We start from the raw sequence: 72089 nt of genomic DNA, 5'->3' as shown, positions 1-72089 counted from the left end.
ACGAGGGTGATTTCTTTCGAGTAAAAGTGCAAATAAAAGGGGGGATTTTTGGATATGAATTTAATAAAATATTAAAACTAAAATTAGAAAACAATAAAAAATAATAAATCTAAACGATAATTAAATTACCAAACTGACTCAAGGGAATTTTCCCTATTCAATTGTGTCACTGTTCATCGGCTAACATATTATTTATTCATGCAGTTACAGGTAATTAACCTTAGAATTATAGGGATAGCCGCTAAAATCCCTGTTTTCCTAATTTAATTGACCAAACCCAGCATCCAGTCAAAACTTATCAATAACTAACGTTCCATATTAATTAAAAATAGCATTTTCTTTTTGTGAAAACAGTTAATCCTAAATCTAACAACCGAGATAGCTGTAATTGATAGATTGAGTTTCATTGATTTATTTAGATTAAATATGCTATGATAGCACAATACACCTAATATATTGCTACTCATGTACCAATCGTTCATGACAATTACGGATCACTGAATTCACGGATAGCAGTAGAAAATTATATATCGAATTAAATTGTCAGATTAATCCACACACAACTTTCATATAAATAAATCATAAATCAACAAATACTTGAACAAAGCACGAATATTAAATTAAATCACAAAAGCCTCACAGTGATAAATTGAAATAGTAAAAATATCCCCTGAATAGAAATAAAACTTAGCCTAAAAGTGTGGAGAGAGTTGGAGAGAAAATCCTTGAGCCCCTTGTTTCTTGTGCTTCACGTGAGATTTTTTGGAGAGGAGAGTTGAGAATTTTCTTCCAATCTGATTCTTTTTATTCCTGTGCTGCGGCGGTCTTCTTCCAATTGAGTAGTAGGCTTTTGGGTCTTAAAAAATTAAGCTAAAGAAGCCCACTAATTCTAATTAACCCTAAATTTTAAATATAAAATAATAGATAATATTTTATCTAGATTTTTCCTCCTTGCAATTTTTGGCAGCTGAAATATCGTCACAAGGCGTGGCCACGTCTTATTCCAGGACTTCTTCTGGTTTGGTCATTCACTTTCAAACTCTATCTTGGAAACTTCAAATGTGATAAACATCACCTTTTTAACTCAAATTTGCTCCAAGACCTGCAAAAGTTCCTCCTACAATAAAATTACACAAAAATGTATCAATTAAACATATCGGAGGTTGGAATAATGAGAAATATAAAAATAAAAATACTAACTATTATGAACCTATCAACAATTTTCGAAAATAACACCTAAACATATCGTCATATTCATATCATAACAGCACTGCGATTTTTTTCCATCTTCTATGGTTTACTGATATCAGTCCTTAATTTTTAATCATCTAAGGGGGCGAGGCAATAAAACGGTTCTATCCCATCGTGAAGGGCCATATGTTGGGATTCCCACCTATTTTCAGTGAATCCTCACAGTTCCAACACGTAAACGTACCAAAATCGCACAAAAAAAAAGAACGTAGAAACAGAATGAAGGTGCTCAACCGAAACTTTCGAAAATGAAATAATTCATACGCAACATATTTTAAAACAAACCCACTTACCTTAGACGGGAAGAAAACGTGAAGAACTCAGAAACCATAGAAGAATCATGCTTCGAAAACACATCAGCACATCTAACCAAAAATCATCCCCTTTGTAAAATTCCTTACATACTATTGAACCGTTGGATCGACCTCAAAGTTTTACAATACGTTCACAAGTATGTCAAATAAATTATGAACGGTGGAGATCGGGTTTAGAAGTTTTTTAACCTGTTCATGTATGGAAAACCGTAGATATGCTGTTTCTCGCCAAAAATCTTATCAGTTTTCTTACGAAGACTATAAACAAAAAACTAACCGTTGGATTTGGCTCAAATTAGGATATGTTGTTCAAAACATATGAATGCATATTATGAACGGATGAGATCGGATTCTGAGGATCCGAGCGAGAGAAACAAATTTCTGAACTTGGACAGAATTCTGATGATTCGTGCAGAATTTTTGGGAGAAAATTTCAAAAATATGGAGAGAAAACTCGAAAATTGAGGTGTGAAATTTGAATGGGAGGGTCCTCCTATTTATAGGGGTGAGGTGAAAATCTTTCCATAATTCGATTGATATTCTTTCCAAAATTTGGATATGCTTCTTCCATAAATTCGAGATAATCATTCCATAAATGTTGATATGCTTCCTTGTTGAGAAAATCTAACTTGTATGTAATATTTTCTTTCAATTAGGTGGATATCCAGCCTTAATTTACTATGTATCTTGCACTGGATTTCGATTTCCATGTATTACTTATATTTTGAAGTTATTATAACTCGAAAATAAATTCTTATACATGTCTATGTTTAATTAATTACGTGTCCAAAAATTTGGGTTCTCACATCCCTCCCTCCTTATTGGAAGTTTCGTTCTCAAAACTTGAGTCGGCTTGACTTTCGAAAAGGTAGGGATTTTGCTTGCGCATTTTCTCTTCAAACTCCCAAGTAGTTTTCTCGTTCTGTGTGTTTTAATCATTGTACTTTGACCTAGGGAATGATACATCATCTCTGTACTTGGTCCTTGGTGTCCATAATATGAATAAAGACATCTTAATATTTCAGCTCTTTCCCCAAGTTTCCTTTGATCATGAGCGGTTTAATTTCCACAACATGACTTGGGTTCGGGATGTATTTCCTTATTTTGTGTTAGAGTAGGTGCCCGTCGAACCAAGTGTTGGTTGAGTGTTCACAATGAAACTCTATGTATAAACGATCTTTATTTTAATAATATTTAAAATTATTATTTTGGCACATCTTTATCTGTATACCCATGCTAGTTGTATAGATAAAGCCCTTGAATATACAAATAGTAGAAAGAATATGAGATGCTCATATGATGAGTATCATGAAACTCATATTTGGAATACTGTATATTCTAAACAGTTCCTAGTCGATTCAACCGCCGCAAAGAATGATATAGGCCGCTCGAGTTCGAGACTAGTATCTGCGATGTGAGTACCATGTTTCATTGGTAGGGGACATTGTGATGTCCGAGCATGCAGATAGGTGCGCCTGGTAGAGTGCACTGAACAACCCTCCATAAAAGACTTTTCAAGTGGTTCTCACTTATCGAGTGGAAACGTCCTAGTTTATGGTTGTACACCATTAGTTTCTATGACCCGGGACAACATTGAGACTCCATGTGCTAGAATTACACTTTGACTTGTTTACCGACTCTCATGGGGTCATCAAATGGCAGGGTTGGGTGTTCTGTCGAAACATATAGGAGTCGATGCATTGTAGTCGGGGATTCACCGCTTACCTTCGGGTATGGATATCCTATGTGTATGTAGTATGAAATCTCTGATCAGAGTATGGTAGTAATTATGAAATGGGTTTCATAGATTACACCATCGATGCAACTACGACATGACACATAGTATCGATTCATTGACAACTCTCGATATACCAATGGTTGTCGAATCGGTCGGGATATATGAGTTGAAGGGACCGTACTGTACGCTAACCATAATTGAATGGTTCTTGCAGGCACTATCATTTGATACCTAGGGAATCATGTAAGTGATGCTACTAGGCGTTTAACATGATTGGTTGGATACTATCAGACTTGAGTTCTAACGTTCTTGTTATCAAGGAGTTGATAAGTAAGAATGGAGCAATTGGGGTATGCTCATATAAGGAGATGTTTAGTCCGAATTACATGGAAATGTGAACTCACGGCTAGTTGTATCAATGAACCATTGAAGGCCTCACAAGTACTAGCTTTCTAGATCCCGTTGAGAAGTAAAATATAGTTCAATGTGTTGAACGACTTATAAATGAGTTTATAAGCGTAAGCAAAAATAGAAGTATGACTTCTATGAGGGAAATGTAATTTTAATTTATGAATGTGTTCCTAAATTAAAATTTGGCCAAATAAATAATGTATTTGAAAATTGTGATTTTCATAAACATTATTATGGACTAAATTAAATTAATTAAAGTGTTGAATTAATTAAACACTAGTAGACCTAGTAGAGTCCAAATAATTAAATTAATTCAAGTGTTGGATTAATTAAATAACATTGGGCCTTGTAGAGCCCAATTAGAAATAATTATTAAACTAGTGGGCTTGAGTAAAATCAAGTAAATGTTAAATGGTATCAAATGTGTTTGAGTACATTTAAATAAAGTCCATGGGCCTTGTAATTGTTACAAGCCCAAGTCATATTGCATGCATGGGAGATGAAGGGTTGGAGATTACTTTTTCAATCTCCAAGGCTTGGCATGCTAAAAGGTGCTTTAGCTTTTTACACAACCAAGGCTAGTCATCCCTCTCCCCATGACACCTAGTTGGCCGAAATTTTGAGGGAGTTTTTCTCCTCAATTTTTCTCTCCTTTTGTTCTTAAATTGTTGAGGAATTCATATACTTCTCAAAGAAAAATCCTCCTATTTTTCTAGTGCAAAATATGAGGGGATCTACCTAGTTGGTGGTGGGCTTGATTTTGAAGGAAGGACAAGGAGAGCTTGTAGATTTGTCTTGCCTTAAAGAGCCAAGTTGTTTACAACTTGGTTGGAGTCCATTACATCAATCCTTGTGATTGATAGGTAAAATTTCTTTACACCCTATGAATGTCATAGTTGTGTTTTTGTATATGCTACAACACTAGTACATAGGTGGCCGAAATTTTCTTGTTGAAAATTAATTTTTGAACTTCCGTTGCGCTTTCGGGCACCTAAAATCGATCCCTTTCAGTTTGGACTTGTGAAATACATTGTGGATTCTAGATATATCTGGTGGCAATGCTATTCTGTAAGCCAATGTGCCAATCTCTCCAGATTTTGAATGGTCCTACGTACCGAGAATTCACTTTTTCAGCTTTACTGAATCTAATGATTCTTTCATTAGTGAGACCCTTATATAAGCTTTTTTTTTTCACCCAATGTGAATTCCATTGGTCTCTTTTTAAGATTATACTAACTCTTTTGCTGGTATTATGCAGCCTTGATTTTGTCTTTGAAGATAGCCACTTTTCCATTGTCTCTTGGATTAGTTCTAGCCCAGTTATGACTGTCTCCTTTATTTCTTCCATGTACAGTGATGATCGACACTTCACTTGTTGGCATACTTGCCACTTGGATATAAACTCGACAACGTCTCTTTTCATTCTGCTTTGCCAGAAACTTTCTTTCAAGTCCCTATACATCCTTGTACTGACGGGATGGATTGGGAATGTTGACTTATGCGCCTCTTACATCACTTCTTAACAAAGATTGTTGATGTCTGGCACACATAATCGTCCTCTCATCCCTAAGATTCTGTCTGGGTCCACTTGAAAATTTGACGACTTTATTTCATTGGCTTGTTCTTTGAATTTCTCTAGTATCATGTCTCGACTCTGATTTAACTTGACCGCTTCTCGAAGGCATGGTTGCGCAGAGAGTAATGTTATGTTATCTTACCCATATTTTCCGACTCAAAGCATCGGCCACCTTATTTGCCTTGCTGGCATGGTAGCTTATTGTCAAGTCACTGTCCTTGAGTAACTCTATCCACCATCTTTGTCTCATTTTTAATTTTTTTTCATGAAAAATACTTGAGGCTTGGTGGTCTGTGAATATTTCACACTTGGCATCGTAGAGATAGCGTCTCCAAATTATCAAAGCAAAGATCACTGATGCCAACTCAAGATCGTGAGTAGGGCAGTTTTGCACATGCGGCTTTAGTTGACTAGCATGTCTTCCATGAGTACGCCTATAAGATCTTTCTTTGATGCTTCGCCGTAGATGATAAAATCCTTGTCTTAAGTAGATAATACCAGCATTGGTGTAGATGCTAGTTTTTTCTTTAATGTTTGAAAGCTCTTTCACATTTTTCTCTTCAGTTGAATTCATAGTTCTTTTGTGCGAGTCTCGTCAGTGATATGACTATTGAATAGAAGCCCTCGACGAAATTCAGCTAATAGCCTAGTAATCCAAAGAAGCTTCTAATTTCGGTTGAATTCTTATGTTTCGGCTAATCTAGATTTGCCTCTAATTTCTTTGGGTCCACTGATACTCCTGATTTTGATCTTACATGACATTATTCTGAATGATGACATTGGGGTGTCTTATGCTCTGACCTATAGCTGATGATAGCATGTCCTCAGGTCAAGCTTGGAGAAGACTGTAGCTCCTTTACGTTGATCGAAAAGATCTTTTATCATTGGAAGAAGATATTTATTCTTGATTGTGATCTTATAGAGTTCTCTATATCTATACACAATCTCATGCTTTTATAATTCTTCTTTACAAATATAACTGCAGCTCCCCAGGAGGATGCACTTGTCCTTATCTACTTTTCGTCTAACAACTCTTGAAGTTGTTCTTTTAGCTCCTTGGGTTAATCTGGAGCCATTTGGTATAGTGCATTGGAGATTGGTACATCACAGGTACCAAATTTATCTCGAACTCTACTTCTTAGTCCGAGAACATTCCAAGAAGCCTTTCTGGAAAAACGTCCGAAAATTTTCGTATTACTGAAATATCATCCAACTTTAGCTCATCTCCTTCTTGCACTTTGTTCACCATTGCTAGTTAAACTTCTTCTCCCGATATTATGGCCTTCCAAGTCTGGGAAACAGAAAAATTGTATTTATGTTCCTTGGCATCGCCATGGTACTTGATTTCTTCTTGGTTTGGGGTTCAGAGTTTGACATTCTTACTCTGGCAATATACTATTGCACGGCTCTTAGATTACCAATTCATCCCTAAGATGGTGTCAAAACCTATCGAAGTGAGTTGAATCAAGTCGACAGTAAATATATGCGAATTAATACTAATTTTATCTTATCTTGAAATTATCCCGATTACTATATCAAAGCTTAAAACTCAAATAGAATAATGAAACTTAAATCCATATCGATCTATAGCTTAAATCCCGAAAATTAGAACCTAGTCGTTACCTCAAATAATTATTCTTTTACTAATCTTACTTTCATCAAGACCATGAGCCTATCATGCTCTAACACAAAGGAATTCATTGAATGTCATCATTCTCTTTGAATCATTCTTAATACCATAAAAATCAAAACTTATTGTACTATACTTTCCTTGATACCTATCAATATCTCATAACTTATTTTATTTACGTAAGGCCGTAGCCTACTTATTATCCCAAAATAATATAAATTCTTTAACCTCAGGATATTGTCTCACCAGATATTTCAGGTCCTACATATTTAAAGTTAGTGTTTAGCATTATTAATAACTCAAACTTAATGCCCATACATTTAACTATTAACACAAAATCAATTTCTCTATTGGAATATCCAAAACTTATAATATAATTTTTATATCAACTTTTCGTATATTAGTTTTCATAAATAACCTATCTTCCTCGAGTCAAATTTTTTTCTTCAATTGAAAGCTTATGTCAATATATCTCTTATTTGTATATTCCCAACAATATAGACAAATACTAATTGTCCTCATAATAAAATTCCATAAAAATTCGATAAGTAGTCCCCAAAACACGTTGAACGGGATTTTTCGAGAAATTTTCCAAAAATAGAAAGTTTGGACATTGACCATGGATAGAAAGAATACATCGAGAAGATTCCAAAACAGTTGACGGAATTAAATTCTGAGTTTCCTATGAAAAGTTATGAGTTCTACGAAATTTTCTTAAATGGCAAAAACGCGATTTCGAATATCTAAATAAAGGAATTTCGTGTCTTCAGACCATGCCTCGCAAAAAGTTGTAATATTACTTATTGGTCGTTCTGAAGGGGACTGCATCCGCCTTTTGCCATAATCTGACAAATTTTTCTTCCCAACTGGATTATGAACCCGGCGGCTCTGATACCACTTAAATGTCACTCCCTGAGACCAGGGTTAGTCGACACCGGCGTTGTTCAACAATCACATAATCATCAAACAACAAGCCTTGTAGCATAGTATAAACCAAAACCAGTCTATTATTCACAAAACCATAAAAATGGAATCGTCTTTACAATAGTAACTCTGAAAACGATAAAATTCTGCGGAAGCGTTTATAACTTGAATAAAAAACTCACAAGAACATATTCTTAATTAAAATTCTTCATCCGTCCACTATCAGTCCAAAAACTGGTGTTCGATTCTTCTTTCTCTATTTCTTCTTCTAATTTACATGGGGATGGTAGAGTAAGGGGGTGAGTGATATGGTCGTCACTCAGCAAGTGGGAGCCGTTTGAGCATAACATAAAAATATTTACACAATTTTCGAAAATAACACATAAACATATCATCATATTCATATCATAACAGCACTGCGATTTTTTTCCACCTTCTATGGTTTACTGATATCAGTCCCTAATTTTTAATCCTCTAAGGGGGCGATGCAATAAAACGGTTCTATCCCACCGTGATGGGCCATATGTTGGGATCCCCATCCATTTTCAGTGAATCCTCACAGTGCCAACACGTAAACGTACCAAAATCGCACAAAAAAAAAGAACGTAGAAACAGAATGAATGTGCTTAACCGAAACTTTTGAAAACGAAATAATTCATACGCAACATATTTTAAAAAAAGCTCACTTACCTTAGACGGGAAGAAAACGTGAAGAACTCAGAAACCATAGAAGAATCATGCTTCGAAAACACATCAGCACATCTAACGAAAAATCATCCCCTTTGTAAAATTTCTTACGCCTTATTGAACCGTTGGATCGACTTCAAAGTTTTACAGTACGTTCACAAGTATGTCAAATAAATTATGAACGGTGGAGATCGGGTTTGGAAGTTTTTTAACCTGTTCATGTATGAAAAACCGTAGGTATGCTGTTTCTCGCCTAAAATCTGAGCAGTTTTCTTACGAAGGCTATAAACAAAAAACTAACCGTTGGATTTTGCTAAAATTAGGATATGTTGTTCAAAACATATGAATGCATATTTTGAACAGTTGAGATCGGATTCTGAAAATCCGAGCGAGAGAAAAGAATTTTTGAATTTGGACAGAATTCTGATGACTCGTGAAGAATTTTTTGGATAAATTTCAAAAATATGGAGAGAAAACTCGAAAATTGAGGTGTGAAATTTGAATGGGATGATCCTCCTATTTATATGGGTGAGGGGAAAATCTTACCATAATTCGATTGATATTCTTTCTAAAATTTTGAGATGCTCCTTCCATAAATTCAAGATAATCATTCCATAAATTTTGATATCCTTGTTTAGAAAATCTGCCTTGTATGTAATATTTCTTCCAATTATGTGGATATCCAGCCTTAATTTACTGTGTATCTTGCACTGGATTTCGATTTCCATGTATTACTTATATTTTCGAATTTATTATAACTCGAAAATAAATTCTTATACATATCTATGTTTAATTAATTACGTGCCCAAATATTTGGATTCTCACACAGTAATAAGTCATATTCAAAGTAGTTTATTACAAAAGTTGAATATCAATGTTTTTTAGTTGATTCGGGTGTATTCAATATAGGAGATTTATTGAGTTTTAATTACTTTTGTAGATTTTAAAAGTCTAGATGTATTCAATTAAGACTTTTACATACTCTATAGAAGTATAGTGGTATTCAAAATAGACTTTCATAGAGTTTTAAAAAGTCAAGTGATATTCAATATTGACTTTTAAAACCTCTTTAAAAGTCTATAGATATTCAAATTTTCCATAGACTTTTAATAACTTCATGGAATCCATTAACATACAAACATTAAAGCCTAAGGTACAACTAAAAATTGTATTTGGTTCAACCCAAAGATTTGGATGTATTTTTAAAACTTCTAACTCATATACAAGCTATTTTTTTTCTCTCGCTTCACATCTCTTCTTATCTTCTCTCCTCTCATCTATTTCTATCACTCTCTCAAATTTTCGAAGTGCATCTCTATATATATTTTCATCTTTTCTTTTTCAAATTTTTCATTTTTTAGCTAATTGTTCATTTAATAATTTTTTATTTTAATATCACAGAAAATTTTGAATTCTAGAATTGATTTTGTGATTTCTAATTTATGATTTATACAAATTAATGTAATATTCAATAATAATAAAAGATGATCCAAAAAATGTTGCTTAATTCTTAATAATTGAATAGTCTCGGAACAACTATAATTTTTTAAATTCATTTTAGGCATTTTCAATTAATATTTAAGCTATGATATTTTTATACAAAATTATATTCACACAATACTAAATAATAATATTTTCACATGTATATTATCAATTTAAAAACAAGGTTACATGTTAATCAATTTATGTATTTTAAAACATTTACAAACATGCATATAGACCCACATATATAAACATGTAAAGATTAAATGATTTAACTTTTAAATAAGTAAATTTATTTATAAATATAAATATTGAAAATAATTTCAAACTGAATATGTTATATATGTCAATTAATTATTGGTTCAAAGAAATTAATAAAAAAATAATATGTTATAATTAAGTACAAAATTTATAAAATTCTATTAAAAAAAGTCCACAAAAGTCTATAAAAATCTTGCAAAAAATCTACATAAATCCACATAAATCTGTTTATAAATATGTAAGATTCTGTAAAAGTCAATAAAAATCTATCAAATCCATAAAAATCTGTCATTTAAAAAAGTCATTAAAAGTCTTCAAAACTCTGAATTGAATACACCCCACTAAGTGAAAGAATGGGTAATGAATATTCATCTCCGAATATCTATAAAATATTATCTCATTCATTCACGCATTTTATTTTTCTTGATCATTTCTAACTATTGTTGTTAAATTGCTGCTTGCGTTGAATATATATACTTTATCACTAGTCTAACCAGATCATTTCTACACTTACTTATTTTTAGAGATCTAGCAAAATCTAGCCGCTCAAAAAATAATTTTAACAACTTAAAAACTGTTAAACCCAACTCGGTTTTAGAAAAATAATTCAAAATGTTTATTCATCCATCTCTAAAAATATTTTATATCTCAACAAAATATGTTCGAACTCACTACATCAGCAGAAGCTTTTAAAACTTAATACATAAACCTGTAATGGAATAACATGACAACAGCTCGAAATCTTTTCTTTCCCCAGCCCCGAAACTTGGTTTGTTCATCATCTTCAAACTCTTACCATATTTCATGAAGGTAAGCAGAGGCATAGCTAGAAAATTTTTTGACACTGGGCTAAATGATTCGATACACAATAGTGACATTAACTGGATATAAGCTATTGAAGATGTGTCTTGTGGTTTTTCAATCAAATCAAATTTTATCAGCACGTGTCTAGGATGAGAAGACCACCACCAATGAAACTGCAGAAGCTATCACCAAATATTTTAAATGAGCATCAAACTAACTTTGATAATTAATAACATTCAATCACTTAAATAGGAGGAATGAACACATATTGTGAATTTAATAACATTAAGCAACAATATAACAATTTCACTTTACTAAAACCCTTGTAAAACAATTTATTATCGTCTGAAAAACTCAAATTAACTAAAAATAATATGTCGCAGTCACTTAATAAATAATTGAAGAATTACTTATTAACTTCTGCGTATGAATAAATTTAACATTATTTTATTTCAAAGGAAAAGATAAAATCCAGAAACAACTAAAAATATATATCATATGAAAGTTAATATCAATCTCTATACATAACAAAAATCTAATCTTATATGACTTCATCATTACATAAGCTAAAAAATAACTACAAACTAAACCAAGCCATATTTTGAATTTTTCTGCATAATAAATGGAATAAACCAATTAAGTAGCAAAAAACAATCATTTCACCTTGTGCTAACTCAATCGAAACCTCCCGCCATACAATCCTTTTCAGCTTCAAGTATTTGCTTCCAAAATTGCAGTTTATAGAGTAATTTGATTCTTCTTATGATTAAATAGGTTGAAGATAATTTTAGTGGGCTAAGTTATTAAATATAATTATTTTATAGATCCGACAAAATTTTAATGTAAGTTAAAATTACATATATACTATAATTATTAATTTTTAAATTTTTTTTTATCCCGGGCTGGAGCCACTCTAGCCTTTGGGGTGGCTCCGACAATAGTGTTTTTTCAAAATAATTATGACATAAAAATTAATTTTTATAATAAAAAAATTAACGTAATTAAAAAAAATCTAGTGAAAATTTAACTTAAATAAAAAAATCTATTTGTTAAATTTAAATAGTTAAACAATGATTATGATATGCATCTTGTTTGTGTTTTACTCCGTTTGTTGAGAATATGAGATTTAGTTGTCTGTAGTTCATTTATGTTTTTTTATTTGGATAAGGTTAATTGCTCATTTGCTTGTGTTTAAAAATATTATATGTTTTGAGACCGAGCTTTGGCTCTAATGGTCTCACCTTGTTTCCCCCTTATAATGACTCAGGGTCGAGTCTTCTCACTCTCTAGAATAGAATTTCAAAAAAAAAATTGCAATTTTTTTAATAAAAATATCCACAAACAGAAACATGACAAAACATACATCCGAAACACAAGACAAAATGAAGAGAATTTTCTTTTACTTTAATCCTTGGAAAAAGATCCTTGTTAATTGTTATGGCATTAAGTTTCATAGATCTTCAATAGCAAAATAATTTGATTTGAAGTTTTAATACAAAATTCAATTAAAAAAAAATGTATTTTGGAAACTACTCCAATGATATGGAAGACAATATTTAAATTCTAATCCCATCTTATTATTAAAAGAGACTATTTCGAGTGTTTTGATTGGTCGGATGTTAAAAGAGACAAAACAATTGTTAGGTGACAAAAATATCTCGTTCGTAGAGCAACTGAAGCGTGATATTTAGTTATGTACAGTTTAAAAATATTAGAGTTGTATTATTACTATCGTATATAAATTTGATAATCACAATGATATATAAATTGTTTTTTAAATTAAAATATAGAATATATTTATATATCTTTAACTGCTGAAATTCATATTGATGGAAAGGATACATAGAATATTTTTTTTTTTTTACACATTCCACACAAAAAAGATCAAAATATTTTTCAAGATGTCACACCGAAGAGAAAAAAAATTAGATATTGATAATGATGACATTCATTCATTAAATCGGTACATTTTTTTCAAGTATATATACACATAAACTTGAGACCATATTCTAAAATGTAATTAAATTTAAGAATAAGAAAAGTTATATTTTAAAAATAGTTTGCACAAATTTTTCCCTCACAAATCAAATCTTGTTTAGGGTCTAAATCATTTTTCCAAAATGTGATTCTAATTTTAACTCTTACCTCTTGTATTATTATCTTCAATACGAATATTTTTGGTTAGTGTATAATATATAATCCCAAACACATTTTTTTAAAATTGAATACATAATGGGTGAAATCTGCAGGCAAAAATGGGACCAAACTACCTACACTATATATATATATATATATATATATATATATATATATATATATTTTAGAGTAGGTCTCTTGTGAGACGATCTCACGAATCTTTATCTGTGAGACTGCTCAACCCTATCGATATTCACAATAAAAAGTAATATTCTTAACATAAAAGTAATACTTTTTCATGGATGATCCAAATAAGAGATCTGTCTCACAAAATACGACTCGTGAGACCGTCTCACACAAGTTTTTGCCTATATTTTTTATGGAGAATTTTTTCTTTTGTATAGACTGTTTCATTTTTTAAATTTAAAAAACACGATTTGAAAAAGTAAAATATTTTATAAAATTCTCGATTAGTATTGATCTAAAATTCCTACGACCAACTGGGACGGTTTATAGTGAAAATGAATAAAAACTGTTGTTGCTAAAAAGAAAAATAATAAAGATATCCATCATTTTCCAAAATGAACATTTTTAAAATTTTAAATCAATTCACAACTGTATATTGAATGGTACCAACTGAAATAACTCACTATTTGTATACATTAATATAGTTATCTTGATATTAGACTGAATGATATATCGAAATGTTTGATGCTATAATTGATATCAAAGTCAATATCATGTGTTCGATTTTCATGAAGTATAAGTGTGCAATTATTAGGAAAGATATTGTTGATCTACAATAATTGTCACTGTTAGGAGAACGATCAAAACAACACACTTGAATTATTACATAATTTAAAAGATTGAAGTTGTACCGTTATCATCAGCTATAAATCTTGATAAAACGATAAACACATGTTCCGAACATTTTTTGGGGGAAAAATCTATGTCCTCTCCTTTGTGAATTTTTTTTCGGTCACGTATATTTTTATTTCACAATTTTTAAATAGAGGCTGATTGTCAAAAACTGAGTCCCTCTCTCGACCCACAAGTTATTTTCTTTCCTTTTTTCAATTATTATTTCTAATTTTCAACTCTATTAAAGAAGAACTTTGTCCACTAATGATAAAGACTTCAATTACGTGCCGGATGTGACTTGTGGTGACGAGGAATAAGACTTTGGATGAATTATTGCCAATAAATTAAATCAAAATTTGTTTCAAATAATTAATAAATTCTTTTACGATTATCTTGCTTCAAATTGTCCCACTTCCATGATGATGGCCATTGAATTTCTTATATTTTATTTTTGAGACTTTAATATCATATGAATTATAAGTCATCGACCTCAACCATGATGACTGAATTTTACATCAATTTTTATGCATACCTATAAATTTTTCGATGATATATAATTAAGAGGAGTTGGTTTGCGCCATTTTTTAAAAAAAAAACCGAGCTAGATTCCCAAAATTTATTAATGGTGTTTTTACTGCGTTTAAAGATGGTGCAATCTCTATTTTACTTTTAAAAATTTTATCACCACTTCTTTTCTTTTTTCTTTTTCTTTTTCTTTTTCGTTTTAGATAATTACCGTTACTTTACCTAATACTAGTATTAATTACACCATTTAATTCTATACGAAGTCATTTAACACGCCTTACTAGTTTTGGTATAGAACAAAGACTGGTTATTCTGAAGCTTTCTGCATGACTCTTTTTCGGTGATAAAGCTGATTCAGTCAGAGTCAAATAAGCCGTTTTGTTTATAGACATTGGATTCAAGGTTTCTATATATAAAATGGTCAATCCTATATAGAGAAACGATTATTATTATCAATGAACACATTTTCTATCCAACATTGTTTTGAGCAATCAAGAACTACTATTTATCTTCAAGCTCAATATACAGAAAAGCAGCACACTCTTTATAGCAGATATCTGATCTTCTAAGATCATCTTGTGCTGTTGCTCCGTTCTCTCTTCACAAGCTATTCACTTTATCATATCTTATTGAGAAGAGTTTGTAATCTAGAAAAGATTTTTTTCCAAAACCTTGTTGTGTTCATTATTTTGTGTTGTGAAACTAAGAGTTTCAGTAAACGAAGGATAAGTCCTACTGAAGTGGGTGTGCACAAGAGTTGTACTATAAAAACCAAAGTCTTTTAGTGATACCTTTTGAAAACAGAAGAAGAGGAGACGTAGAAAATTTCATCTTCGAACTTCCAGAAACAATTGCTGCCTACTGTTTTATTGTTTTCACCTTAAACCATCAGATCGTTTCCGTACAAGTTATTTTGATTTGCTGGAAATTTATTCGAACAAGATAAGCTATAATCTCTAACAGGATTCGAGAACCTTTGCAAAAACGTCAAAGAAAGGAACGAATTTATTCACCCCCCCTCTAAACTCTATATCGATCCCCAACAAGTAGTATCAGAGCGGGTTATTCTTGTTCTGAAAATCTACAACAGAAATGGCACATTTCAGCAAAGTCCCTATGTTCTCAAAGGAGGATTTCGATGATTGGAAGATCAGGATGCAATCCCATCTTGCAGCCCAAGACGATGATATGTGGTTTGTCATCACAAATGGTCCCTTGAAAATTCTAAAGCCTAATACAACTATTGTTGTTACTGAAGGTGCACCACAAATGCTTGAAAAGCAAAGAAGTGAATGGACAAGCGAGGACAAGAAGAAAGCAAATCTAAACAATGTTGCTAAGGATATTCTTTACAAAACACTTGACAAGAATACCTTCAGCAAAATCTAAATGTGTCCTACAGCAAAAGAGAATTTGTAGAAACTCATCCAAATCTGTGAAGAAAATGAACATACAAAGGAAAACAAGTTGTCTGTGGCAATGCAAAAATTTGAAAATCTCAAGATGAAAGCTGGAGAAACTTTAAGCGAGTTTGATGAGCGATTCAGCAGCTTGGTAAATGAACTAGCAGCTTTGGGAAAGGAACATGGAAATAGAGAAGTGGCACTCAAGGTGATAAGAGCTTTACCCATGGAATGGGATGTCAAGACAATGGCTATGAGAGTTTCAAAAGATCTGAACAAGTTGGAGCTACATGACTTGTTTGCAGATTTAAAAGCCTATGAGTTTGAATTGATAGTAAGAAGTGGAAAAGAGTCAACCTACCAAGGCTCTTGCAGCTACTGCTACTGCTACAGTTGTTCCAAGTGTATCACCTGCTACTGTTATTGAAAGCACATCTGACAAGACTGCTGAAAAAATCAGCAATGATGCAATTTCCCTCTTCGTGAAGAAATTTTCAAGATTCGTGAAGAAGAATCATCGAGCATATCAAAATCCAAACCGAAACTTCAAAAAGGAATAACCACCTGGTGACATGGCATGCTTCAACTGTGGAAAAATCGGACATTTTATTGGTGAATGTCCGAAACCTAAGAAGGACGACCAAAAGAAGAAGGAGTACAAGCGAAATGATAAGAAATCTAGAAGAGACCGCAAGGTAATGATTGCTGAAGAAAGTAAATCAAAGTGGGCAGATTCTAGCTCTGAGTCTTTTGACTCAGATATCCATTCCAGCGAAAGTGATGAAGAAGAAATCAAGTGTCTCATGGCAAACACTGAATCAGCCTCAACATCTGGACATGTATTTGATTTCGATTCTAATGAATTTACACGAAATGATTTAGTTAAAGCATTGCATGACATGTAGAAGAGTACTCAAGACTTTTCAGTAGGGATGGGCATTTAGTCTCGGATATCGGGTACCCGATCGGGTTGGGTATTTTTTATAAAAATTGGGTTTGTCGGGTACCCGACATTATCGAGTTCGGGTTCGGATAATTTTACCGATACCCGATCGGGTATCGGGTACCCAATTTTTTTTTTTTACTTTTTTTTTAGGGTCTATCGATTTATTCAATTAAAATATATATGTATTTTTTGTGGCTAGTCATAACCCTATAAAATGACAAATGACTAATCATAAAATGATATAATGACATGATTTTTTGTTAAATGTGAAAAATACATGTGTTTTTTTAATTTACTAGCCATAATATGATATAATACTAGCCATAACTCGATATAATGACATGATTTTTTGTGAAATGTGAAAAATACATATATTTTTTCAAAAAAAAATTAAAAAATGTCTTTTTTTTCGGGTACCCGACTGTCAGGTACCCGAAAATACCCGAAAATTTCGGGTACCCGACATGTTCGGTTTGGTGTCAAGTAGTAAAATTTACTACCCGACTTGTCGGGTACCTGAACCCGAAAACCCGACCCACGCCCACCCATACTTTTCAATCATTCGAGGAAGTTAAAATTGAAAATCAAAACGTGAAAGATCAAATGAGTAAGTTCACTTGCTTGCAAGAAAGCAGCTGTTGTGATCTAAAATTTGAGATAAGTAAATTGAGAACTGAGAATGACCGAGTAAATGCAGATTACCAGATGATGATGTCTGAAAATCAGAAGCTATCGGTACTGGTGAATGCATGGAATAAGTCTTCTGTTTAATTAAAAAAGATGCAAGAATTACATAAGCAATATGGAAACAGGAGTGGTCTCGGATTCAGTAATGATGAAAGCACTTCTGAAACAAGTACAAAGTCAAAACTGGATATGAGAAAAGGAAAATACATTCACTTTGTTAAATCCAGTATGGTACATGAACCAGAAGTACCAACTGTTCAAATTGAAAGGTTTGTGGACCAGAAGAACAAAAGTAAACATTATGATCTGGGTTACGTTGAACCTAAGAGTAGAGTCCATCAGAGTGTTGGATCCAGTAGATGATTCAACTCAGCAGGACAACCCTCTGTGAAGGTTAGAACCTACCAGTACTATAATTGTAGACCAGTTCAGAAGAGATACATACCAGACGATAATGGTTACTCAGTAGCTTTTCAGAAGCACACATGCATATTTAAAGTTGCTAATGAGTCTATAGTTTTAACCGAAAAAAGAGAAGGCAACACTTACAAAGGATTATGGAACAAAGATCATGTTAATATTCCTACATGTTTAGTCGCATCCCTTAGTGATAAACATTGGCTATGGCACAAGAGATTGAATCATCTTAACTTCAAGTCAATCAATAATCTCAAGAAGCAGAATATAGTTGATGGTCTACCTGATATTAGTTTCGTTAAGAATCATGTATGTTCTGCATGTCAAATTTGCAAACAAGTAATATCTAGCTTTAAGAATAAAGGTAGTAAATCAACATCAAGATGTCTGGAATTATTGTATATGGACTTGTTTGGTCTAATCTCTATCATGAACTTAGGGGGAATGAAATACACTCTTGTTGTTATTGATGACTTTTCTAGATTTACTTGGGTAATCTTTCTTGATGGAAAAGATCAAACTAGTGGCCTTCTGATCAAGCTTCTGAAAAAGATTCAAAATGAAAAATCAGTTTCTGTCATTAAAATCAAAAGTGATCGGGACATTGAATTTACTAATAAAATTCTTGAGTTATACTTGGATGAACAGGGTATTCATCATGAATATTCAGCTGCCAGAATGCCTCAACGAAATGGAGTAGCTGAAAGGAGAAACAGAACTCTCAAAGAAGCCGCTAGAACAATGCTCGCAGATGCAGACATCTCTCAGCGCTTCTGGGCAGAAGCAATCAACACAGTGTGTTACACACAAAACAGAATCATGATCAACAAGAAGCATAATCAGACTCCATATGAGATATGGAAAGGGAGTAAGCCTAATGTATCATATTTTCATGTGTTTGGTTGCAGATGCTTTGTGCATAATAATGGTAAAAATTATTTATCAGAATTTGATTCAAAATCAGATGTTGGACTTTTTCTTAGATATTCAGCAGTAAGCAAAGCATATAGAATTTTCAATAATAAAACTCTTAATGTTGAAGAATCTATTAATGTTATCTTTGATGAAGATAGCAGTGTTCCTGAAATTTCTAACTTGTCAAATCTAAGTAACATATTAGACATAATTCATCTGGAACTGGATAGTGAAGATGATATAGAACCAAGTGTCAAAGATGCTCAAAATCTAGAACCAGACATTCCTAAGGTAGAACCGGTTGTACAGACACAGGATGTACCAGAACTAGCAGATGACATTCCAGAACCTAGTGCTGTTTTATCTGAGCATGATCCAAATTTATTAAATCAGGAAGAAATCCCTCTAAACCATTTTGTTTGGAGAAAATCACACCCTCCATCTTTGGTTATTGGAAATCCAGCAGCTCCTTTAAGAATCAGAAGACAAATGATAAATGAATATAAGCATGCTGCTTTTATTTCTCAGGATGAACCACAAAGAAGATTGAAGAAGCTCTTCTGGATCCCAGTTGGATTGAAACTATGCAAGAAGAGCTGAATCAATTTAAAAGAAATGAAGTGTGGTTTCTTGTACCTAGACCATCTCATCAGGAAGTTATTGGAACTCGGTTGGTATTTAGAAACAAGCTATATGAAGAAGGTACTGTTGTTAGAAATAAAGCAAGACTGGTGGCTCAATGTTTCAGACAAGAAGAAGGAATAGATTATGATGAGACCTATGTACCAGTAGCAAGGTTTGAAGCAATCAGAATATTTTTAGCCTCTGCTGGTTTCAAGAACTTCAAAGTTTATCATATGGATGTAAGAAGTTCCTTCCTAAATGGTCTACTGCTAGAAGAATTTTATGTTGAACAACCCCCAGGATTTATTGATAATTTCTTACCGCATCTTGTCATTAAATTACACAAAGCCTTGTATGGTTTGAAACAGGCACCTAGGGCTTGGTATGAAACTCTTTCACAATTTTTTGTCAATCATGATTTTACCATCGGCACCGTAGAAAAGATTTTATTCGCATTAGTTAGAAATAAGCACATTCTATTAGTACAGATTTATGTTGATGATGTTATCTTTGGGTCAACTAACCCCAAATTGTGTGAAAAGTTTGCTAAGATAATGCAGGAACAATTCGAAATGAGCATGATGGAGAATTGACATTCTTCCCAGGACTGCAGATTAAGCAACTCGATACAGGAATCTTCATAAATCAGGCTAAGTATACAAAAGAACTACTGAAAAAGTTTGGAATGGAAACATGTTCTGCTGCTTCCACTCCAATGAGTTCATCTACTAAACCTGATAAAGATGAAAGTGGAATTTCAGTAAAGGTAACTTGGTATCGTGGTCTTATTGGCTCATTGTTATATCTTACTGTCAGTGGACTTGATATTACGTTTGCTGTTTGTATTTGTGCGAGATTTCATTCTAACTCTAAGCAATCGCATTTTATTGTTGCTAAACGAATTCTGAAATATTTAAAGGGTACTATGTCGGCCTATGGTATCCCAAGGATTCATCTTTCAATCTTATTGGATATTCAGATGCTGACTATGCAGGTTGCAAACTGGATAGGAAAAGCACCAGTGGGTTTTGTTAATTTCTTGGTGATAGGTTGAACTCCTGGTTCAGTAAAAAGCAGACTTCTATAGCCACGTCTACTGCAGAAGCATAATATCTTGCTGCTGGAAGTTGCTGCTCTCAATTACTTTGGATGCAACAACAACTTAAGGACTATGGAGTTCAAGCCTCTGAATCACCTATATTATGTGACAATACCAGTGCTATATCAATTACACACAATCCAATACTTCAATCCAGAACGAAGCACATTGACATCTGACATCATTTTATTAGAAATCATGTGCAGAAAAAGGACATTCGTCTGGAATATGTCCCTACTGATCAACAAGCAGCAGATATCTTTACAAAACCTCTTCCGGAGACTAAGTTTTCTTATTTCCGAAATGTTCTTGGTTTAATTGATTTGTCGTAACTACTGATTAATATCTTCTGATTTTTTATGCATTAAGTAGAAACAGTAGATAACAAGAAGTTTAACAAAATGAACTGTTTCATTCATAAAATCAGATGCATTAAAATTGTTGATATCAACAGTACTGAGATTTACAGTAGAAATCCTAACTAGAACCTACTGGAATCATCTCCCTCTCTTCGCATGATCATGGTTTGTGAAAGGGATGATTCCGCAGCCTAAATCTAATAATATAGAATAATCTAACTGATTATTCAGTGTTCAAATCCAGAGGTTTGTTCCAAGTCTTCATCCTATTAAGAACGATGTCTTCAAACATCTTCTTACGAGACACCGCAAGTTGTCTTTGGAACTCCCTTGCTTTATCCGACTCCGAAGCAGACTCTGGTGAACTGCTTACATTATACATTTGTTAAATGTTTAAAATGATTTAGTTTGTGTCTTTCCAGGTACTTATAACTATCATCGGGCTAGTTGAAGAGTCACTTGACCTTTCAACTCCTGCGTGTTCCTATTGGAAGAATATCAACAGTCATCTATTATTTCCTCTGATCTTTAATCTTCGCATTTAATATTTGCATTGATTTAGGGAGAACATTGTTTAATTGTGACTGATATTTCTGCTTCAAGTCATAAACAGAATGAGATTTGTCTTTTCGATAAAACAATGTGTCTACTAGACTTTATCAAAGGTTCTGTATATATTTCAGTACTTTATCATTTCCAGTAAATATTATCATAAAACGACAAATCCTCTTCTGAATTTTTAGTAACCACTTTGGACAGCCCGCCTTTTATTGACTTTTAAAATTTTTTAAAACATTGGCTTACCTAACACACATTTTTTAACTTTTCAAAAATCTCACTGTAAACATATTGACACGTGTCCCTATGTTTTCGCTGACGGCTGTACATTTTAATATTTAACCGCCTCTTCTCTCTTTCATTTCACTTTTACAATTTCAGATTGTTTCATGCTTGCTACTGCTTTCTCTCGAATTTCTCTCTACTACACAATCTACCTCGAATCATTCTCACTTGCAGAAAATGGCTGGAGCTTATACACTAAATGCTTATCAAGTCAACTTCGCATCAGTGCTCACCATCAAGTATGAAAACCTTGTTAAAATGTTCAAGACCATTGAGAAATATGGTCTTCGAAAATTTTTGGAAGCACCCGCAATCATTTACAAGACCACCCTCTTGGATTTCTATGCAAAGGCAACCATTGAGGATGGAAAGATCATATACTCTCAGGGAGATGAAGCCATAACCATCGATGCTGCACTTCTGGGATCAACATTCTTTCTTCCATTCTCAGGTAACTTTGAATGTTCTGTTATTACTAAGGAGGAGATGTCTACTACTCTTACCACATTCTCAGCTTCTAGAGAGGAACTTTCTCTCTCTTGTTTCAAGAAGCTTCTGAAAATGGAGTACCAAGTACTCGCTGATATTGTTGCAAAGGCAATTCTGGTCAAGGCTGGCACCTTCAATAGATTGACAAAGGAAATTTTCCAATTGATGATGGCCATCACTTCTTAAACTAAAGTTGATTGGAGTCGCTTCTTGTTCAAAATCATGAAGGACATGATTTTAAGGAAAGGTACTGGTTTTGCTGTCTGTTGGAACATTTAATGTTCGCAATCTTGATTTTGTTGTTAATAAAACTTGTTATTGTGTTTCTAGCATATTAACTCAAGTGTGAAGTTTCAAACACAAGAAGCAAGCTGAAACTGAATTCTGCACAAACTGGATTTCTGGCGAGCTTTGGTATTTTGAAGATATCTCTCAGCTGGATGATCCAAATGACAATCCGCCAACTTGTATGATTAGAAAACTCAATTTGGAACGAGTCTTATATCACGTCAGTTGGGAAAAATCAGATGTTATCTAGGTTAAACTGATCATAACTAATCGTAACTGATCGCACGAAGATAGCAATCAGTTGGGTTTGAGAAGCTGCGGTATTTTGGTCATATCTCTCAGCTTGGTTATCGAAATGAAGCGATTCAGTATGCGTTGGAAAGATAAGACAATGATCTACAAATCATCTTCAGAAGGCAAAGTCTGAACCGAAGCTTAAGATTCTGATAAATGACGATGAAGCTACTGTTCTGCACAAACTGAAATCTGCCTAGCTGATTTCAGCATACCAGCTGAAAGTGAACCAACTGAACCAGCTTCTGACCAGCTGACCAACCAACTAAACTGAACCAGCTGCTGACCAACTGAAACTGAACCAGTTGAACTTAACTAGACCAGCTGAAACCGAACCGAACCAGTTGAACTGAACCAGGCCAACTGAACCAGCTGAACCGAACCGAACCAGCAGCTGACAAACTGAACTGAACGGAACCAGCTGCTGACCAGTTGAACTAAACAAACAGTTGAGTTGATCAGAGTTGATCGGTCGGGAAAAAGTCCAGCAAGGCGAATTCGACCGTTGCAATCTCAAAAACATTACAGAAACTTTCCAAACGGTCATATTCTTTTGTCTAATGTTTATATAATTGTTGGGGCTTATAAATATAACATCTAGAAGATCAAACAAGAGCTTTTGAAGATGATTCAAAGCGTGGACAGTTAGCACGAAGAAATCAGCTAGTTGAGAGCACAAGCCTTTCTGTGAGGATATATTTGAGATGTACACTGTTAAAGAAAAATTCCTCACACACAATCACTCACACATATACAAGAGAGTTGAACTTCAAAGATTAGTTGAGTGAGTCTTTACACAAAGACGTAAAACATTGTTTTTGTAGTCTTTGCATATGAGACATTAAATAATATGCTGATTGTGAGGTGATACCTACAATCTTGAGTGCTAGGAGTTCAGGTAGGCAGTAGCGTAAGTCCTAGCTGAATGGGTTTGTACAAAGTGTTGTATAAATCAAAGTCTTCTAGTGATTTCTTCCCAAGGGGAAGAAAGGGTGACGTAGGAGTATTTGAAGTCTCCGAACATCCATAAACAAATTTGTGTCTATTTATTTATTGCATTTAGTTATCATTTTCATAGTTTTAAAGATGCATTGTTGAAGCATTTATGTGTTATTCAAATACCAAAATATTGCATACAAGTGTTTGATAAAATGCTTCAACCAAAATATTTTTACTCATTCAACTTGCATATATTTTAAATGCTTTACAAAATATTTAATCGATTTCTACGAATGATTATTCCGAGTGTTTTTCGCTTGTTTTGAATACCAAACCCGATTTAATTCATTGGTGTTCAATATTTCAAGAACCGAGCTATTGTAGCTCAACGATTTACCCCCGAATCGATCCTCTCAATTAGTATCAAAGCGGGTTGTTCTTGAAAGAACATTGAAACTAATTTTGATGTTTAAAATTTGAAATTTTCAGATTTTTTAAACATATATATGCAAAACTGAATTTTCGTGCAGCTTGCAGCGACTGTAGGAAAAATGACATATATATTTGCTCGATTGTCCAAACGACGAATCGCATTTTGCGTTCTCAAACTAGACTTGTAGAGGATTACAGCGGTATAAAATTTTCAGCCTAATTATGCGCGTGAAAAATCAGTTTATTCTTTGAAGGCAGAGCATATGTCCTGCGGCAGAAAATGAGCAATTGAGAAAATTGGTTAGTTATCCCTCTTCTTTTTTAATTTTCAAAATTTAAAAAATATAAGGGGAGAACTCATTATAATTTTAATGGAGGGATTATTTTTAAATATTGAGGGGGAGAAAATTTTGTTTAAAATGTTTTAAAAATATGACTTTCTGATTCACACAAAAATGAGGAGAAATATGTTAGTTGAATCGATTGTTTATCCAAGTTTTGTAATCATAAAAAAAGGCGAGATTGTTCGAACATTTCATGTTCGCAGTCTTGATTTTCATGTAAACAAAACTTGTTATTGTGTTTCTAACATATTTACTCAAGTGTGAAGTTGCAAACACAAGAAGCAAGCTGAAACTGAATTCTGCACAAACAGAATTTATGGCGAGCTTTGGTGTTTTGAAGATATCTCTCAGCTGGATGATTCAAATGACAATCCGCCAACTTGTATGATTAGAAAACTCAATTTGAAACAAGTCGTATTTCACATCAGTTGGGAAACATCGGATGTTATCTAGGTCAAACTGATCATAACTGATCGCACGAAGACAGCAATCAGTTGGGTTTGAGCAGCTGCGGTATTTTGGTCATATCTCTCAGCTCGGTTATCGAAATGAAGCGATTCAGTATGCGTTGTAAAGATAAGACAATGATCTACATATCATCTTCAGAAGTCAAAGTCTGAATCGAAGCTTAAGATGCTAATAAATGACGATGAAGCTACTGGTTCTGCACAAACTGAAATCAGCTAGGATGATTTCAGCACACCAGCTGAAAATGAACCAACTGAACCAGCTGCTGACCAGCTAACCAACCAACTGAACTGAACTAGCTGTTGACCAACTGAAACTGAGCCAGACCAGCTGAAACTGAACCGAACCAGCAGCTGACCAACTGAACTGAACTGAACCAGCTGTTGACCAGTTGAACTGAACGACAGTTGAGTTGACCAGTCGGGAAAAAGTCCAGCAAGGCGAATTTGACCGTTGCAATCTCAGAAACAGTACAGAAACTTTCCAAACTTTCATATTCTTGTGTCTAACGTATATATCATTGTTGGGGCTTATAAATACAACATCTAGAAGATCAAACAAGAGCTTTTGAAGGGGTTCAAAGCATGGGCAGTTAGCATGAAGAAATCAGCTAGTTGAGAGCACAAGCCCTTGTGTGAGGATACATTTGAGATGTACACTGTTAAAGAAAAATTCATCACGCACAATCACTCACATATACAAGAGAGTTGAACTTCAAAGATTAGCTGAGTGAGTATTTACACAAAGACGTAAAACATTGTGTTTGTAGTCTTTGCATATGAGACATTAAACAATATGCTGATTGTGAGGTGTTGCCTACAATCTTGAGTGCTAGGAGTTCAGTTAGGCAGTAGCGTAAGTCCAAGCTGAATGGGTTTGTACAAAATGTTGTAGAAATCAAAGTCTTCTAGTGAATCCTTCTCAAGGGAAAGAAGGGGTGACGTAGGAGAATTAAAATCTCCGAACATCCATAAACAAATTCGTGTCTATTTATTTATTGCATTGAGTTATTATTTTCATGGTTTTAAAGATGCATTGTTGAAGCATTTTATGTGTTCTTCAAATACCAAAATATTGCATACAAGTGTTTGATAAAATGTTTTAACCAAAATATTTTTACTCATTCAACTTGCATATATTTTAAATGCTTTACAAAATATTTAATCGGTTTCTACGAAGGATTATTTCGAGTGTTTTCCGCTTTCTTTGAATATCAAACTCGATTTAATTCATCGGTGTTCAATATTTCAAGAATCGAGCTATTGTAGCTCAAGGATTTACCCCCGAATCGATCCTGTCACTGTTCAAATCAGCAAGATGCTGAAGGATGTTGGTTTTCCACTTAAATCGGAACATGATGGTTTGTATGTCACCATGGCCGATGCTGACAACGAACTCTCTTTAAGGCCAAAACTAACTGTGGCAGAATTTGTTGCCCTCAAAAAGGAGATCGGTGATGCTCAAACTGAGGCTCAAGAACCTCAGAAGAAATTCAAGAGGAAAAGAGTTTTTGCCTTGACTGATTCAGATAAAACCATATCTGAAGAAATTGCTGCCCCCACCAAAGCCTTACTCCCAGCCACTCCGACCAAAAAGAAACCAAGAACCACAATCTGTATCAAGAAGACAGCAGCCATTGCTGATCTTGATTCTGTTCCGTTGAGACAAGTTTTTCCAACAGTCACCTCGTTCAAACCAGTCTCTACCCCCTCCTCAAAACCCGCAGCCATCCCTACTGCAACTACTTCCACTTCTTTTCAGACCCTCAAACCCTCATCTGGAGTTGTCATTAGAGAACCTCTCGCAGGGTCTTCTGCTTTTAGACCCGTGCAACTTGCCTCCTCATCAGACAAAAGCAAAGGAAAACTTGTTGAAGAACCAAAATATCTTGGTGCCAAGTCATCTGTTCAAACCGCCTTTGATCTTCACCTGAATGAAATCGAAAAATCTGCCAGTGAAGATATTATTTTCTTTGATTATTGGCTCAAGGTTAGAGTTTTCCACCCCATCGCATATTTAAGAACTCCAGGTTCTTACGCAAAAATGGTGAAATTGAGAAGCAAGTCTTTGCTTCTGCTAAGACCAAAAATGTTATTGAAGCTATTGATAGAAGAAGCTTCATTCTTGATCAGCTCAAGCTTCAAAAGTTAGATTCTGTTTTGAAGACTCTTAAGTCAAATTTTGACTCCACGAATCCTACTGCTGATCAAGATCAAAATGTGATTCAACTTTTGTTTGACCGGTTGAGATTGCTAAATGAGAAACTTCTTGCTCAGGAACGCAGCCTCTGCAGTACAGAGTAGGTCTTGTCCCAGACATTCTCAAGTTAAAGCTAGTTGAGGAAAAGACTACAGCTCCTTCTGAACCTAAAGTCTCAAGTACTCCTACATCTCTGACATTGCCTACTAAATCTTCATCACTTATTTCTGTTCATGACTTGGCGTCTGTTGATGAAATAATTCAATCGATTGTTCATGCTGCTACTGCACCAGAATCATCTCAGGTTGCTGACGTGGTACTTCCAGAAGGAAATCCAGAAGCTCAACCAGCAGTACAATCCCTGAAAGAATCAGATGTTTCTCCTTCATCTTCACTGCCAGATTTGGATAAATTTTATGCTGAACATCAAGCAGAAATGGAAGCTCTGTTGATTGTTCCATCTAAATCAAATCTAGATGTTGAGCCCATGGAAACCACCGAAACAGCCAAACCAGGAGACAGTGCAGCACTTGCACAATCTACTGCTCCCAAAGGCACTTCTGCAGCACCAACAACAGCTCTATCACTTTCTCAACCAGAAGATGTCCCTTTTACTGCACTGATTGTCCCTCATTCTGGTTCAGCTGCTCACATTGCTCATATTGCAAAAATCAGGCAGCGTCTTCAAGAAAGATCTCCATCCCCAGAAGAAGAGTTTGACCTTGAATTTGAGATAGATGTTCTGAAAATAAATCTTAACAATCTCTCGGAGATAATAAAACAGTTGTCCCGTGAACATGCTGGTGAAGTTAGTGCTACCAAATTCTTCTGTGACCGCATCTCTAAAGAAGTCACTCGCAAGGCAGAATCTTTGGCCAAGCTTAATGTTGAAACAAGTATCTTCAGGCAATATGTTTTCACAAGTCAAAGTAACATCTTGCTCGGTCAAGCTGAGATAACTAAAACTGTCTCTGATCATGATTCATCTATTCTCTCAGTCTCCAACAACGTTGCAGCTATATATTCGAAGCTCGAACTTATTGATGCCTAGATTGAGAAGATTGAGTCTCAATCTCATTCTGTTCATGCTCTTAATAAACGATTTTCCAATCAAGAACCATATTTGGAGATGCTGAATAATGGAATTCATACTCTTACTGGCTGGGTGGATGACTTGCTCTCTCGAATTCTGGCTAGTGATGCCAAAAAGGTGGAATCAGAAGACAGAACTGGAGATGGCAGACCTTCAGAAGGCAGAATTGGAGATGGCAGACATCATGCAGAGTTATCATTCAGAAATGAAGATCCTCAGAACGAGGAAACTATTTTCAGAGATATTGGCACTGACGATTAAACTCTTTTGGTTTAAATTTGTTATCAATTATCTTGTTATAAACTCTATCTGCTTTTCTTTATAACTATGGATCTTTATTTTTACTAACATCTAGGTTTTGGCATCACCACAAAGGAAAAATTGTTAGACTTAATTTAATTGTGGTTATGAGAGTCAAAACCAGTAGGTCGTGATAGTAAAAATAGAAGACAACATAAATATCAGAAGCACTCGTATTGCTAAAACAGAAGCAGTACTTATCGAGTACTGAACGGCTTGTAAAAGCAGAAGCAGAACTTAACGTCTTTCGTTTGATCTTTACAAGTCTTAAATGTTACCGTTACTTTACCTAGTACTAGTATTAATTACACCATTTAATGCTGTACGAAATCATTTAACACGCCTTACTAGTTTTGGTATAAAACAAAGACTGATTATTCTGAAGCTTTCTGCATGACCATTTTTCGGTGATAAAGCTGATTTACTCAGAGTCAAAGAAGCCGTTTTGTTTATAGACGTTGGATTCAAGGTTTCTATATATAAAAGGATCAGTCCTATACAGCAAAACGATTTTTATTATCAAGGAACACATTTTATATCCAACGTTGTCTTGAGCAATCAAAAACTACTTTTTATCTTCAAGCTCAATATACAGAAAAGCAGCATACTCTTTATAGCAAATATCTGATCTTCTGAGATCATCTTGTACTGCTGTTCCGTTATCTCTTCACAAGCTATTCACTTTATCATATCTTATTGAGAAGAGTTTGTAATATGGAAAAGAGTCTTTTCCAGAACCTTGTTGTGTTCATTATTTTGTGTTGTGAAACTAAGAGTTTCAGTAGGCGAAGGGTAAGTCCTACTGAAGTGAGTGTGTACAAGAGTTGTACTATAAAAACCAAAGTCTTTTAGTGATATCTTCTGGAAACAGAAGAAGGGGAGACGTAGAAGATTTCATCTTCAAAATTCCATAAACAACTACTGTCTACTGCCTACTGTTTTATTGTTTTCACCTTAAACCATCAGATCGTTTCCGCACAAGTTATTGTGATCTGCTGGAAATATATTCGAAAAAGATAAGCTATAATCCCTAACAGGATTCTAGCACCTTTGCAAAAACGTCAAAGAAAGGAACGATTTTATTCACTTCCCACCCCCCCTTCAAACCCCCTCTAAACTCTATATCGATCCCCAACAATATTTATCAGCATATATAAGATTAGTTGATTTCAATAGACGTCAAATATATTACTAGATATTTACAATGTAAAGTTAGGATGGTATTTAAGGATAAATTGAAATTTTCTGGAAAAGGTAAGGAGTCATCGTTGAAAATAGGAAGACTTTTTAATTTCTAAACCTGGCTTTTGCGCACCCTACCATTAGAAATTGCATATGTAATCTAATCCTTCATTTCACACCAATGACATGATTAATCAAAAGTCTATTTTTCCTATTTGGAGGCCCAAGAAAGAAAGTCACCATAATGTTTCTCTGCTTATGTGTGTTATCATTGGGATTTAAACGAATTAATCGTTAGTGAATTATTCAGAATTCGGCTTGATAAAAAGTTTATTTGAGATCATTCGTTAATCTTCTTGAGCTCGGCTAGTTTATTGTTCGTGAACATGTTCCTTTATATGGCTCGCGAGCTCAAGCTCAAGTTCGGCTCGTTATCTGCTTCGAGCTTGGCTTGTCTACATATTCGTGAATATGTTCGTCTAAATGGCTCGTGAGCTCGAGCTAGGCTCATTTGTTTAGTTGACAAATTGAAATATTAGTACCAAACGCATATGAAAGGATTTGAATATTTGAACACAAGACTTTGTTGAAATAAAGATGAATTTACAACACTTAACTGCAATTACATTTTTTAATTTAATTTGCATAATATTTTACTAAAATGCTCTTTAAAACTGAATAAAAAAAACATAACAGAAATACACCAATAAGCCATGCCGCGCACGTTGAATAAATTTACAAATTATTAAAGTAAAATATTATTTTAAAAACTAGCATAATCAATAAATAAAACTCAACAAAACATACCGATCTAATGCATTTAAGAGGACTGAACGCACTAAAATAATATGAAGTTGCACTACCAAGCCGATTGCAAATTTGAATCAACTTGTATATATTATGCCGAAACATTGTTTTAAAAACTAGCATGATAAATAAATAAAATGTTGTGGTCGGAAAAGAATCTAGAGGGAGTGAATGAACTATTTTAATTATTTTTCAAAACTTGACATACAATAGCTCTTTCTTGAAATATCCAAAAATTAACCAAGTATCGAAAAATTATATTTAATTCGGTTCTAAACCGAGAGAAAAAAACTAACCATAACACTCTAAAAACCTATTAAAAATTTTGTAAATGATTTGAAAATAATAAAGTTGAATATATAAAAATGGTTTTTTTGAAGCATTTTATCAAACAATTTGTATACAATATTTTGATATTTAAAAGAATATATAAAATGCTTCGACAATAATCTAAAAAAACAACAATAATAATTAAATATTGTAAAGTAAAGATGCAAAAATTTGTTTATAGATATTCAGATATTAACAACGCATACATCGTTCCTTCTTCCACTGAGGAATGTATCATCTAGAATACTTTCATTGGTACAACTCCTTATACAAACCCACTTCGACTTATGACTTATCTCTTTCTTAATCGGAAATCCTAACACACTCTCGATTGTAGGCAGTAATCTCACAATACGCATAATGTTTAACGTCTATAATGTCAAAACTGCAAACACAACTTTCATATTCATCACTTTTCCCAGAAAAACGACGAATCAGTAGTTATAATCAAGAGATGATAGAAGTATTAGATAGATATGATCAAAATAGAATTAAGAATTACTCAAATGCAAGTTCGTATGAGATAGATATGATCGAAATAACAAACTATATACAATTCGAAACTTGTTCTTCATTCAGTTCAGAACAAGCAATTTCATCGCGGTTTGTCAGTTTCTTAAGCTCCGATTCAGACTTCTACTTTGAAAGATGGTTTGTAGATCACTGTGTTAGCTTCTTAACAAATACTGATTCATTCCATTTCAATAATCGAGATAAGAAATATGAAAAAAAATGCCAGAATTTTTCATGTCTATCCGAAAGTTGTATTCGTGTCATCCATATCGATCTTACAGCGTCTAATTAGCATAGTTAACCTCCAAACTAGTATTTTCAGCCCGAAATATGACTTGTATAGAATTGTGTTTTCTTTCCAACAGTTTTGCTCGCTGGTCATTTGGATAACTGGTTTGTGAGACATAAACATAATATTTCAGCTTGCCAGATTTTCAACTTGACTAGTTTCTCAAATGTTGGAACTTGACATCTATCAACTCCACACTTAATCAAATATATTAACAATACAATAGCAACTTTTTTATCATCAAAATCAAGATTGCTAGTGTTTCCACAACCCAACATAAAATATGATTCAAATCTTATAATGTCATTGTCACATTCACATATCTAGAAAAATTAATTCAATAATTATATATAATCAAGATAATTTATAGAATAAAAATATAATTTTTATGTTTAGAGTAATAAAATTAGGCTTATCATTGATAAAGTAAATTGTAAAACCAAATGTTAGTATGATTTATTAAACATTTACAGTAATTTACGTGCAATTGCTAAATTTTCTACAACTAAGATATTTTAGAATATAATATTTTAAATAAAGTATAATAAATTTATATGGATAAAAAAAACTAAAACCTAAATTCTTGAATTACTATGACAGTTAATTAAATATTTTATATAATAAATTTATGCGTTATTCGTATTAATAAATATTTTAAGTTAATGATATTGAATTTATTATAATTAGAACCTATCATTATGTATTCACACTTGTTTAACAAGCTGAAATTTATTATGTGATTATTGGAATGGATAAGAATAGAATGAAGATAAGAAACAAATTGTATGATAACATTATATATGATGAATGATATTTTAGACTTTTAGTTAAATGAAATTTGTTAATGTGTTAAAACTTAACTGCTAGGATCATTTTGTAAATGAAATAACAATTCTTATAAATTATACAAAAAGAATTCGAATCACATACTATGGATGATTATTTTGATAACTAAAATTAAAATTATCCAATAAAAATAATTAAAACACTAAAAAGAAACTGAAAAAATTAATTATATTAAATGAACAAATTAAATGAACTGAGATCAACCGATTCACGAGCTTAATAATTTCAAAACGAGCCGAGCTCGAACCTTGTGATAAAAGCTCGAATTGAGCTCAAGCCTATATATATCTTAAATTAACTGAGCTCGAGTAAAATTAATTTTGGTGCATGAACTATTGTTAAATTGAAAAATCGGTGACTTTTGTAAATGGATTAATTGATGCATGAATTATTTATAAATTGACAAATTATACATCATGAAGTAAAAAATTGATTTTATCGTTAACTTAAATTACTTTTAACTCTAATTACTATTAATAAATTCAATTAGAAGCACTTTTATTTTCAAGAATATTTAATTTATTTTATCGATTATTTTTAAAATATATATTTATTTAAAAATTATATTATAATAAATAATTACAAATAAAATATACAACTAATTTTTTTATCATATCAAATAAATATAATAAATAAAAATCTTGTCATCATAGCATAGAAGTATTGTTTTCGGACGACTAAAAAAAATAATCATAATTTTAGTTTTTCAAATCAGGTATGATCCATTGGAATTCTGGAATTTCAATATGAAAATGATCGATTAAAACTTTACTGTGAAATCCTCGGTAAAAACTCAATAAAATTCAACCTCGATATAATCGCAAGTGCACAATGTCAAGTAATAATATATTGTAAATGAGTGCGAGTATCGTTCCTCCAGAGATTGTATTACACAATTTTTAATTCTAACTATTAAATCTTTAACAACGATAATTGATTAATTCCTGACTACTAGAATGATCAAATAAACAATTAACTAAATGATTCAAAGATTAGATGATGAAATGAACATACTTAGATGATTAATTAAGGATTCAATTAAAAATGAATTTATTGGGAATCTTGGTTCACCTATCACTCGTTAATCTATTTAGTTAAATTCGAAAATGATCCACACTTTTGACGGAATTTCTTAAACTGTTGAACACGCCCTCTCGAGCTATGCCAAACAAATCCAACACAGTAAATTAATTAAATATCTTTAATTATTTATAAAATGTGAATTGCATGTCGCTCTATGAAATCTCCAAAATTTCGACCTATAAAACTATAACTATCAACGTGTATCCAATTTCATATCTCTATGTAAATTGTAAATTCACGGACTATGCTACTCGTTCCTAGCACAAGCTATTCTCTCGAACTCATTCGCAATATGAAATTATTATTAAAGTTACCCGTGCTTTAATAATGCAATGAAAAACAATATCACAATCAAGAATAAATCAAAAGTCGAGAGCTGAAGTAACTAATACACGGTTTTGGGTAGGATCCTCTTAAATCCTAACAAATGTGAAAAGTTAGCTCATATAATTCATGATAAAAATATGAAACACAATGTTTAAACTAGAAACTTCAAACTAGAAATACTAGACTTGACAAAAACGAGAAGAACAATGCTCGAAAATCTTGAAATTCTTCAACTCCAAGAAAATCCTCCCCTCCAAGCTTCAATGACAGTTGAAAAGTCCTTTTTTCCTTACCCTAATCACGCTCTTATTCTCCTTTCCTCCGCCAAAATTGGTAAACCTCGCCTGGATGGAAAGAAATCATGCGCATAAAATTTTCCAAATATGATTCCCGCTCGAGCGATAGATTCTACCGCCCAACCTCCGACCACACCGTCTCGCTTCTTTCAAAGATCATAATCCCCGCTCGAATGGTAGAATCATGTCGTCCAAGCACCAACTTTTCTGCCTCATGTTCTCCTCTTTTTCTTTGTTTTTTGGTACTTTTCACCTTAATTCAATTTTCGGGCCATTTCACCTGCCAATTCATCAAATACGAGTGGGCCACGATCATATTCACATGATATTGATAAAATGAGCAAAATGTAAATGAAATGCACACAAATTACCAACGCACAAAACTAATGCAATCAAACACGTAAAAACCACACATATCAGAAAGTTATAGATCATGAAAAGACAAATCTTCTGAGGAAAAAAGAAAGAAACTGATGGTGCACGGCGGCCAAAGCATCGATACGACAATATATGAAAAAGCTCCTTCATTCTCGATATACGTAACTCTAATTGCTAAAAGTTTTCGCACTTGATTTAAACATTTCTTGTAATTTTGTGACTTTTCAACTTGTACTTTAAATTAAATAAAAATTTAAAACTTATTTATTTTATCAACATTGTTAGGATCAAGCACTTACCACGAGGCCAAAAGTTATAGTTGTTAGCTAAGGTGCAACTTTATTTTCTCATATTTGTTGCAACGCATATGCACTTATTTGAGTTCTAATGGGACGGACTGTTAGGTCCATGAGTCCGAAGAAATGTGTGTCTATCTGCTGGTGTTGTCTCGTACTCCTCAGGCTGATCTTACCCTTTTCCCAACCATTTACCATGTCCCCAGCACAGACAACATTACTCATTAAGATCTGGTATCACTCTTTTAAGGCTCACCTAGCCAACCTGAACAAACGGTGGAATATCAACAGTCGACGCACGATAACTTCTCAGAAGATCACACATCCTAGTACTAGTCTCAATTATCCACATTTAACCCAACATTCCCCTCCAAGAAGTATAGAAATATGCGTCTGAAGATACTTGAACTCATGATTTCTCTCTGATACCAATTGTTAGGACAACGTGCTTACCACTAGGACAAAAGCTATAGTTGTTAGCAAATACATAACTTTATTTTTTAATACTCGTCACAGCGCAAACTGCATCTACTTGGGTACTAATGAGTCGGATTGTTAGGCCAATGAATACAGAAAATTGAGTGTCTGTCTGCTGATGATGTCTCATATCTCTTAGAGACAAGTTTTATTTTTTCCTTACTGTTAGTCTTGCATAAACAAAGACATTAGCAATCTTTTACTCTTCATCTAGCCAACCAGATCAAGCGTCGTAACATCAGCAGTTTGACTCCAGAATTTTTTAGGTCACTCATCTCAGTATTACTCTCAATTAAACATGTTTAACCCAATATATATATTAAAATATATTTAAATGTCTATATAATTTGTTTAGTGAATTATATTTTTAGTAATATATAATTATAATATTATAATATAAACAGAAATTAAAATCACTTATTATATAATAAATATTTGAAAAATATATTATATTTGAGTATATAATTTATCAGTTAAAAAGTAATTAAATTTGCCAAAAATGTATAAATCTAATATGAAAACTTTCGGCAATTAGAGCTACAAAAATCAGGAATTAGTAAAAAAAATTGTGTTTAAGTCGTATCGATGCTTCGACAGTCATACACCATCGGATTTTTCCAAAATATTTGTCATTTTAGGATCTGTAACTTCATTTTAGATATGTAAGGTCCAAAATTAAGATGACGTAATTCAACTGCATGCGAATCTAGGGAATAAGGAAAATGGCTAATTAATTGATTTTAATTGCCAAATTGGTTATGTAATATGTTTATATGATGTTTTAGTAGTTTTTCTACTCATATGCATTAAATGTATTTTTAAGGGTTATTCAGTTGCGATCGAGGAACGGAAACCGAGGACTGAAAAATGGAAAATAATTTTATTAAATAATTGTTTTTTATTATTTAAAAATGATTGATGTTTTTTCTTATTTTTAAAAATAAGGAGTTTTGAGGTGATTTTATACGTCGAGACGTAAATTTTATCGGTGTTGGATTTTCAATAAAAATACGAACGTGTTGGCAACCCGGCTAATAAATTCTCAAATTTTATTAAACAAATATTTTAGTTAAGTACTAATGGGATAAGTGGACCTAATTAACATTTTTAATGGACCTAAGCTAACAATTAGTGTTTGGTTAGGATTTTATTTAATATTCAAAGTGTAAAAACCCTACCCATACCCCATAAACTCTCGGCCCCCTTCCCCAACTAATCCCAAACTCTTCCTCATACAACTCACACGCACACACAAGAAGCAAAAAGGAAAAGCATCGAGTTTTGCTAGAGTTTTTCAAGCCGTCGTTCCCTCGTCATCGTTCTTCAATCGTCAACGTTTAATCGTGCTTTAAAAACGCAAAGGCACGTCTTAATATCCCAACTACTCATCTATCACACCATACTATTTATTTGATCATGTTTTGAATGAAAACAAGTCACACATCAAGTTATTTTCGTGACTATGCATATGTATGGGTTAAACTCTTGATTTTTGGTTTCAAAATTATGTTTAACATGATAAAAAGGGGCTGCCATGTATTAGGATGTTAAGGGACAGCTTTTACACGACGTTTAGGGTCCTAGACACACACCAATGACCCTGCAAATAAGAAACGATCAAGATGGAACCACCTCTCGGCTGTTGCGATCAAGGGCTCGGGTTTGAGTTCTTTTGTAGCATGGCTGAGCACGGTTGGGACCAGGGCTGTCTAGGGTAACGCAATGGGTCAGGGAAGGGGTCCTAGCCATGCTAGGCCTCGATCACCAAGGCTGGGAAGGAGTCCTAGCCAACCCGAGAGGGCAGCGCTTGTGTTTGCTGGGCAGTGCAGCCGCGCGAGGGTTCAAGGGCTCGGCCAGGGGGCTCTGGGCTGGGCTAGGTTGCCTCACTAGGGTCCTAGGAGGGTGCACAAGGGGCTGGTTCAGGGTCTGGTTCGGTTGGCTAGGTCCTAAGCGCTTGATCGAGGAGTCCTTGTCACAAGAGTGTCTCGGCAGTGGCTTGCGGTTGGGGCTAGGGTCAGGTCCTAGGAGTGCTTAGGGTCTAGTAGGGTCCAGGGGAGAGCTGTGTTGGCTTAGGCCAGCTCGAGCATGGCTCGATGGAAAATTCAAGCTGGCTTGAAGGGGCTCGGTTCGATGGACTAGGGTTTTCTTCTTTGAAACTAATTCGAAACATGGCTCACGGGGGTCGAGTCATGGTTCAAGAGGGCTAAAATAATATAAAAAGTTTAAGTTTTAAATTTGAGAATTTTATATTAAATTCTGAAATAAATCGGGATTAAAACGCATTAAAAATGAATAATTAAGGAATAATTGAAAAGTCTAGAATTTAAGCTAAATAAAATTATGGTAAATTTAATTTAAGCTTAAATAATTATTTTTAATATGTTAGAGTCAATGAAATTAAGAAAAATTCAAATTCGAGGATTATTAATTCTAGGGGTAAAATGGCAATTTTACAACCGTAAATTAGTAAACGTCATGGCAGTGTCTTGAAGGCTGTTTTATATGTTAATATGATTATTTTGCATGGTTATGGATTTTTATGATTTAATATGGACATTTAAAAGATATGTTCCATGCTTGGTTTAAAATAAAAATGATATTAATATGCATGCTTTTATAAAGTGATGATAATACAAAATGTTGAAGGATGTGAAGGGATTGTGACTAATACAATGATACAAATATGATGATATGTTAATACGTAAGGCCAATGCTCAGTTGACGGTGAGAGTGTCGCTGATGTCCCCGCCACCGAGTACTGTGGTTACATGTAGATGGATTCATCGCTCAATACGAATACGAAAGTCACAATCAACGATCTGAATTCAGCGAACATGAATAAGAATATGAAAATGTTTATGATGAATATAAATATAAATATGAATATGTTGATATGAAAATGTTTATGAAAATTTTTATGTTTAAGTTTATGCATCTTCATGAAAATGTTATTTTACATAAAAGTATTTTCACTGTTGCATGTGATCTGTATACGTATAATGTTTTTATCAAAATTATGGTGTGTTGAGTTTTTAGACTCACTAAGTGTGATCGATGCAGGTGAGTTTGATGTTGAGGGTAGTGGAGGTCTTGATGGATGATCTGACTGGAATGAAGGTGCACATAACCCGAGGACCGGCGCTTCTAGTTTTCCGCACTTACGTTTGTGATTTATGACCTTTAATGAAACGTCTGATATTCGTTTACTTAAAACGTGCTACAAATTTTTTTTTAAAACCTCACTTAGCATCGGCCGAACCATAAAATATTTTTTACATCATTTTAAAAATAAAAATCCAACTGCTATTTAAAAATACAAAGGAAAATATTTTAAAGCATAAAATCGTCAAACATTTTACCAACCTAAAAACATTATTCGAAAAGTATAGCTCATAATATAACCTCTCAAAAATCTCTCATAACATAAATAAAAGACATAAAAATATCTTTAACATTGCTTAAAATCATAAATCATAACTAGTGCGGAAAACTAGCGTCGGTCCTCGGGTTATGTGCACCTTCAGTCCAGCAAAGTCAACCATCAAGACCTCCATTATCATATTCATAATCAATATCACCTGCATCAATCACACCTAGTGAGTCTAAAGACTCAACACGTCATATTCTTGATAACGAGTAATACGTAATACAGTTAACATATAACAGTGAAAAATACTTATATTTAAAATATCATTTTCATGAAGATACATAAACATAAATATTTTCGTAAACATTTTCATGATGCATAAAACTTTTAAATAAAAACATTTTCATAATCTTATGCATAAACATTTTCATATAAACATATCCATATTCATATCAACATATTCATGTCCTCATATTCATATTCATATTAACATATTCATATTCATGTTCGTGTTTGTTGAATTCAGATCGTAATTGTGACTCGTGTTCTTGATCGTATTGGGCGATGGATCCATCTAAAGAAAACCACAGTACTGGGCGGCGGGGACACCAGCGACACTCTCACCCGTCAACTGGGCCTTGGCCAACGTATTAACATATTCGTATTCGTATCACGTATTCGTATTCGTATCCGTATCCAAGGAAACACGATCGTCGGGCTCCTACTGGGACCATAACCCTCACGATATTTCCAACATGTAGTAGTCACAATCCCTTCACGTCCTTCAACATATTATCATCACTTAATAAAAATCATGCATATAACATTTTTCATTTTAAACCAAGCATGCAACATGTCTTTTAATTTCCATATTAAATCATAAAAATCCATATTCATTTAAAAATCATACTTTAACATTTAAAATAAACATTTTAACATTTTAAATCATAAAAATCCATAAACGTTTAAAATCAACATTTTAACATATTAAATCTTAAACATTTAAAATAAACATTTTGACATAAAAATCCATAAACATATAAAATAAACGTTTTAGCATATTAAAAATTGATAAACATTTAAAATAGACATTTTAGCATATTAAATCATAAAAACATCCATAAACATTTAACATAATCATATTAGCATATAAAACAACATTCGGGACACTGCCATGACGTTTATTAATTTCTAGGTGTAAAATGACCGTTTTACCCCTGGACGTATAATTTCTCGTTTTTGACATTTTCTTAATTTCATTGACTTTAACATGTCCCAAATAATTATTTAAGCCTACATGAATTTTCTCATATTTTTATTTAGCCTAAATCGACGACTTTTAAATTAATATTTAAATATAACGTATTAATGCGTTTTAATCCCGAATTAAACCAAACCTTAATATAAAATTTCCAAATTAAAAACTTAGACTTCTAATAATTATTTAAGCTTAAACCTAATTTTTCATAATTTTATAAAGATTAAACTAGGCGTTTCAATTAACTTGTTAATTAGCGTTTCGTGCGGCGATTAAATCCCGAATAAATCCAAAACTCGTTATTTTGATCCCAAAATTTAAACATAACCTTTTTTAATATTTATTCTACCCTTCCAAGTCATGAGCCACCCCCGTGGACCCATGGATTCGATTTTAGCTTTATTATTTTCGTTTTTGACACCTTATCGAACACACCGAGACATCTCCTAATTTATCCGAGCCACGCCCGAGCCACCTTGAGCCAAAACCTAGCCAACTCACCTAGGGACCCTACTGACGAAGCCCAGCTCGTAAAATCAGCCCTGGCCCGCTCAAAAAGCTCCTGGAACTCGACCCATATTTCTGCACGTTTGATTGTGTGTGCTTCCTTGCATGTTTAGGACTCCTAACCCAACTAGGACTCTCCCAGCCGAGCCACCACCGAGCCCACCTGACCCTAACCTTCCCTGGACCATGCCCAGACCATACCCAGACCAACCCAAGCCCCTAGACCAGCGCACAAGCCACCTGAAGAAGGCACACCTGTACGTGACTCTATGATGCAATCCCCCCCACGTTTTCTGTTGCTAGCCACCCAACCACCGAGCTGACCCTTGAACCAGCCCTCCAAGCACTCTACTAGGACCCTAAGGACCTAACCTAGCCCAGCACAAGCCCCCTGGCCGAGCCCTTTCACCTTGCACCAGCTTCTGAAACCTGCGCGTGACTTGTTCTCTCTCGGGTGGAGTCCTAGCTTGCTAGGACTCCTCCCCAGCCTCTTTCCTCGAGTCCTAGCATGGCTAGGACTCTTATCTTGACTCATCCACGCCCCTAGCTAGTCCATAGTCCCAGCCGAAGCCAAGGCCAGCCACCCTAGCCCTTAAACCGTGCCCCTCAAAAACCATGACAGTAAGGTGGTTCCAGCTTGTGTTCTATTTCGTTTGCAGCATTTTGTGTGTGTCTAGGACCCTTTAAAACGTGTAAAAACATCCCCTAACAATTCCTAATCATGACAGCCTCTTTGACAACATAACAAACATGTTTTTGGATGAAAAATCAAGAGTTTAGAACACATATATGCATAGTTACGAAAATATAAAGTTGTGTGCCTTGTTTTCTTTCAAAACATGTTCCAATAAATATTATGATGTGATTGATAGTTTGAAAGAAAGAAATATGGCGTGCCTTTGCGTTTTAAACGCACGATTTTTCATTGACGATTGAGGAACGACGACGAGGAAACGACGGCTTGAATTTTCCTAGCAATTATCGATGCTTTCTCTGTTGTTTTCCCAAACTTTTTCTTGAATTGGAGGTGTGTGCCGTGACTTGAAGGGAGAGAAAAGAGTTTGAAGATTTGTAGGGTGTGGGGCGTGGGATTTTATGGGTTTAGGGTGGGGTTTATAACTTTAAATACTTAATTAAGTTGCTAATAAGGCTTAAGCCCACTAAGTAGGTAATTTAGGCCCATTAGTGCTTAATTAAATTATTAAAAATAATTTTGATTAATAAACTTTGTGAATTTATTAGCCGGGTTGCCAAAATGTTCGTATTTTTGTTGAAAAACCAACACCGATAAAAATTACGTCCCGGCGTATAAATCCATCTCAAAACCCCTTATTTTAAAAAAATAAGAAAAAACATCACCCATATTTTAAATAATTTTAAAAAAATTATTCCATAAAAATATTTTCTATTTTTTTAGCCATCAGTCTCCGTTCCTCGATCGCAACTCGAATATCCTTTAAAAATACATTTTAATGTAACCATGTAGAAAAATATATTTTAAAATGCAAATATACACTACATAATTAATTTATGCAATTAAAACATTTAATTAAAATACACACAGAATTTAATAACTCGTAGGCATGTGGTTCGTGTGGACATTCAAATTTTTGGGGCATTACATTTAAGGTTATGTTAAAAATATTTTACGACTTTTTATTTATGCTTTGAGTGGTTTTTGAGAGGTTGATAGTATGGACTATACTTTTCAAATATTGAGAATCAGGCTGAGAATAATGAGAACGTCAAGAGAATCCACCCCCGCCTCCTAATGGGGATGCTGTTTTTCGCGTACTTGAGAACATGACCCGTTTCTTTAAGCAATTTCAGCATGCTCCTAGGCCACATCACGATTTTTATGATCAGTTCCGGAGGCTAGCGCCAAAGGAATTTTCTGGCACTACCGATCCCTTTGCTGCTGAGGCTTATATTCATGCACTCGAGGTGCACTTTCGTTATCTGAATATGGGGGATGCTGACCGTGTGAGGTGCACAACTTACATGTTTAGGGATGATGCTTCTTTATGGTGGGAAGGAGCCGAGCATGGTATTGACATCGCTACTCTTACTTGGGCTCAATTCAAGGAGATATTCTACGAGAAATATTTTATAGCTGATGTTAGAGGACGACTGCAGAAGGAGTTTATGAGCCTCCGTCAGGGAGACTCGACCGTTGTTGATTTTGTGAGGAAATTTGATAGAGGTTGTCACTTTGTACCCCTTATTGCGAGGGATGCTGCGGAGAATCTTAGACACTTCATGGATGGTCTACGACCTACCATACGACATAACATGATGATGATGTGTCCCTTGGATTTTGCTACTGCTACCACTTATGCATTTCAGTCTGAGCAATCTTTGAAGGACATTGACTTTGAGATGCAGCGCAAGAGACAGCAACACCAAAATAATTCGCAGCCAAATAAGAATCCATACATGGGTCCTCCTAGACCTCAAGGGCCACAAAAGCCCCAAGGTCAAGTCAAGAATCAAGGACCACGAAAGCCACCACTTCCTGGAGCACCAAAGCCTGCTGATAGGCAACCATGCAAGGAGTGCAATCGCTTGCACTATGGGAAATGCATGTGGGGATCTTTTACATGCTTCATATGCAAGGATGAATAGCACAAAGCTGCTGATTGCCCGAAGAAAAATGCACCTACTATGGGGAGAGCATATGTTATGCATGTAGGAGTGGGTACGGTACGGTATGCCGTACCGAACTAGGATACCGTATACCGTACCGTAAATATCAGTTTGGAATTTTTCCATATCGATACCGATACCGGAAATTCAGTATACCGCACATTCGGTATACCGAATTTTCGATATGAAAAAAGTTCATACCGGATACCGTATCGACACCGAAAATTTTTTCGGTATACCGAATATCGAACTTAAATTTAAAAAAATAAAAAAAAAATTATTTTAAAAAACAATTCCGTACTGATACTGATACCGAAAATTTTGATACCGTACCGAAATTTTCGGTATATCGATTTTTTCGGTAATTTCGGTATTTTTTCGGTATTTCGGTATTTTTTCCCACCCCTATATGCATGCAGAGGAAGCTGAAGAGGAGCCAGACACTATGCTCATTACGGGTAACCTAGTCATTTAACATTTTTATATTGTCTGTATTATATGAAATGTTAAATTGGTAATTAGAATTGAATTGGGATCAAGATTTACCTAGTTGAAATTAGGTTTCATGTTCTACCTTAATTGAAAATTAAGATATGATTTAATAAATCATATAATTGGTATTTATTTTTTAACCTTATATTATGCAAAGGTTGAAATTATTCCAAATGAAGTTTTATGACCAAAAATTAAGAAAAATCATAACTAAGGGTTTGTATACGGGTTTCGAAAATTCTTGAGGGTTCAACGTGCAATTTTCGAAAGTTAAAAGACTAAAATGGAATTTCCGAAAAATTTAAGGACTTAAATGAAATTGTCGAAAAATATAAGGGACCTAAATGCAATTACCGAGAATTAAAGGGTCAAAGATGTAATTTTAGAAATTTAAGGGACCAAAAAGTAAATTTCTGAAAATTTAAGGTCAAAATTGCTAAAATTCAAAAAATTTGGGGACTAAAATGAAAATTTCGAAAAATTGAAGGGCTAAAATAAAATTTTCCAAGAAATGCTTAAGTTCAACGCGTAATCTTCACGTAACTTTGGGAGAATAATGATAGAAATTCCTTAAGTTTCAACACGAAAAGATTAAAATACATTTTCGCCGCAGGGAGGATTATCATTCAAGGTGTAGCAACATATGCACTGCTAGATTCGGGAGCTACACAGTCTTTCATATCTGAAACCTTCATCAAGCGACTTAAGATTATTTCTGAAGATATGGGTTTGAGTTTCAAAGTTTCTATTCCTTCTGGTGATCTAATGCTCACGTCTAAAATTTTCAAGAATCTGGAGCTTCGTTTATCCAGAGATGTGGTTCGGGCAGATCTTATTGTACTCCGTATGCCTGAATTTGATATCATACTGGGTATGGATTGGTTATCAGCAAATGGAGTTTCGATAGATTTTCGTCAGCAATCAGTTTCTATTCGACCGCCTAGTGGTAAATCTTTTGTCTTTGAGGCGGCAAGGAACAAGCAAATGCCGCACATTATCTCTTGTCTTTGTGCGAGGAAGCTTATGAGACGTGGATGTCAAGCCTTTCTCGCATGTGTCACTACCACACATGCTCCTATCAGTCAGAAGTTGGAAGATGTTGATATTGTCAGAGACTTTCCTAGCGTCTTTTCCAATGACGTTTCTGGCATTCCACCCGACCGTGAGGTGGAATTTTCTATTGAGTTGATGCCGAGCACTGCACCTATTTCTAAAGCGCCTTATCGTCTAGCACCCGCTGAAATGAAAGAATTAAAATATTAAATCCAATAAGGGTTTTATCCCCCCTAGTTACTCTCCGTGGGACGCGTCAGTGTTATTTTTGAAGAAGAAAGATGGCAGTATGCGACTCTGTATTGATTATCGAGAGCTGAATAGAGTCACTATCAAGAATAAGTATCCTCTGCCAAGAATTGAAGACTTATTTGATCAGTTGCAAGGAGCATCGATATTTTCGAAGATTGATCTTCGTTCTGGCTACCATCAGTTGAAAGTGAGAGAGTCTGATGTTCATAAGACAACGTTCCGGACTAGATATGAGCACTATGAGTTTATGGTCATGCCATTCGGGTTGACCAATGCGACAACGATCTTCATGGATCTCATAAATCGCGTATTTCAGCCATATCTGGATCAATTTATTATAGTCTTCATTGATGATATTTTGATCTATTCGAAGAATAAAGAGGAGCACAGTCGTCATTTCAGGACAGTACTGCAAGATAGAAAGTTATATGCAAAATTCAGCAAGTGTGAGTTTTGACTTGATAGAGTGGAATTCTTAGGCAACATCATTTCTAGTGACGGTGTTGAAGTAGATCCAAGTAAATTCGAGGCAGTGAGAGAGTGGCCAGTACCGAAGAGCGTTACTAAGATTCGTAGTTTCTTGGGACTAGCTGGTTATTATCGAAAATTTATTCAGGGATTCTCATCTATTGCAGTACCTTTGACCTCCTTGACAAAGAATAATGCAAAGTTTATTTGGGGATCCGAGTATCAAGACAGTTTTGACAAGTTGAAGCAAGCTTTGATTTCAGCGCCTGTGTTATCTATGTCATCGGGGCAAGGAGAGTATGTTTTGTATACCGACACTTTTAGACTTGGTTTGAGTGCAGTTTTGATGCAAAATGACCGAGTTATAGCCTATGCGTCGAGACAGTTGAAAGTTCACGAGAAAAACTACCCTACTCATGATCTTGAGCTTGCAGCGGTAATTTTTGCTTTGATGATTTGGAGACATTACTTGTATGGGGAGAAGTGCAAGATATTCACCGATCATAAAAGTTTGAAATACTTCTTCACCCAAAATGAGTTGAATATGCGACAGCAAAGATGGCTTGAATTGGTTAAAGACTACGACTGTGAGATTAGCTACCATCCGGGAAAAGCTAATGTAGTGGCAGATGCATTGAGTCGAAAAGCAGCAGTTATCACTCAATTATCACTTCAGAGACCGTTACAGTACGAGATACAGCGGTTTGCGCTTACAGTGTATGCTAGGGGCGAGGCCCCTAATCTTGCAACGTTATCAGTACAGTCGACTTTGAGAGATAGAATCCGTGAGGGACAGCCCACTGATGAGCAATTGAAAAAGTGGAGAGCAAGAGGCGAAGCCAAGGGCCGGAAGTTGTATTCTGAGGTGGATGATATAGTTCGATATCGAGATCGGTTATGGGTTCCTAGTGACGACTCTTTAAGAGAGCTCATTATGAAAGAAGCTCATGACACGCCATATTCCATTTATTGGTGGCCGGACATGAAGCGAGATATCCTGCGTTTTGTGACCGAATGTTTGACATATCAACAAGTCAAAGCAGAGCATCAGAGGTCAGCGGGAAAGCTTAAGCCACTTCCTATTCTCGAGTGGAAATGAGAAAATATCAAGATGGGCTTTGTTGTGGGATTACCGAAGACTAGTAAGGGATTTAATGCTGTATGGGTGATAGTGGATCGTCTTACGAAATTAGCGCATTTTCTACCTATCAAGACGACATTAACCATGATTCAGTATGCGGAGTTATACATTCGAGAGATAGTTCGTCTGCATAGGATTCCTGTATCTATTGTTTCTGAATGAGATCCGAGATTTACGTCATCTTTCTGGAAGAGTATGCATGCAGAAATGGGGACCAAATTATTATTCAGTATAACATTCCATCCTCAAACCGATGGTCAGTCCGAAAGAGTTATTCAAATTCTAGAAGATCTATTGCGAGTTTGTGTGATCGATTTCCAAGGAAGTTGAGAACCGAAATTACCTCTAGTGGAGTTCACCTACAATAATAGCTATCAAACAATTGGGATGGCTCCTTTTGAGGCACTATATGGAAGGAAATGTAGATATCCTATTTATTGGGACGATGTTGGTGAAAGAAGAGAGATTGGTCCAGATGTGTTAGAAGAGACTCCCGAGCTTGTAGTTAAAATTCGATAGAGAATGAAGACTGCACAAAGCCGACAGAAGAGTTATGCTGACAAAAGACGTAGAGACTTAGAGTTTGCAGTGGGATACCACGCATTTGTGAAAATAGCACCTATGAAAAGTGTTATGAAATTTGGCAAGAAAGGCAAGCTTAGCCCAAGATTTATAGGTTTGTTTGAGATTTTAGAGAGGATTGGAACACTAGGCTATAGAGTGGCACTGTCACCGATGCTTTCTGGAGTTCATAATGTGTTTCATATTTCGATACTGTGAAAGTACATGTCAAACCCATCACATGTACTAAATCATGAACCTCTACAATTGACTCCAAATATGACTTATGAAGAAAGACCTGTCCAAATCTTGGCAACGCAAGAATGAAGACTCCAAAACAAAGTCATTCCAATGGTCAAGGTCAAGTGGCTGAATCACTCGGAAGAAGAAGCTATTTGGGAAACCGAGAGGGACTTGAGAAGTCGCTACCCAAAGCTATTCGGTAAGTTCTAATTTCGAGAACGAAATTTTATTTGTGGGGGGAAAGGAATTGTAAGGTCCAAAATTAAGACGACGTAATCCAACTGCATGCGAATCTAAGGAATATGGAAAATACTTAATTAATTGATTTTAATTGCCAAATTGGTTATGTAATATGTTTATATGATGTTTTAGTAGTTTTTCTACTCATATGCATTAAAATGTATTTTTAAGGGTTATTCGAGTTGCGATCGAGGAACGGAGACCGATGACTGAAAAATGAAAAATAATTTTATTAAATAATTGTTTTTGATTATTTAAAATATGATTGATGTTTTTTCTTATTTTGAAAATAAGGGGTTTTGAGGTGATTTTATACGCCGGGACGTAAATTTTGTCGGTGTTGGATTTTCAACAAAAATACGATCGTGTTGGCAACACGGCTAATAAATTCACAAATTTTATTAAACAAAATATTTTAATTAAGTACTAATGGGATAAGTGGACCTAATTAACATTTTTAATGGGCCTAAGCTAACAATTAGTGTTTGGTTAGGATTTTATTTAATATTTAAAGTATAAAAACCCTACCCATACCCCATAAACTCTCGGCCCCCTTCCCCAACTAATCCCAAACTTTCCCTCATACAACTCACATGCACACACAAGAAGCAAGAAAGAAAGGCATCGAGTTTTGCTAGAGTTTTTCAAGCCGTCATTCTCTCGTCGTCGTTCTTCAATCGTCAACGTTTAATCGTGCCTTAAAAACGCAAAGGCACGCCTTAATCTCCCTTCTACTCATCTATCACACCATAGTATTTATTTGATCATGTTTTAAATGAAAACAAGTCACACATCAAGTTATTTTCGTGACTATGCATATGTATGGGTTAAACTCTTGATTTTTGGTTTAAAAATTATGTTTAACATGATAAAAAAGGGTTGCCATGTATCAGGATGTTAAGGGACAGGTTTTACACGAATTTTAGGGTCCTAGACACACACCAATCACGCTGAAAACAAGAAACGATCAAGCTAGAACCACCTCTCGGCTGTTGCGATCAAGGGCTCGGGTTTGAGTTCTTTTGTAGCATGGCTGGGCACGGTTGGGACCAGGGCTGTCTAGGTTCACGCAAGGGGTCAGGGAAGGGGTCCTAGCCATGCTAGGCCTCGATCACCAGGGCTGTGAAGGAGTCCTAGCTCAATGGTGCACAATGGGCTGGTTCAGGGTCTGGTTCGGTTGGCTAGGGGCTAGGCGCTTGATCGAGGAGTCTTTGTCACAAGAGTGTCTCGGTCGTGGCTTGCAGTAGGGGTTGTGGCTTGCGGTTGGGGATAGGGTCTGGTCCTAGGGGTGCTTAGGGTCTAGTAGGGGTCCAAGGGAGGTCTGGCTCAATGTTGGCTCAGGCCGGCTCGAGCATGGCTCGATGGAAAAATCAAGTTGGCTCGAAGGGGCTCGGTTCGAGGGACTAGGGTTTTCTTCTTTGAAAGTAATTCGAAACATGGCTCACGGGGGTCGAGTCATGGTTCAAGAGGGCTAAAATAATATAAAAAGTTTAAGTTTTAAATTTGAGAATTTTATATTAAATTCTGAAATAAATCGGGATTAAAACGCATTAAAAATGAATAATTAAGGAATAATTGAAAAGTCTAGAATTTAAGCTAAATAAAATTATGATAAATTTAATTTAAGCTTAAATAATTATTTGGGATATGTTAGAGTCAATGAAATCAAGAGAAAGTCAAATTCGAGGAATTTTACGTCTAGGGGTAAAACAGTAATTTTACACTCGAAAATTAGTTAACGTCATGACAGTGTCTTGAAGGCTGTTTTATATATTAATATGATTATGTTGCATGGTTATGGATTTTTATGATTTAATATTGACATTTAAAAGATATGTTATATGCTTGGTTTAAAAGAAAAATTATATTAATATGCATGTTTTTATAAAGTGATGGGAATACGAAATGTTTAAAGATGTGGAGGGATTGTGACTAATACGATGATACGAATACGATTATATGTAAATACGTAAGGCCAAGGCTCAGTTGACGGGTGAGTGTGTCGCTAATGTCTCCGCCGCCCAGTACTATGGTTACATGTAGATTGATCCATCGCCCAATACGAATACGAATACGAATACGAAAGTCACAATCAACAATCTGAATTCAACGAACATGAATATGAATATAAATATGTTAATGATGAAAATGAATATGTTGATATGAAAATGTTTATGAAAATGCTTATGTTTAAGTTTACGCATCTTCGTGAAAATGTTATTTTACGTAAATGTATTTTCACTGTTGCATGTGATATGTGTACATATTATGTTGTTATCAAGATTATGGTAAGTTGAGTCTTTAGACTCACTAGGTGTGATCGATACAGGTGACTTTGATGATGAGGGTAGTGGAGGTCTTGATAGTTGATCTGATTGGACTGAAGTTACACATAATCCAAGGACCGGCGCTTCTAGTTTTCCGCACTTACGTTTGTGATTTATGACTTTTAAGATTATGTTAAAAATATTTTACGATTTTTTTATTTATACTTTGAGCGGTTTTTGAGAGGTTGATAGTATGGACTATACTTTTCAAATATTGTTTTTTAAGTTTGGTAAGATGTTTGATGATTTTACGATTTGAAATATTTCCTTAATTTTTCAAAATATTAGTTGGTTGTTTTATTTTTAAAATAGTGTCAAAATACTTTATACATTCTTGTATGATTCGGCCGAATGGTTAAGTAAGGTTTTAAAAAAAAATTAATAATTTTTAAGAAAACGAGTATTTGACGTTTCAGTCGATATCAGAGCCAGGTTTTGAAAACTTCATGTTAGAAACTTTCATATTTTATATTACGTTTCAGTTGGTATCAGAGCCAGGTTTTAAGAAAACATATATTCTTGTAAATTCATGTTAGAAACTTTCTCGAATTCAGACGAATCAATACTAGATTTTGAAAAACTATAATAGTGATTTTTTTTGTGCCATTCTTGAAAAATTATCCGGGCTTTGATAAAAGATATTTATTAATTATATTTTTATTAAATTAATTAATTATATATTTGAGTTAATAATTATTTATCACAATATAATTTTTAAATAAATATATTTTTTAAAAAATAAATTAAATAGACTTAAAAATAAAAATATATTCCTTCTTGAATTTATTAATGATAATTAGAATTAAAACCAATTTAGGTTAAATTCAAATTTACCAATTTATAAATAATTTATGTACTAATTAAATTATTTACAATAACTAATTATACTAATTTATCAATAATTCGTGTACCATAATGAATTTTACTCTTTCTTTAATCAAATGATGTTATTTCGAAATGGATGTTATATTTTTCAATAGTCAGACAAATCATACTGTGGATAGTCGGTCGCCGGAGTTCTATATTTTCAGGCTAATGTTCTTTGCCTGTTAACTACCAGGCTTCAACTTTCACCAGAACCGAACAAGTTACCGGCCTTCAACCTATACCCCTACGACAGTTACGAGAATTTCAATCCAGAAACGAGCGTAGAAAAGGTGATATGAAGGCAACTGAAATTAAGATTAGAGATTGGCCCATGAAAAAGAATCTAGACATGCATTAATAATTGAAATATCAAGAACCAAAACTCACTCTCTAGGAGAAATATAAGCAAAGAAAACAGATCAAGAAGCCACTGAATGAGCATGAAATCAAATAACCCAACAATACAGCCGAGGGGACGTTCCATGAGCTCTTTATAGTTCACCTCACAAGAGGAATGAGCAGGTACTCAGCATAGAAGAGCTGCATAAATTAATGGGAGACATTAGAGATTTTTTTCATTGAGCCTTCACACGACTCCGCGGTTAACCGAGGGAACCATGAAGTTATCCGGAAAAATATATCAATGAATTCAAGAAGCTCAACACGCTTTCTTGACAAAGTGGATTGATTGATTACCTTCCATATGAACATGTAAAAAGCTGTGATCGCAACCTTGTTCTTCAAATCAGTTGATTTTGCACGGTTCCATAGCAATAAACCCAATATGCCATGACCAATTACCTAAAATACAAGTGCAAAGAGAAGAAAGATGTCGAACGAATTGGTGACCATCGAACGGATTATACTTGACCAATATAAATTTAAGATATCCTGGTAATCAATCTTTCATGATCGGCAATATCACAATCTCCTCAATGTAAAAGTTGGGACATTAAAGTTCATTGCTGACAAAAGATTGAATCTCGTAACATAAATTTTTATACTTAATCAAGGCAATTTCTATGTGGCCATAGTTTTCCCCTTTTCTATTTGAGAAGGGTTTTAGACTTAGAACGGTCTTCTTATGATTATTTCGAGCTTCTGATATTTCGTCTACTGCTAACACAAGTTGATGGTGTTTGTGACATATAATCACGATTTGTGCTGTCGGCCCATCCTAAGTGTCAGATTAAGAAGCAAGAAAGTAGATGTGAAAGATAAGATTACCGTTGTCCACTTGCTCCAAGTGCAAGAGGATGTTGCTCCAACCAACAAAGCAACAGCATATGCCATTTCAAGAAGAAATATACAAACCCAAAAAACCTGTTATAATTTAATTAGAAAATCAAACATTACCATATACCAATAAGAAACGACATTGAGAATGTCATTTCAGAATGGAATGGCATATTAGTTGATCGTAACCTTTTCTTGGCCCAATCGAACAGTAAAAGACTGGATTCCATAAATCTTGTCCCCCACAATATCAGGTATGTCCTATAAATATCAAGTTCCAAAGTAAAAATACTGGTCTCCAACCGTTTTCGGAGCGTACACATAATAAAGATCACTTACCTTGAATAATGCTATGACCACTGAGAAGAAGCTCATGAAAGCAGTTGCAAATATTACAGGCTTTGCAAAGACAGCTGGTCTACCAAAAACAAACATCTGAAAATGGCAAATAACGTAAGCATAAATTTATAAACTTGCAACATAGAGCATCACTAGAAAAATGCATAAGAACTGCACTAAGAAAAACCAGAAAGTCACATCATATTTCCTCTCCTGTTCAGGTCTAAATTTTACAGCAATCAACTCAATTTTAATTCTAGATTTACCTCGTATGGAAAAGGTATTGGACATCAACACTAGGAAGGTCATAACTTCATCTAAGCACATAGTTTATGTCATTAAAGGATCAACTAATTTTGTATAAATGGGCAGCAATATCAATCAGTAGCAACGAGATAGCAAATATTTAAGACTTGCTGCAGTATTATGAAAAACTTTACATTTGATTCCACTACACAAGTAATGAAGATCCAAAAGTGTTATTTCTTATAGGACATTAAAGTCAAGCCGTTCAAACGTCCACCCCATAGAGAATGATTTCATGTATCCTACCAACTCCCGAACGACAGAAAGTTACTTATTTTGGACATGTTGTGTCAGCTTTATGAAAAGCAAGAGCTCAAAGTCGTAAAAGCACAAGGAACATTAAATGAGCATTTAATGATACGTATGGCATATGAAAGCGACATGTCCATTATACCGAATGATAGTACTGATGATCGTTGAAAAGCAAATCCCACAATTTGAGCTTTTCAACTATAAATATGCAGAAATTTGAAAAGAAGAATATAATAGAATCTATCAACAAATTTATCTCAAGCCAGCGTATTTCAAGATCTTCGAGCACACTTAATCTTTCGATCATAATCTGCTCACTCGATCACTCGCTTATCAGAATACATCATATCATCCAAAGATCATTTTGTGTTGATGTATCCAAGTCTGACCGTTAAAGTTTTATATTTGTTGTTTGAGGAACCGAAGGTTATTAAATATCCATAGTTGTAAAGCGAGCACTGAGAGCTTCAATTAGGAAGTGATAAGTCTTAATTGAAATGGACTGTTACAAAACATTGTAAAATCAAAGTCTTTTAGTGAAAACCTTCCTAACTGGAAGAAAGTGTGACGAAAGAGTTTTATCTCCAAACATCCATAAAAATATTTGTGTTATTTTATCACGCATCTTACATTCTCTCAAATCTTATTTCAAGTTGTTTCTTGTCAAACGGTTAGATATAGATCATCATTGGTCTAGCTGGACCGTTCCGCACTTACTCATTTTTAGTGGTCTATCAAGTCTAGTCGCTCAAGAATATTTTTTAACAGCATAGAAATTGTTAAGAACGGTCCAAAGTTTAAAACGTTTCGAAAGAGTTTATTCACATCCTCTAAGCTCTAGTCCGATCCCAACAATAAATATAAATAGAAAAATAAGGGACCATTACTTTTGTGGTTTCCCAATAAATATCACGCAATAAAAATAACAGTCATAAACACCTGGATATGCAAATAAAATGCTATTTGAACAATGACTGCACGCACAGCCAAGATGCATAATGCTGCAACAACAGCAAATCTCTTCCATCTCAAAAGTGGTAGCTGAAACAGCACAAACATATATGGTATCACATAAAGGTAGCACAACAAAAATAAGTTTATTTTTATAAGATAAAGCATTCAGCATGAATTTATTCCATCACATCAATTAACCAGAGGACTACGCAGTCAATAGTTCTCGTTCTCTTCCTTCCAGAGTTATTATAAAATCCAACTAGGAACAATAAAGGAAAAATTGAAAGTACAATAATAAACAAAAAACACACTATTTTACATGGAAAACTCTTCTAAAATGGAAGAAGGGAAAAACCAATGCCTGAAAGAGAAAACCATTGTAGTTCTTAAAAGTTCCGTATAATTACAGAAATCGATATTTATAATGTATTCTAAGACTACACCCCATTGTGCTGAAATCACTATAACAATCTCCATTGCATTCATTCCCCTTTACACTGTCGTAAAAAAGATCTCGGATGCGGTGATATAGAAATGTATGGTACATGAAGCCACACTTTGATAGATATACATCTAAATATACTTAGATAAATATAAAAAATTAGCCTCAGGCATGCCACCGCAACACAGGGTTGGACCCACGGTGCCATGGTCCAATTTACAGTCCATCATTATAAGGCCCGAAATTTTGTGATATTGTCCAGAAAAACCCAACTCTGGTCCATACTGAGCAGCCATATATTAATTACTAAGGCATGTAGAAATTTTCAAAGTATTGAGAAGTTGGAGGCTCACAAAATCAGTGAATAATTCAACATAATGAGAATTCAAGACGATAAAAGCTCCTTACACAAAGCAGATCTTTGAATTTTTAAAGGCAGCCCGATGATTAAGTGTTGTTTTCAAGCTCATATTTGAGACAATTATTCACCATCCAACTATAAAAGAAACAAAAGTGCATCAAAGAATCAGCTCACGTTTATGGAATATGCAGTTCCCAGCACAAAGCTGACAGAAAGTGCCCATAGTAGTGGACCTGAACGGATCATCCACCCAAGCCAAAAGCTCTGCAAATGGTAAAATAATAGCTTACGGCAGAATAAATTTATAAAGGATGACTTATGAATTTCAGATATCTATGTAATAACATAAAAAGGATTATAAAGGTGGTACACTTGATTGTTCTTCCTTATCTGACAAGACATGGATATTCAAAACTATTATTAAGCAATTGAAGTCTGAAATATCTTTTTACCCACCAAGATGGCAAAAGATGATACAATCATCGCACCAGTTATCACTGAATACTCCCCAGATGCCAACGGAAGATAAGGTTTATTTACCTGACAATAATAATAATGATACTTTGTCAGAGTTGCATCCAGGTTGCATTAGTGTTTTGAACAGATAGAAGAGAGTAAAGAACCACGACATAAAAAATCGAGTATTAAACTTAACAATTACCGAAATCAAAATAGATACTCTTGATAGTAAAACAAAAAGATATCTTCCTCCTGATAGAAACAGATACAGCTTGAAACTGATGACCATCTGGAATTCTAATGCTATCCATACTTCGTGTATTTATTATTTAAGGAAAAAATATGCAAATATTCTCAAAACTTGAGCATTGAACATGCAAGTAGCTGTCTCTCCAATCTTCTTCAAAGAGATAATGCTCCTCCTAAGTGTTTGAAAGCTGGTTATCTGACCGGATAACCACCATTATACTTATACTCAACATGTTATAATCCACGTCGGTTCCATGAGATATGAAGTGATCAATATGTTTGGTAGGCTTTTCTGCTTCAAAACTGGTATTTCAGTTTGGACTATCCTTTTGGGTATATAGCTCAACATTGCATTCTCATGGGGAAAAAAAAGAACTCCTTGGGAAAGGCTATGATATGGTCCATGTGAATAATGTGGCCCACATTCACATTATAAGCTAGACTAAGATGCATATGCCAATACTGATAGGTGCCATTGTGGGCATAGACTTATCAAGGAATGGACAACTATTATGACCTCATCTCTCTCTTCTGGTATTAATCAGCCTAGCACACCATTGACAACAAAGAACATAAACAGAAATAACAATTAGAAGCCTGTCATTTTATCCTCAAAATCGAAGTCATGCATACATTTGATGCTCCTAACTGAAGTAATTCAAGTTTACACAGTCTGAAGATCTGAAGTAATTTTAATGACTTGCATGAATACCGAAATAAATTTGTGAAATTTTTTGGTCCTTCATATAATCTCAGCTTTTTATTATTACGATACCCAAGAAATCCTGGATTAGCCCTTGAGAAAAACTGGATTAGCCCTTGAGAAAAAAAAAACTGGATTAGCCCTTGAGAAAAAAAAGAGAGTTTTCTTGTCTTAACTTCTAAATGATTGCATATGGATGAATAGGTATTTCTTTCTGAAACTAACCTTGTCTATGTCTATGTCTGATATTTGGTTTAAGCCAACAATATATATATTCATTAACAGCGCAGCAACAATGGCCTGGTACGATACAGGAAATGCATCAGTGTATGCAGCATCAATCAGATTCGAAAGATCATAATCATAGCCAATGAAAACTGGACACACCTCAAGCACCCCACTAAAAAATAACGGAGAAAAATCTGAAAGCTTTTCAACTGCAAGGAGAGAAACTGAGATTATGCTCAATGCCTGCAGATCAAAACGCACTGTAAGTTTCCCGTATTTAACAAACCTCACAGGTATAGATCACGGGCTCATCTCATAAAAATAAGAGGATTGAACCGAACTGTTCCTATGACTGTGTGAGGCCGCGAAAATCTGTAGAAAGCATCTAAGGCATGTTGTGGGGAATTCCAAGGGTTCTTCGGAGGTTCGGACTCAAAAGACTGTTCAGAAGCTGATTTAACTCTAGAATCCAGACTCCGGCTCGAGTTTAACTTCACAATTCTTCCACCAAAACACCTTTCATCAATCAGAGCTCGCCCTTGTAGCTTTAATCTCAAGGGCATGGTATATGATTTCCCCACATTTCTGAAAGCTTTGCGTTTGAAAGAATGCGTCGCAACATTTGAAGCTATTAATTTCAAATACCAAAAATTAAAAAGAAAAGATTTTGAAGTAACATTTCAAAACGAAACAACGAACCAATCATATATATGAATGCAGGTAACATGAGAAAAAAAACCCATTAAATTGCACTAAACTCGGAAAGTACAACGCATCCGCAATCATGCAAATTGTGAATTCCCACTCACATCTATTATTCACCCCAATACATCAAATCAAACTCGAATCATGAGAAAAATGTCAAAGATTTTACAAAATCAAGAATCACCGACACAAAAAAAAAACAGAATCTTCGAACTTGAACCCGCCGCCCACAAAACAAAGCATTAGCAAAAACAGGGAGAATAGGATCTGAGCACTTACAACAGTGGAGTGAAGTTAACTCGGCCAAATATGGGATTGGAAGTGGAGATGAAGCTTTCTGGAAAGACCCAACAAGCAAAGGCTCCATTTTTCCTCTCGATCTCTTCTCACTTGAATTTCAGCACCAAGAAAAAGCTCAATTAATATGGTTTTGAGGACGAACTTGTATCAATTTCTAGAAGAGAGGTGAATGAGGTTCTTGCACGTATGTCCAACAATTTGCAAGGTCCAATAATACGAACGTATCGTAAGGGACTGCTTGGACAGACTTTTCAACGTACGAAGTTCTCAGTGACCTCATACAAAAATGAAATAAAATTTCTGATCGTTTTCATCGTCTCTGTCGTGTTAATATTTAGCAAAAACTTGTGGAAATCATTTAAAATTATCAAAAGGCTCGTTTTATGTTAGATTTAAAGTAAATTGGCTTCTCAATTTTTCAAAAATAATAATTATGTTGTTTTCTAATTTTTTTTCATTAATTTGTTTCAAACAAAATGTTAAAAGTAATACATAGTCATTTTTTTTTACCTCTCTCCATTTAAAAAAACATAAAAAAGGAATTTGTGAGATCGTCTCATGGTTTATATTTGTGAGATGGATCTCCGACCAAATCCAATTCATGAAAAAAAATTATTTTTTATGCAAAAAAATATTACTTTTCATGATAGGTATAGGTCGGATTAACTATTATCATACATATAGAACTGTGAAATCGATTCAATTATGAGATCAAATGTTACACTGACAGTCCATGAGTTTCATATTAATTTTCAAAATCCATATTTTATGTACAGTACATAAAAAAAATTTCGATTTTCAAGTTGTCAAAAGTGGGAAAATGAGTGTCCAAATTGTAACCAAAGAAGCCCTGTCATTGGCAACACGAGACAAAGAGGTCAAAAATGTTGACTAACACATCTCTTTCATAATAAACCAGCACCAGCTCCAGCTCCAGATGACCATTTTACCCTAAAATTATAATAGTAAAATTAACTTTTTATTCAAACATACACACACCCTTGAAGATTGATAGAGACATGAGAAATTAGCATGGAAATTCATGTGTATAGTTATTGGCATATCCGTCAAAATTATTAATCCAAGCTTATTTAGAAATTCAGTTGTTATCCTTAAAAAAAATATAGATTCAAATACTTCTCGTAAAATGATGTACAATCTTTGTGTTTTGGTAATATGTAGTAGTCGATCTTAGTTATTGAATAATAAGAATTTAATCAAAAAATTTTTTTTTATCAATTATCGGATGTTGGATCGAACTAAATCACAAGGCGAGAATAAAATAAAATTTCAAGTCATATTTATTGCCATAAACACTCGAAATTTCATCAAATTGTCAAATGGGTATATGTACTCTGATTCTGTTTTTTTTAAAAAAAAAAAAACAGTTGAAGACATATTTTTCGATATTTCTTTTCAGTTCTTCAAGAAGTCCTGTAAGAATCTTGTCCAACATAAACTATCCATATGAAAGATGATTTTTGTGAAATTTATGTATGTTTGGAAGGAAAAAATTTGATCATGATTTATAACCAGTAAAATAGCACACAAAACGAAGAGTACCGGGTTAGAGAATCAAAACTTTCTGATATAAGGGAATTTTCATAAAGAAATTAGTGATACTTTTTATATTCATTTTGATCTGATAAAGACTAGATAATCTGGATGATTTAAGTTCTAATTTTATATTTATGTAGTCACTAATCATATATACATATCTTTTTTTAATATATTGATACTCACTAAAAATATATGGTTCTATTCTGGTAGATGAGATTAGCCCGAATTCAGATCTCGTTCTTGTTCTGGGTCTGAAATCACAAAGGAAACCGTTAGAAGAGGGTCGGGAGGGTGTCCCAGCGTAGTACTTCTAATGCTAAAGTAAGCTACTGAGAATAAAAATGATATAGCAGCTAAAGATGCTACTGAGAATCAATATAGTAAACGAATAAATTAGGCTATCAAACCTAATATTTATAAGAGAGTACATGAGATCCATCACGGGCTACCCACCTTGGTTAGGAATGGGTCGGGAGTCCAAAGTCTTGTTTGGGCCTGATTTTGATGGGCCTATTTATGGCGTATAACTAGTCTCCACCTCCAAAGTCGAATTGAATCGCAGGTTCAAAGTTCGATTAATTGTGCTTCCCACATCCCTAGATGCACCCTCTGTAACGCCCCAAATTTGACGACTGTCCTCACTGTATCAAGACGAGTCTTTTCAGCATGCTTATGTCCTCACTCACACGCACCCTGGGAAACTTCTCAGGAGGTCACCCATCTCAAAATTGCCTCAAGTCAAGCACGCTTAACTTTGGAGTTCTTATGTGATGAGCTACCGAAAAGAAGATGCACCTTCGTGATATGAGTAGTACACATCAAATCTTTTAAGCCATCTTCAACTGTACAGTCCATTACATTGAACAGTCTCGGAATCCCTCTCATTTCGGTGTGGGATCGGTTCATTCATGTTCTCTCCACCTAGAAGCCTGTCAGGAGCCGCTCATTGTCCGTCCAACCTAATTGCACCGGCGATCACCCCCCGCCCTCTTCGACCCCGGGCCTCACACCCTCCATCAATCACCTTTCCTTTTTCGAACGGTCAGATTTTCTTTGGGACCCTATAAATAAATGTTCTCTCCTCGCATCATTCTCCTCTCCCCCACACAATTTTCCTCATCCCTTCACCTTCACCCACTAACTCTCCTCTTCCGCTTCTCCCCCTAGCAAGCTCGCTCTCTCTACTACTTAAATTATAATCCACTCAAGTATATGTTGTCTGCAAATAATATATTTCGTAAGTACGAGATCGATCCACAGATAGGTTATTTTAAGTTTAAATTTATTAATTTATAAATTACAAAATGAAAGAATGAAGTTTACAAATTATAAATTTGTCAAGGCTCAAAGATTTATTCTTGGTTTATGTAATATTTTTTAATTAAAAGTAAATAAAGGAAACCACTATAAAAAATGGTTCCAAGAAAAAGAAAATTAAATATTTAAACATATACATAATATAATATAGTTCTCACTGTAAAAAATAATGAATTAACCGATATTTTATATATGGTATTTATAATTATATATACAACTGTTTAAATATAAAATTGCATAAAGTAAATGTTAAATTAAATAATTATATTTCATTTAGAACAATCGGCAGAGCAATGCTATTGCCTAAATGAAATATATGATTTAATGATGCGGAAAGTAAAAGTTAGTTGCGGTAAACTAAAAGTTAGATGCTGAAAGTAAAAGTTAGTTGTTAAGTTACTTAAACTATATATATTATTTAGAACAACTGACAGAGTCACACTATTGTCTAAATAATCATACAATTTAATTATAATTATATATATTGTTAGAACATTTTATGTTCGCAATCTTGCTTGATTTTTATGTTAACAAAACTTGTTATTTTGTTACTAATGAACTTACCTAAGTGTGCAGTTAGCTGAACGTAACTAAAGTTATCGAAGAATGCAAACTGAAAGTACCAACAAATTAATCGAACTGAACCAGTTCATTTAATGAATCGTAAACCAGTTCAGCTGATAGGTGGTTCAGCAGAAAACCTTCAGAAGCCTGACCAGCTGATGAAGAGTTCAACTGATGAAGAGTCCAACTGACCAGTTCAACTGAAAGAGTGAAATCAGTTCAACTGACGAGTCAACTGATTTCACAAGCCCAACTGAAGATCAGTTCATATGACAAGTTTAGAAAATCAGTTAGAACCAATCAGTTACAGGACACGACAAGCTTATTCAAATGAATCCAGTTGTGCACAAAAGTACAAAAGCAATTGTCCATTCAAAGGACCATAATAGACATTGCTTCAATGTTTAAAGCCAAAAAATTCCATAATGACTGTCGAAAAGCACAGACATATTTCGAGGAACATATTAAAAATGCAACGGATACAATAATTGAGTCTCACTATACAATCAATCTTCTCGCCTATAAATAGAAGATGAAGATCAGTGAAGAAAATACAATCAACAAAACAACAAGAATGTGTGAAGAAGAAGGGCATGCAAAAACTTTATCAGCTTACTAGAAGTAATCATCCCATGAGGGAACACTTTAACGTGTTATCATCTTAGTATAGAAGCCTCTTTCCCTCAGTGTGTGAGAACACCTTCTTGTTGTATTCATTGTTCAGTTTTCACACACGCACACAATATCACTCACAAATACAGAGAGCTGAGCTTATTGTTTAGCTGTGTGAGTCTTGCACAAAGACTTTAAACTTGTGTTTGTAGTCTTTAACACATAGACGTTAAACAAGTGTTGACTGGATGGTGCTGCCTTCAGTCTAGGCTAGAAGTTCAGTTAGATAGTATGGTAAGTCCTAAGCTGAGTGGATTTGTACAAGGCGTTGTATAAATTAAAGTCTTCTAGTGGATCCTACCCGAGGTGCTAGAAAGGGTGACATAGGAGCAGTTGAAGTCTCCGAACATCCATAAACATATCTTGTGTATTTAACTGGTTAACTTTTATTTTAAACTGATTTGATTAGTTCAGCTGATATCAGTTCAGTTCTCACCATAACTGAACTGATACAAGCTCGAACTGATTCTCCTTATTTCATTTAACCAGTTTACACAAGCTAAAAGTTTTTAAAATGTATCAGCTTTCTTAACGAAAGATTACTTCGAGTATTTTCACTTGGTTTTAAACCAAACTCGATTTAATTCATCGGTGTTTATATTCTTAGAACACGTGCTATTGCAGCTCTTTGAGAATATTGTGTTTGAAGCACCTCAAAGGTGCCCCGAACCGATCCTTCATATACATAAATAAATATGATATCCCTCACTTATAAAAATGGGGATTTAATAATTTAATTATAATGATATAGTATTCATTGTATCAAATTAAAACAACAAATCAAGATAACTTCTTTTATGGTACCAAGCATTTGATGTTAATGGATAATAAATACTCAAAATTATACCTACAAATAAAGATTAATTAACAAAATAATAATAAATTAAAGAAGAATATAAAAAACTATAAACAATCTTACTTGATCGACCAAAAGTACAATGTTCTCACCTTGACTTCAATGGATTTAGCTTGCCATAAACTTTCTCGAATTTAACATAACACTTATGAATGAAAAAATATTATAACTTAGAAATTTTATTCTCACACACAAATTTTATTTTTTTACAATAGTTTATTCCCTTTCAGGTTAATACAAGGCCTCTATTTATATGCAAATATGAGGAGACGAGAAAATAAAATATTAATTTGTACATGTAATTGGTGCAATTGGTCTTCATGAATGACCCAAGCATTGATTGCATCTTGCACCCACTCTTTAACAATCTTGTCAACTGATTTGATTCTTTCACATAAAACAAAAGTTGTAGATAATTGTGTTGACTGGTTTGTGATAAAACTTCGCGACATTTTACCAATTAGTTTGAGAGTTATGTTGAATATACTCAAGCATGGTAAAACAGTAATTCTATTGATACCACTTTTACTTGTTGCTCCATTATTCCAATTGCATAAAGAATTTTAACTCAAGGTTGTCATCAATATTGTAGACATTGAAATCAACTTTCTACGGGTTCAAGAATCATCTCCTTCTCATTTCTCAAGCAAAGATTATTCTTGTTTTATCAAACCTGTAAAAAAAATAACAATAATATTAATATTATACAACACATATATTTAAATACAAATTATTATAAAACTTATAAAATATAGATATTTAATACAACTTAAACTACAAAATATTTAAGAAAACATTTAACAAATATACATTTTTTTATATTTATCACACAATATTAAAATATTAAATATAATATATATATATAAATTTTCTTAAAACTCATAGAATAATATAATTGTTGGGATCGGGAAAGAGTTTAGAGGGGGGTGAATGAACTCTTTCAAATTTTTGTCTTTTAAAATCTGTTTTCAACCGTTTTGAGATGGTTGAAAAATTCTTCTCAAACTGTTAGAAATGTGAACCACTGTTAAGTGCGGAAAACGGTTCACAATTTCCAATGTTAGCTTAAAACCGTTGGTAGGCTTATCAACAAAATATAGCTAGAAAAGTAAGTGCTTCTGAGAAATAAAAGACACGAGGTTTTTTTATGGATGTTCGAAGATTGAAGACTCCTACGTCACCCTTTATTCCTCTTTAAGAAGGATTCCACTAAAAGACTTTGGCTTTACAAAACTCTTTGCAACAGCCCACTTCAATCAGGACTTATTACACTGTCTCTTTTGGAACTCTTAGTGATCACTTTACACTTCTGGATTTTAAAAACACTTCGTGCACCAAACACCACGACTTAATCAAATAACCAAAAGGTTACTGATGTAAATAAAAAATCTGATGTAGGTAGCACGAAGATGATCCTTGAATGATCGAGTATCTTTCTGTTTTGAGCGTGCTTATTGAGCGATGAAGTATATAGACTTTGATAGAGCTCTAAATCTGTGAAGTATACAAGCTTATGAAAATTTCACTTCAGTGAGTTGAATAGTTTTCTTCGCTTTGTTCAGGTGTTTGTTGCATACTATCTCCTCTGTTAATATAGACGTTCTTCTCAACGGTCGGTGTGAGTAACGTTAACCTGCGAGAGAGGTAAGCTATGTCACTATCAGATGCAGCCACATTAAATGTTCTTCAAATGAGAATTATTGTTCTTTTTGCTAGTGAAGCCTTGAATCCCGTTGCTTGATGAGTTGCTTCAGAGTTACCGTTTGTAGCATTTGTCTTTCACCTACAAATTCTTGTAAGGTGTAAATGATCTTTCTTTTTCTGGGATGGTTATAAATGCATATCATTCTCGGGACTGATGCATAGACTAGTTGACTTTGAATCGGTGCAAACCATTAAATGTGCTGAGCCGGTCAAAGAATGTATTGTATTAAGTGAGCAATAAGTGGCTCTCTTAAAGACGTCTTCGAATCAGCCGGATCTTCTTTTACAACAAACGGTTGATTGCTCATTTACTGCAAACCGGTCGCGGTTAGACTCTTTATGCTTTAGCCGGTTGAGAAGTAGATTAGTTGTTTGAATTAGGCGGTTGAACTGATACCTGTTACACAGACAATGTGCAGATGTTTTCTGAAACAGTGAATTGCTGTTTTGATTTTGTCACTCACCAAAATTCTTGAGTAATAATAATTTATTAACAATAATTAAATTGATTATCCTCATAACATGTATAATATCAAGAATATAATGTTAAAGCCTCAACTCCATATTCTCTCGGGTTAAAATATTTTATAAATAGATGTTTCCACTCATGGAGTTGGATAAAAATTGTGCACTCATTGAAAATGACTGATATTAAAGCAGACAATCAGATAAACTTATATTGAAAATAAGATAAGATATTTTACCAAGAATAAACCCATTTTTTTTTTTTCTTTCGCTGCAAAGTTTTACATTATTACAAAATTTCTTCCATCATCATATCAAGGAATTTCATTAATGTTAGCACAACAAATTTTTTTTATATATGTCTTTTTTTATATAGAAATATATTTTTATATACAAATACCTCCAATAATTATTTTTTTAGAAGGTATATCTATTAGAAATTTACTTCGAAAAATAATATATTTATTCTCTAATAAAATTACAATCGAATTTTCAAACAACTTTGTAGCAATTTTTTAAAAGAATAATATCCAAGACTTCGCTTCCTCCGGCATGTGCTGCTTTGGAAACTTTTCCCATCAATCCAAGACTACCACCACCATAGACCAAGTGAATCTTCTTCTCACCATGTATTTTTCCAAGTTTTTCTGTTGTTTCTTCATAAATTGAATATTTCTCTGTACTAGATCCATAAAATACAAAAATATTTTGAATTTTGTTATATATATATATATATACACACACACACACACAATAGTATCCTTTGTTGGAGTTGAAATGCCTAATTTTTGTGCTAAACAACATAGAGGATCTATATCAAATACACAATCTATATAATAATTCTTCTTATCATAGAATTTTACCCGCAATTTAAGAAGTTCGGTTTGCACATATCCACTAGAATGTGTCACAAGAGACATTGGAAATTCATCCAATGGATCCTTACTCAAGCCATTCTTAATGAATAATATTTTATCTTCTCTATTTGTTGATGTCATTCCAACATTTCTACATCGCCCATCACAAGTCCACCTAGCACATTTATAACATCTACTTGTGTTTTTTGCTCTACGTTTCTTTGCATAGCTACTTTTTCCAAATCCAAGCATCTGTTTAATAATAATCTTTTGTGCTTCACAATCCAAACGAATCTTTGTTTCAATTATAAAGCGGATATAATCGGGAATACTGTTAAGAAATTATTATTATCCAAAAGTTTTGGTGATCGACAAAATCAAGATAGCACTTCACTATTTCAAGAAATAACTGCATATCTTATGTGTAGCAGGTATCAGTTCAACCGCGTAGCCTAACAATCGGACTGCTTGACTACCTGCTACTGCAAAAATAGTTGAACCGCTTAAACAAAGGATATACTAAAGAAGTCCGACCGCTTGAATTTTAGACCGCTGATAATTCAACCGCTTAAAGTAAAAGAAGATGAACTTCTCAATCGGCTAATTCGAAGACATCATTAAAGAGAGTTATTTATTACCTACTTAATGAAAGAAATTCTTTGACCAGTTCAAGACATTCAATAGTTTGAACCGCTTCAAAGTTAACTTTTCTCTACATCAGTCCCGAGAATTATATGCATTTATATCACTATCCCAAAATGGAAAGATCATTTATCTTACAAAGGTCTGAGGATAAAAGTAGTTGCCATAAACTGTAACTCTGCAGCAACTCTTCAAAGAACGGGACTCAAGGCAACATCAGCAAAGAGAACATTTAGTGCAGATCTGAAGAACATTAAATGCAGTTGCAGCTGATAGTGACACAGCTTGTCTCCGTTACAAGTTAACGTTACTCAATCCTTTCAACCGTTGGAATGATCGTCTATATAAACAGAGAAGGAAGTGTGCAAGAAAACACGCGATACATTATCAAATTCACAATAGTGAAATCATCACAAGCTTACATACTTCAAATATTCAGAGCGCAATCAAAAGTCTACACACTTCATCGCTCGTAAGCACGCACTGAACAGAAAGATATCTGATCATTCAAGGATCATCTTCGTGCTAACAAAATCAATTTTTTTACTTATATTAGTAACCTTTCGGTTATTTGTTTAAGTTGTGGTGTCTGGTGAACCGAGTGTTCTTAAAATCCAGAATTGTAAAGTGATCACTAAAAGTTCCAAAACAGACAATGTGATAAGTCCTGATTGGAGTGGGCTGTTGCAAAGAGTTTTTGTAAAGCCAAAGTCTTTTAGTGGAATCCTTCCTAAAGAGGAAGAAAGGGTGATGTAGGACTTTTCAACTTTGAACATCCATAAAAACCGTGTGTCTTACTTCCTACAAGCACTTACTTTTCACTATATTTGTTGATAAGTTTGCCAACAAGTTTTAAGCTATCATTAGAAATCTTGAACCATTTTTCCGCACTTTACAGTGGTTCATATTTAGAGAGAAAATTTTGAAAGAGTTCATTCACCCCCCTTCTAAACTCTTTCTTTATCCAAACAAGTGGTATCAGAGTAGGATCTTCTCAAACATTGATACACAAAAAAATACTCATGGCATCTTTCAAAACAATCCCTATGTTTTCAAAGGAAGATTACGATGATTGGAAAATTCGTATGCAGGCTCGTCTAGCAGCCCAGGATGACGATATGTGGTACATCATCACTGACGGGACAATGAAGATCTTAAAAGTAAATACAGCCTGCAATTACCACTGAAGGTTCTCCCCAAATGGTGGAAAAGCACCGCTTTGAATGGACAGCTGAGGACAAGAAGAAAGCAAATATCAATAACGTAGCAAAAGATATTCTTTATAAGACCTTGGACAAAAATATGTTTACCAAAATCAAGACCTGCACTACAGCAAAGGAAATATGGGAAAAACTAACAAAACTGTGTGAAGGCAATGATCAGACTAAAGAAAATAAGTTGGTTGTTGCTATCTAGAAGTTTGATAATGCAAAGATGAAGCTGGGAGAAACTCTTGCAGAATTTGACAAACAGTTCAGCAGTATTATCATCGAACTCATTTCCTTGGGAAAAGAATATTCCAATCGAGAAATTGCCTTGAAGGTTATGCGAGCTCTTCCCAAAGAATGAGACGTAAAAACCATAGCAATGTGAGAGTCGAAGGATCTGAATAAACTGGAACTCCATGATCTTTTTGCTGATCTTAAAGCATATAAGTTCGAACTTCGGATACGAACTAAAGAGGAACCATCCACCTCCCAACAAACAAAGGCCTTGGCAGCTACCACGGGGACTCTTCCAGTCGAAGAGTCCACAAGTAAGAAATTGGCTGAGCAACTAAGCAATGAAGCCATTTCCTTATTTGTTAAAAAGTTAAGTAAATTCAAGCGTAAGAATCAATCTCAGACTAATAAACCTTACTTCAAAAGGACCATACTGATGATGGTCAAGCTTTCTTTAACTGTGTAAAAAATGGGCATTTTATTGCGGAATGCAACAAGTCAAGAAAGAATGAAAAGAGACCGGTTGACAAGAGACGATCTAAACACGATAAAAAGTTCACCAAAAAAAAAGAGTCAGCAAGTTCTAGTAGCAGAAGAGGACAAAAGCAAATGGGCTGACTCAGATTCAGAAAAATCCATCTCTGAAGAATCTACAAGTGAAAGTAAAGATGAGACAGTAAAATGCCTCATAGCTAATGAAGATTCAGAACTCTCAGATGAAATGGTATTTAACTTTGACTCTATTGAATTCACTCGAGAAGATCTGGTCACGGCACTACACAACATGGTAAATGAGTTTAAAGGACTATCGCAAAAATTCGATGAAGCCAATGCAGAAAAACAGGACTTAAAAAACAATTTGACTCTCTCTAGATGCTCGCTGCAAAAGGAGATCGACTGTTTGAAAGTTAAGTTAAGTCTGCTAGCTGCTGAGAATGATGATTTGCATAGACTGTTCCATGCTACGTTAAAAGAGAACAAACGGTTGATAAATATAGTCAACTCATCGAACAAGTCATCTGCCTCACTTAATAAGATGCATGAGATGCAAAAACCAGCCGGAGACAGAACCGGGCTAGGTTACATTATCAATGAATGCAGTACTTCAAAAGCATCAACTCAACCTTTACTAGAGAAAGACAATTTAAAATCAATTAAATTTGTCAGATCTACTGCGGTATATGAACATGGCAAGCCTGAAGTTCAAAGCATTCAGAATGTAAATCTTGAGAACAATGGAAGGCGATGTGGTTTAAGATATTTCGAAGTTAAGAGTGCTAATTCCAACCAATCATGGCTCAGACGCAGGCCAAATCCAACCGTTCAAAGCGGTTCAGATTGGTCCCACGAAAAGCCAAGCTCGACTGGATATCACTCAAAAACAAGACCTAACCGCTACCACAATAACCGACCTATTCAAAAGAGGTACAGAGTGATTGAAAATGACAGACGGCAAAGACAACTGTATGACCGAGTGCTTATCGCTTTACCAAAAGCTATAGATGGTGGTAATGGTGCAACTCAAATCTTTTAAACCGCATAGCAGCTCAAGCACCACGGTTCGATCGTTCCACCAAGCAGGGACAATTATTGCACCCAACAATCTCCCTTCCAATAATTGCACTCCTTGCAATCAATGGGAATCGAACCTGTGACCTTGGCTCTTATACCAATTGTAAGACCGCGTGCTTACCACTTTACCAAAAACTATAGCTGGTGGTAATGGTGCAACTCAAATCTTTTAAACCGCACAACAGCTCAAGCACCACGGTTCGATCGCTCCACCAAGCAGGGATAATTATTGCACCCAACAACAACATACTGAAAAATAAAGAACACTGCATACACCACCTGATTATGCACTTAACCGCACTCACCTTGGGACACACCATGGAAAGTCCTTTAGGATAATCTAGGTGTGGATTCCTAAGGGTCTAATCAGCTCAAAACCCAAACAGGAAAGGGTACCAATATCTCATTTTCATAATTTCAGGCATTGAATAAAAAGAACTTGGAAGATTCGATCTGGTTCCTGGACAGCGGTTGTTCCAGACACATGACCGGGAATAAAATTCTTTTATCAGAATTTGTCAACTACAGAAGACCAACTATCACCTTTGGTGATAACTCTAAAGGTAAAGCTGTGGAAAAATGTAAGATTATACATGGAAAGATCATTATCAAAGATGTACTTCTGGTAGAAAACCTGTGTTATAACCTGATTAGCATAAGCCAACTATGGGACACAGGTTACCGTGTTGAATTTCACAAACATATATGCACTATTAAAAGTGCTGCAGGTAACTCGGTGCTAACCGGTCATAGAGGGAAAAATACATATGAAATGGAATGATGCCTTTCTAAAGGTGCCCACTTGCTTCATTGCCTTAAATGTAATAAAAATTGGCTCTGGCATAAACGACTTAATCATCTTAATTTCAAATTCATTGCTACCATTAGCAAGCTTAAACTGATATCTGGATTGCCTAACATTGATTTTGCCAAAGATAGAATCTGCAATACTTGTCAGCTAGGTAAACAAGTTCGCTCAACGTTCAAGAATAAAGGAAGAAATTCATCAGTTAGATTCTTGGAACTTCTTTACATGGACTTGTTTGGACCTATACCGGTAATGAGCATAGGGGGAAAGAAATATACCCTTGTGGTAATTGATGACTTCTCCAGATTCACATGGGTAATATTTTTAAGCTCCAAAGATCAAACCACGATTCAACTAATCAAGCTCCTCAAAAGACTTCAAAATGAGAAAACTACAGCAGTAAACAGAATCAAAAGTGACATAGGAACTGAATTTCTGAACCAATTCCTATCATCTTAACTCAAAGATCATGGCATAAAGCATGAGCTGTCAGCTGCTAGGATCACCTCAACAGAATTGAGTAGCTGAAAGAAGGAACCTCACACTAAAGGAAGCAGCTAGGACCATGCTGGCAGAATCCGGTATCTCACAATGGTTTTGGGCGGAGGCTATCAATACAGCCTGTTATATTTAGGACCGGTCTATGATCAATAAAAATCATGAAAAGACTCCATATGAAATCTGGACCAGCAAGCAGCCAGAAGTTGGATACTTCCGCATATTTGGTTTTAAGTGTTTCATTCATAATAATGGCAAGACACATCTAACCGAATTTGATGTAAAATCCGATAATGGTGTTTTCTTGGGATACTCAGCAGTGAGCAAAGCATATAGAGTTTATAATCAAAGAACTCTTACTGTTGAAGAATCCATACATATTGTATTCGATGAATCATCCATATGTCACAACAATAGCAGTAGAAACATTCATGATCTAATCAATAAGCTTGATGCTACTAACTTTGAACCAAGCAGTGATGACGAAATAAATTTGAGAGAAACAGGTGAACACATCTCGGAGCAAAGTCCAACCGCTCAAGAACAAACTCATCAGACAAACGAACCAGAGAAAAATCATCAACCTGAGATTGTTCAGATAGAAGAAGAGTCGATGGAACAAGAAAATAACATCACACAAGCAATCGAGCCAGATCCATATGGACCATGTCTCTAGTGGAAAAATGATCATCCACTTGAGCTGTTCATCAGTAACCCTACTGCTCCTCTTAGAACTAGAAATCAAATTATTAATGAATTTATGCATGCTTCGTTTGTCTCCCAGTTAGAACCTAAGAAGATTGATGATGCACTGCTTGATATCAACTGGATAGAGGCTATGCATGAGGAACTTAATCAATTTGAAAGAAGCAAAGTTTGGCATCTAGTTCTTCGTCCTGATAATATGCACGTTATTGGTACTAGATGGGTGTTAAGAAACAAAATGGATGAAAATGGTTCGATAATCAGAAATAAAACAAGACTAGTAGCTCAAGGCTATAGGCATGAGAAAGAAATAGACTTTGAGGAATCTTTTGCCCTTGTAGCTAGGCTAAAGGCAATTAGAATCTTTCTGGCCTTTGCAGGATTTAAGGATTTAAGGTATATCAGATGGATGTTAAATCTGCATTTCTAAATGGTTTGCTAAATGAAGAAGTTTATGTAGAGCAACCACCTGGCTTTGTTAATCATGTTCATCCTGATTATGTTTACAAACTAGATAAATCCATGAATGGACTAAAACAAGCCTCTAGAGCATGGTATGACACGTTAACTAAATTCTTTCTTGAACGTGGCTTCTAAACTGGAACAGTTGACAAAACTTTGTTTAAATTTTCAAAAGATGGTAACTCGTTATTTGTGCAAATATACGTGGACGATATTATATTCAGATCAACTAATCCTAAATTATGCGAGAGATTCTCTAAGATAATGCGGAGCATTTTAAATTGAGCATGATGGGAGAGCTGAACTCCTTTCTAGGGCTGCAAGTCAACCAATCAAAGTATGTCATCTTCATTAACCAAGCTAAATACACGAGAGATATGCTGAAAAAGTTTGGAATGGAGAATTACTCCCTAGCCACTACCCCAATGAGCTCATCAATCAAACTG

At 34.4% G+C, this 72089-nt stretch overlaps 1 protein-coding gene across 2 annotated transcripts; it reads right to left on the bottom strand.

Moving 5' to 3' along the window:
- Positions 1-51317: 51317 nt before the first annotated feature.
- On the bottom strand, positions 51318-57778 carry LOC142530427 (homogentisate phytyltransferase 1, chloroplastic). Of its 2 annotated transcripts, XM_075636263.1 has the most exons (12): positions 57499-57777; positions 56856-57142; positions 56674-56757; positions 56512-56586; positions 55332-55415; positions 55050-55139; positions 54058-54159; positions 52561-52656; positions 52411-52482; positions 52213-52308; positions 51682-51786; positions 51318-51525 (listed from the first exon to the last, which is right to left on the bottom strand). In XM_075636263.1, exons 1-12 carry the CDS (start codon positions 57584-57586, stop codon positions 51484-51486), a joined length of 1221 nt encoding a protein of 406 aa, XP_075492378.1. In that variant the 5' UTR covers positions 57587-57777; the 3' UTR covers positions 51318-51483. The 2 variants fall into 2 exon arrangements, with proteins under 2 accessions (XP_075492378.1, XP_075492385.1); XM_075636270.1 differs by lacking the exon at positions 54058-54159 and having other exon boundaries at positions 57499-57778.
- Between the last annotated feature and the right edge of the window lie 14311 nt (positions 57779-72089).

This window comes from Primulina tabacum, chromosome 2 (assembly GCF_025594145.1).
Source record: "Primulina tabacum isolate GXHZ01 chromosome 2, ASM2559414v2, whole genome shotgun sequence".
In the NCBI taxonomy this organism is placed as follows: Eukaryota; Viridiplantae; Streptophyta; class Magnoliopsida; order Lamiales; family Gesneriaceae; genus Primulina; species Primulina tabacum.
The sequence above is the reverse complement of the archived record's forward strand: the minus strand, read 5'-3'. Positions and strand labels throughout refer to the sequence as shown.

Bases quoted from the DNA above. Each gene is read 5' to 3' on its own strand.
- LOC142530427 (XM_075636263.1), bottom strand. From the start codon at position 57,586: ATGGAGCCTTTGCTTGTTGGGTCTTTCCAGAAAGCTTCATCTCCACTT. The intron at 52,309-52,410 runs GTTACGATCAAC...AAATTATAACAG, and splicing joins TTCGATTGGGCCAAGAAAAG to GTTTTTTGGGTTTGTATATT. The intron at 51,526-51,681 runs GTAATCAATCAA...TAATTTATGCAG, and splicing joins TTTACATGTTCATATGGAAG to CTCTTCTATGCTGAGTACCT.